The sequence below is a fragment of the Saccostrea cucullata genome, unplaced genomic scaffold (genome assembly GCF_032062105.1).
Source record: "Saccostrea cucullata isolate Sc308-1 unplaced genomic scaffold, CSIRO_AGI_Scuc_v1 ctg23, whole genome shotgun sequence".
In the NCBI taxonomy this organism is placed as follows: Eukaryota; Metazoa; Mollusca; class Bivalvia; order Ostreida; family Ostreidae; genus Saccostrea; species Saccostrea cuccullata.
Window position 1 is genome coordinate 307,535 of NW_026932470.1, and position 67,475 is coordinate 375,009.

The window sequence follows — 67,475 nt, forward strand, 5'->3', positions numbered from 1 at the left end:
CCAGTTCCCCAAATGACCTTGGGTGACACACCCTTGGGTCATGGACAATATTTGTGTTACACAAGAAAGATACTGAAAAATACATAGGTTACAGTATTTACACAAGAAAGATATTACTGAAAAATAATTTACAAAGTGATATATACACATGGTATAAAAATAATATTGCATTTACACAAATATTGAAAAATAATAATACAGTATTTACACAAGCACTGAAAAATAATATTACCAGTATTTACACAAGTACTGAAAAATAATTTACAGTATTTACACAAGTACTGAAAAATAATATTACAGTATTTACACAAGTACTGAAAAATAATTTTACAGTATTTACACAAGTACTGAAAAATAATTTACAGTATTTACACAAGTACTGAAAAATAATATTTTCCATTTTACCATTAAAACTCTACCAAGTTTAAAGGACAATGTGTATGATATGCTAACTTTTAAGCAACTAAACCATATTGCATTTTCCTTTTGCTGTAAATAATCAAAGATGAAATAAATCCTATAGTAATTAAATAGATGCTTACCCTAACATAGAAATGTTCCAGCCTTTGCTGCAGGACTTTCACATTATTTCCTGTCCTGTCTAATATGTAGGCAAATGTACCATTGAACAGCTGTAACAATAAAGGTTTAAATATCAGCACATACACACAATCTACAATATATACATCTAAGAATTTGTCATTCTTTTTCTGTTAAACAATAACACAGTTTTACAACATAGGGTAGATAGATCTGTTAGGGATATCTCTCTTTACAAGTACTTATAAACCTTACATTATATGGTTGGTTTGCTGTGAGATGACTTCCTCTGATTACCATTTACAACAAGGTTCAGCAGCCTGTTAGAGAAGAGCTATAATTACCTAGAACATCCTATAGCTTTGTTGTAGGATAGTCTTAATTCCATGGAACATCCTATAGGCTTGTTGTAGGATAGCTATAATTACCTGGACCATCCTATAAGTGTGTTGTAGGATAGCTATTACAACTTATAACATCCTATAAGCTTGTTGTAGTGTAGGAAGGATAGGTATAAGTACCTGGAACATCCTTTAGACTTGTTGTAGGATAGTTATAATAACCTATAACATCCTACAGGCTTCTTGTAGGAAGGATCACTATAATTACCTGAAACATCCTGTAAACTTGTTGTAGGGTAACTATAGTTACCTCGAGCATCCTAAAGGCTTGTTGTAAGATAGCTTTAATTACCTGAAACATCCTATAGGCTTGTTGAAGGATAGCTTCATAAACAGTGTCCTGAACCTCCTCTTCATGATATTCATACAATGGCTGACCGTCCTTTGATTTCTCAGTGTAGGGTACACTTACAGTCTGTTGAATAGCATGATTTTTTCAATAATTTATCCATTGAAAAATAAGCCTCAACATCCCTCTCTAAGTATTTTCAACTTTGGTTATTTTTAATCTGTATCTCAGATACTATGGATATGTCTTTATTTATGTTTATTTCAGGTCCTAGCACAAATTTCTGAAGGGAATTTTTTTGGGCGCATAAGCCTTGTAAAAACTTCTTGCATCCTTTTACAGAATCTATTCCAACCTAGACAGATATGAAGAACAAACCATGATCATCCAGAAGTCTTTTTCTGGTTCCAGGAAAAGCTGCCTTCTTTTGGTGGTATGGAGACTTTGACATGGTTTATCAGAAAATGTCCTGTTAACAAAATCAGAGAACAAAAAATCAGAGTTGACCAAAAAAAAAACCTGCTGCAGTAGTAGAATTGCAAGTGTGGACATAAGAACAGCTTTAAAATAAAATTTTAAAAATCAAACTTTTATAAGAAAATGCAAATCTGACTATAGCCTCACACAGGCCTATGTGTTTTATCTGACTGTCTATATCTGTGTCTTTTGGATGAAAGAACACTATCTTTTTGTGCTCCTAAATCATCAAAAAATAGCATTAGAGTTTCAACATTTCAATTCATGCCCTACTATGTAGTTATGATAAGGCAGTATGAAGCTTTAAACATACCATTTCATTTCAAGCTAGGTTTTCTTTCAATTTGTAAACTAGGTATAAAAGAACACCAATTTGCAAAATTTTTTTTTATTCAAGTACTGAAATCTTGCTGACATCCTCAATGATAGACTTCAACTGTATATTATGACCGATAGCTTGGGTGTGTCCACATTGTGGCTCGAACCTACAACCCTCAGATTTAAAATCCAAAGCTCTACCTACTGAGCTAAATGGTTAACCCACTAGCTAGTGCTAGGAGGAGCGTAGCCTCACTATTTACAACACATATTAGGCACTTTTTAAACTCTGTTACAATATTGTAACGATCCCTCCCCCATTTTTCTTGAATCTCATTTTTTTTATCTTGGTATTTTTCTAAAGCACTTTCATGCATACTTTCAATTCATCCATCAATTCTTGTATGGAATGTAGAAATGTCCAGCGAGAGTTATTTCTTAATTGTTGGTTGACAACTGCTTAAGTGTAGTGAAGATCTATGTTATTTTTCTTGTGTTTCGATGTGTTGAATGTCAGACATCGTCTTGCTATTTAATTACACACTTTTTTCAAGTACATACGTAATTTAAAGTTGCTCTTCAATTTGTAAAGTTACCTTATTTCTTGTGTGATCGATGTTTTAAAGACACACCAATTTGCGCTATACTTTGTTTAAAGTGATGCTTCACGGTGATATTTTTATATATCTAATGTAAATTCTTTTAAATTAAATGTTAAACAGTGTTAAATGAGCTTTTAAAAGTGTAACTTTATGTTTTATGAATTTATTTAATTTATTTACACATTGTAATAATTTCACATACAATGTACGAGAGTGAGATTTCATTACGGGACGATGATTACATTTGATTGGCTGATTATTATTTACGGGATGGAATTATTAGTTATAATTGGTTATGGCGGGTTTTGCTATAAATACCCAGATGGATATCGTTTGCTCTCTCGTTTTCTTTGTGTCCTAGAGATATATTTTGTCCAGAGTAATTTAGGGTGTGTCTATTTCACACTAAGTGACTGAAGTACATAATACGTAATGTTAGGTTTAAAATCTACTAGTAATTGTACTAGTTTTATTTATAATTACTAGTTGTGAACTAAATGGTTCTCACTAGCCAGTTTAGGAGTTAGGAAATATTTCTGCTGCGTGCTAGTATTTGAACTAGTAGCGGGAATATTTATTAGTAAACATTTATTGAGAGCCACGTTTTATTTTTCGGGGGAATTTATACTTAAATTACAAATTACTGGAAATAGTGCCAGTTGCCCAGTTATATCAGTAGTTGTACTGATTTTGTCTTTTTCAGAGAACTTGTGAATTTCAAACACTGTTATTTATTTTCGTTGTTCATGTATTATTGAATAAAATTATAAAACTTTACATCTTGTTTTTGTTCTCAACACAAGGCAGGCGTTCCGAAGCGTTACAATATTATGGCACCATGTCTAGAAAGTTCAGAGAAGTGCACCGAAATATTTTACAGGTAGCCTTAAACTTGTCACATTACCAAGAGAAAAAAAGGCCAGATAATAATCTTGCTAGAAGAGTTTTCTAAAATAATAATCACTTAATTTTTAAGGATAGCTATAAAATCAGACCTCTCCTTCCCTGGGTCCATAAGTGGGGTTGAAGACACAAAAGTTGACCAAAGATATGCCACCTTTGGTTCCCATTCTATGTAACTTGTGGCTGCATCACTTTAAGGTATACATATTAATTCCACTATGTTTTGGTTCTTCTTTCATGCATGTTCATAATCATGATTCTATGGAAATAATTATCTTTATCAGCATGTCATATATTCTCCAAAAACAGCCAAGAAAGAACCTGAAAAAATAACATTCAAAAGAGTTTGAATCAATCTCGTCATAAGTAAATGTATAAAAAGTTTATTCATCATATTACAGAACCTTTTCTTTGTATTTAGAAAACAAATGTCATAAATGCATAAAAATATTTGATGAGAAATAAATCTTCATTTTACTGAACCACAGGCACTTAAAATGAATGACATCAACATGGTTTTTATTAAAAAATCACATTTTGTTAAATAAAATTACTACAATCATGTTAGCTGCAGATCTGCATTGTTATGGTTTTATATACTGTATTTGTCTTTGACCATAATGCTACAGATCCCGTAATGCAAAAAAGGTGCAATTTACCGCGCAATATTTTTTGCACACTTTTTGGGAGAATTTCACCATTTCCTAGCATTGGTTAATCAACTACCTTTCACTCCACAATTCTCTGTATATTTTATCCATCTCCCAACCCTTTATAGTAGTCTCTTCAAGTGACTAACTTGCTTGATTAACATTATTTTTTAGATTGCTGAAAATTTACTTCAAGCGAGTTTATTGCCTGTAGAGACAACTATAAATGGTTGGGAGGTGGATAAAATATACAGATTACTTAAATAATGTGCCTAGAATTCCGTTGTGAAAGGGGGTTGATTGACCAATGCTAGAAAGTGGCAAAATTCTCCCCAAAAGTGCGCAAAAAATATTGCGCCGTAAATTGCACCTTTTTTGCTTTACGGGATCTGTAGCATTATGGTCAAAACAAATATATAAAACCATAACGCTACAGATCTGCAGCTACAACCATGTATAACATTAAAGGTTTAGCCAGACAAATTGTAATCATTTGAAGCTTTGATTCAGGTGAGCTAAAAAAAAAAGAAAGGACATCTGCATACCTGTTTACCTTCAATTTTGATGCTGGCCTGTATCCTACTCCTAGCAGTTACTATAAACAAACCAACTAAGATGGCACTTTCCTACAAATACCAACTGCTGTACTCCTGCAAAAAATTATCTTTATTCCTATACTCTAACCTTAACATACTTTAGGAGCTTTAGGGTTAAGAAATTTCAGTACTATATAAACAATAATGATGTATTCCGGCATGTGTTGATAACATGACTGTTGATTACTTGATATCCTGTTCGACAAACTTAACAGACTTTTATTACTGTGTACAGAATATACGACATACAAAAAGCAGAGAGGTTTCAGGATAGGACAATTAATGCATAACGAATGAGTTAACATACTGGTTTTTTCATATAACACGTTTTTTTCTCCGAGTCCAACACTGAACTTGAACTCTGGTCCACATATAAACCGGAAGTGGGAATTTTACTTTCGGTTTTAGAAAAGATAACTTGTACCCCGACGTATTCGCTTATCGGGTGCCCCATTCTGTTACGAGATGTTGTGCTACCATTTTAAAAACTACTTTAAAAATTCAAAATATGAATTTATTGTCATAGATGCCTCTTTTCGATTGTTTGTTAACAGAAACATTTATTCACAAGTAAAAGAGAGAGTTTCAAGTGCAGTTGTGCCTGTATTCAGCTACTGATTTGTAATAACTGCAATAGAACAAAAGTTGTCATAGAATGTTAGTAAATCCTATTTATATTTGATTGTCAGTGACACTCAAATACATGTACATAAATATGTCATTGACCTTGATGTCATTTGAAAGTCCTTTATTAGAGAAGTATGCATACTAAATATGACAGTCCCTATTGTTTTGCAAAAGTTTGGCAGAAAGTGGAAAAAGCTATTTTTAGCATATAGGTCACAGTCAAGGTCAAAGGTCATTTACCTTGAAGAAAGACCTCATACCAAATATGAAGTCTTATTCTTATGGTTCAAAAGTTATGACAAACAGTTGAAAAGCTATGTTTAGCATATAGGTCACAGTCAAGGTCACAAGGTCATCTGACGTCTTGTAAACTTTTCACATTTTCGAAAGAACTGCTGGGCCAATTTCAATCAAACTTGGCACAAAGTATCCTTGGGTAAAGGGGATTCAAGTTTGTTCAAATGAAGGGCCACACCCTTTTCCAAGGGGAGATAATTATGAATTAGAAAAAAATTAATGGCATTTTTAAAAAATCTTCTTCTCAAGAACCACTGGGCCAGGAAAGCTGAAACTCATGTGGAATCATCTTCAGGTAGTGTAGATTCAAGTTTGTTCAAATCATGACCCCCGGGGCAAGGGTGGGGCCAAAATGGACAAGTTTTACATAGGAATATATGAAAAATCTTTAAAAATCTTTTTCCAGAACCACTTGGCCAGGAAAGATGAAATCATGTGGAATCACAGGTAGTGTAAATTCAAGTTTGTTCAAATCATCACAAGGTTTTACATAGGAATATATAGGTAAAATCTTTAAAAATCTTCTTCTAATGAACCACTGGGCCAGGAAAGCTGAAACTCATGTGGAAAAGAATGTATCAATTATGAGGAGCAATGGGGCCAAAATGGCAAGTTTTACATAGGAATATATAGGAAAAATCTTTAAAAATCTTCTAATGAACTACTTGGCCAGGAAAGCTGAAACTCATGTGGAATCATCCTCAGGTAATGTAGATTCAAGTTTGTTCAAATCATGACCCCCGGGGCAAGGGTGGGGTCAAAATGGCCGGTCCAAGTTTAACATAGGAATATATAGGAAAAATCTTTAAAAATCTTCTTCTCCAGATCCATAGGTACAGGAAAGATGAAACTCATGTTTAATCATCCTCAGGTAGTGTACATTCAAGTTTGTTCAAATCATGACAAACAGTTTTACAAAAGAATATATATAGGAAAAATCTTTAAAAATCTTCTTCTAATGAACCACTGGGCCAGGAAAGCTGAAACTCATGTAGAATCATCTTCAGGTAGTGTAAATTCAAAAATCATGACCCCCGGGGCAAGGGTGGGGCCATAAAAATTTTACATAGAATATATAGGAAAAATCTTTAAAAATCTTTTTCTAATGAACCACTGGGCCAGGAAAGATGAAACTCGTGTGGAATCATCCTCAGGTAATGTAGATTCAATTTTGTTCAAATCATGACCCCCGGGGCTAGGGTGGGGCCAAAATGGCCGACCCAAGTTTTACAAAGGGATATATAGGGAAACCTTTTGAAAAATCTTCTTTTCAAGTACTTGTTTTGCATTTCCCTTTTAGATTCTATTTTCAAATGATGAATGCCCGGGGGGGGGGGTATATAAATTCAAGCCCGATGCCTGAGCGCTGTGGCCCCTGGGCCTCTTGTTCTTATTTTCACAGATGTGCCTTTTGATTTCCAACAACACATCATAGTAGGTTTAAAACAATTATGCAAGTTTATTGTTTCTCGGCAAGATGATATCACATAAATATAAGTGAAGTGCCAGATTTAGCCTATGCTTTGAAATCTAGGTTATGAAATGAGGGATTTCTATTGTTGCGTATGTCTGTCATATGACACATGGTTTTGTTTTTTTTAATGTCTGATTCATTAGACCTTTAATTCCTTCTTGCATCAATTCCAAGAGATTTGTAATGGATCAGTCACCATCTATACATACTCTTCCAGTTGATGCATTGTTATGTAACGCAAAAGGTAATATATACCGGGATTAATGCATTTAGCGTACGTTAATTATTACATTTTGCTTCGAGATCAACGAAGAATGTAATAATGCGAAATGTAACAGAAGACTTTTTAGGATTTATTACATATATATATTGGTCGAGACCAGCGCATATAATGTATTGATTTAACGCAAAATATAACACAATTTTGGGATTATTACATTATGATTTTGCCGTGTTACATATTTAATTTGTTTAATTTGTTGCGTCGAGATTTATGAAGCATAATACAAGACAGGCATTTATTTATACCCGATAACACACTTTTTGGAGCTACCTTAAAATCATTTTAAAAATATTTAAATCAAAAATGTTGCAAATTAGAAACATGCGTGCGAAGGTCGGGGGTTGTGTGTGTGTTGGGGGGGGGGTGTAGTTGCGTTGATTAATTAGTGCGCTTTTGCTTTTTGATAGGCACAAGCAGTGAATAAAAAAATGCATTAATTTGTACTGGCAGGTGTATTTAAAAGTGTATGGGGGGGGGGTTATTGACAATCATGAATTAATTCTCCTTCCTTCTTTGTCTCTCCAGTAATAAAATGGATGGTTTCTGAATGCGCATAGGCATACAAAGTAAACACCCCACACGATCACTGCCTCTCATTGTCAGACACGCACACATGCACGTCTAATATTCTAATCAATGTACACGTATACACGTTGTTCATGTACTAGTATGCATATCAAGAGCTTTAAAAAAATTTTAGAAACAGAGGTAAAAAAAAAAATAAGGATACATTTAGATTTAGCTATGACCGTAAAAGACATAGCGTTTTCCTCATCGTCATAGTTTTGTCTATTTATTTCGTAAAGCCAGTTTCCCCATGATTATATATACGTTTAAATCAAATTTGTGTGAACACAATCCTATAAATTAATTATATTTTATTACATTTTGTGTTGTCATAACGCAAAATGTAACACAACAAAAATATGACATATTAAAACAGGATAAATGTAAGTATCTAAAAATAATGTTATTACAATTTCTGGTATTATTACATGATTATATATGTTTAAATCAAATTTGTGTGAACACAATCCTATAAATTAATTATATTTTATTACATTTTGTGATGTCATAACGCAAAATGTAACACAACAAAAATATGACATATTAAAACAGGATAAATGTGTATATAAAAATAAATCAATTTCTGGTATTACCAGGCAAAATGTAATTTTTTTTTCTTTTCGCAAAATGTAATAAAACATTTACGAAATGTAATAAAGCAAAATGTAATATATCCAGTTTATAACATTTGTTATTACATTTCGTGTTATAACATGTTTTTACATTTATATGCACACTCAGCCATGTGCAGTGACTTAGTAAGCACATCAACCATATGTACTGAAGATAATAATTTTTGTTAAGTTTACACTGGCCATATCTGACCAATTTACAATACATGTACGATGGCATATAAATAGATCATATTCTTACACTGAGGTTACACAGCAGATATTCAAAAGTTACAATCTGCAAATCCAAGATCAAAAGGTTCAAACTGAAAATTCTTGTCAGGAAAATTAATATGTCAAGTTGGGATTAAAACTCGATATTCTGATCCTTAACACAGGTTGAAATGATTTCTACTAAAGCAATGTCACATATAAGCAAATTTTCGTCGTATGAATAGGGTATAAGACATGGAATGGTCACAGAATTTTTGAAGGAAAATTGTTTTTTGGGATACAAGATGAATTCTGTGGCGGTCAGGATGATTCCTTGCCACTGGCCAGATGGCTCAGTTGGTAGAGCACCTGAATAGAGATTCTGAGGACCTGGGTTAGAGTCCCTGCCTGGTCCACTGCATTTACTCTTCTCCCATTACTAACTGAAATATCTGCGTACAACCTATGATTGTACAATCACCCTTCAAGGAATGATATCAATGGAAACTGAAGATATTGTAGAGGATGAAGTTCTTCCTTCCATATATTAAAAAACATTTTTTGAATGTCTCCAAATAAATTTGGAGGAAAGATGTAGGACAGCCGAATTTTATTTTTATTTCTTTTCAATACAAGAACTCAACAAATCACTGTGTTTACAAATGAAAAAGAAAAGACCAAGGTAACATCAAGCTGAGTTTATTTGGGTCTTAAAGACAGCATGTACAGTGTATGATATCAAAGTCAAAGGTATGTACAAAAAAAATATACTAGCCACCACATATAACTCAACTGGGGACAAAGCATAGAGTGCTATAGATGTCAGGTGCATGCTGCAGTTACCACGGTTACTATATACACAACAGAAAGGTCAAATCCACAGCATCCATGGTGACATGAATGTGAGATCTATTTATATCTACAACATATTTGGCACAAACATATGACTTTAAAGAGAATAACCACCGAGGGCGTTCACAACATCACAGTGTGACTAACAATTAGGACACGAGCAGTCTTAATTAACAAGCTGTATAACAAATAACGCTTAACCATTTATACTAGGATCACTTGTTTTTAACATTAATTTTTGGCCAAATATCTATCAATACTTATAAAACAATAACTAATAATGACCATTAATTTCAAAATAATCTTTCAAAAAATTAACTGTAACTTTCAATTGTGTACATTGATCATCCTTTAATTGATAAAAGGTATCATAAGCAATGTGGGGCATGTGATCTAATTCAATTACTTTCCATAATAGTATAAAATCTACCTAATTCTAGAAAAAAATATTACTAAACAGCACTACTAGAAAAAGATGTTAGTGTAGGCATTTAATCTTTACACTAAAAGCATAATACCTGGGTACTAATCATGCAAAATACACAGAGCTGCAGTACCACTTGTAAATGATATGTACTAAACAACAACCTGGGGGTTAAGTACGGGGGCTCATTCTCTCACTTTGCAAGCTTTGACTATGAAGCAAAAACATAGCAAACCAAGAAAGAAAGAGAGATAAAATATATGTCAGTCGGAATGTCAATAATACTACAGAATAAAATCAGACTTTATCTAACATACAGTAAAGGGCTAAACTGAAGCAGTCTTATGCACAGATGATCCTAAAGGCTTGCTTACTTAATTAACAGGATAAAGATTTCAGAATGAAATAAGTTACAAAAACTTAAGACCTTGCAGAATTAACAAAGGTAAATGTTACACCACAGCCTCTGGTCAAAGGCAGAAATCCTATCAAAAGCTAATCCCTATCAATGGACAGCTTGGATACTCAGAATGACCTTGACTTCTGAGAAATGACCTTGAGTGGAACTTTGTAATTTGTTGATTTGTGGATGTCAGACCTTTACTTAATTCGACTACTATAAAAATTTCCTTTTTTTTTTATCAGTGAAACATAAATAATATTCCTAATTTTTGCAATAAAAAATCGTTTAATAGAAAAACTAATTGGGGAATTCAATTTTGTTTATCCAAGGAAGTTATAGTTTCAGCAAAATATGAGAATCACTAATAAATGGAAATTCTTATTTTTTTTAATACTTATAATCAGATGCAGTTTTGGGGAAAAAGAAAGCAAGAAAAGAAATCTAGATAAATCTGACTGATGTAAGAGAATGTCTAGTTTTTATGATTATGTACTGTTATTTTGTCTCAGCAGATCCAAACATCAATATTAAGAGCTTGTATGTTTTAAAAGTCAGTTGAAAATTACAGATACAAAATAAATAACAACAATCATCATCACAAAAACTCAAACAATAAATGTGATCTAACAATGCAAATATATTACTCTATGTGCACATACACACGGCAATTAACACACATAATTAAACAAAAATTCTTTTGTATGCATGAGCTAATGTCTGTTAATGTAAAACCTCTGTAGCTTCATACTATGTACAAGAAGTCATGTGTAATCACAGAAAAGTCTAACATGTTATGAAGTCGTTGACTTAATTAATTTTATCTTGCTTAAAGTATGTGTACTAATGAAAATTTCATTCCTATACAGTATCATATACATACATTATATAACTACACAGAGTAAAACAGTTATTTTACTTTTAATTACATGCACGATCTGATAAATTACAATCCTAGTTAAAATGTAATCCATTATTCACAGAATTAACTTTTTATAAAATACAATTTTAATTTTAAGAATTTTAAGAAAATGCAAAATTTGATGATGAATTTTGTGTTTTATGTTTAAATAAAGAAATTAAATCAGTTGGATTCTGTGATATTAGTTTGTTTAACACAAATGTGTTGAAGAAATAAAAGTCATGTTGATTAGAATTATAAAATTTATCCCTTTCTGGGACAGTCGCAAGCATAAGTCTAGACTTTATCACAAAGGTACATGTATAATGAAATCTACATAGTAGAACTAAAACTTCACTTTTCAAAAATTCAACTGTTTAACAATCATATACCTGTAATTTGTTTTAACAAGCATTAAGGAAGGCACTTAGATGTTTAATCAGTCGTTGGTTGTGGGTTTAACTGGCAAATGACAAATTCTGAAAATTTTTGGAAGACCTTTTCATCCTCCACTAAATAATTTGTCCTAAAACATGTTCATGTTGTCTACTCTACATCAATTATCAACAATAAGTTCACAAACTAGGAATTTTTACAGTATCTTTCTTCTGCTTGTTTACATTTACACAGCACAAATTGATCTGGTTTGTTACAATGTGAAGTCATGAACTGATTGACAACGATTTAATATCTAACATCATATACATGTACCAGTACGATCTGTTTCCTGTACTAAAATAAAATATCTGATTTACAAGTTAAATGTGAAACATCAAAAAAAGAAATAATAGAAAAAAAGAACTGCACACATGATGATCGAGTTCTATTGCATGTGTCTTTATCAGCTGGTTTTAATCCAAGTTCATGTGTACCGACATTCAAATTTCTAGCATAGAAAACCACTGTTAGTAAGCATAGGGGTGATATTTCAATGATTGTGTAAGAAAAGGGTGAGATGAATGTAGCACAAGTGTCAAATAAATATAACAGCACTTTAAAATTAGTTAGGAATAGGTGTCCTCTTAAAACATACAAAAAATTGCCCTTTTGTGTTTGAAAACAAGTTCCACCCATTTTTACTATCTATTCCTGCTTATCCTATCATCATCTGTTACTGAAATTCACAAAAAATAAATAAATAATAAATAGGATGTAGAAAAGAGGGTATGTTTTTTTCTCTGACAAGGAAATATGCAAAGTGGGGCTACCAGAGTGGGGAATGTATCAAATAAGTTCTCTGAACCAGAAATAATTTACAATATTTTATTTCTCTCCCATAACACCGACTTAAACTTTTACAAAGATTACAGCCCCCCTTTCCCCCATTTAAGACTTATAATGTCTGGGATTCTTTAAAAAATATATATAATCTGAGAAAAAGACCCCCTAGTTAAGCAATGTTAAATTGCTCATTTTTTATGTGTTATGTAAATGATATAAAATTCATTATATCAAATGAATAAATCAGAATGTCTGCAAGCTACTTCAATATCTGGTAGATTTGCAGACTTTGAGGAAGATTTTGGTTCTTAATATGGTCCCCATAAAAGTGAACAGAACTGGTAAATCCACAATGCTGGGTGGGTATGTAGAATTCTGTCAAGGTTTGCTGGATGGAATGCATTTGAACACAGCTATGACTTTTGTGTAAAATGATACATGATAAAAAGAGTCAAGTAGCATGGTGACTGCACACCCCCTGCTATAAATAGATTCAATGCAATATGTAAACAATCCGATATATATGTGGACCCAAAACACATAGCAGCTGATTTGCAGTCACTGTGCTACTTGAACAAGAAGGAAGGGGACACACTCCTACTATAGCTAGATATAAATAGGTCCAAACCAGTGATTGAATTCAAAAAATCCAAGAAAAAATACAAGTAATTCAATATCAGAAAAAAGACATCAATATATGGCTTTAATCTCAAAAAGAGCACTGCAAAAAGCTTGAAAAGGCAAAACTGCCAAAGATAATAAGCTAAAAAAAAAGTCAAAATTCAAATTCAAGTACATGCACACCTTTTTCTAACAATTCTGTTGGTCTTTAACATTGTCGAACCTTGTATTTTATACTGTAAAACTACTTTATAAGATTTCCAGAAGATTCTGATGTGTGTCTCCCTTAAAATTGGTCCAAGCTTGAAAGAGCATTTTATATATTAATCACACCATATAACTGTTAAATTAAATCAATAACAATTACATACAAAATAATATGCAGAATCCTTAACATATACACGTAGAACTTAACAACCAAGTTCAAACCCATTTTTTTTTTTTGCAATTAATCAAAACATCCATTGTTTATTCTATAAACCTCTAATTCGAAGAGCTGGTTAACTTTTCCCAGTTGATCCCTGTCTGTAAGTCTGTTGGTGTTCCAAACTCACACTCCTCAAAACTGAAGAGGTCTAGCACCTCCTGTTGTGTTTTAGGAGTGAGTATCGGGTCTGAGGGGAACTGCACAGGGGCATTAGCACTAAGAGGGGTCAAACCAGTGGAGGGCATGATGACATCCAACCAATCAGAAACGTCCATATTCACACTCTCTGTGTCATTTATACCCAAGGCGGCTAGATCTGGCTCGGAGCCATGCAAATTGTTTTTAGAATTTTCGTCTGTTGGCACACTCAGGATGTCTTTTGAGGTTCCCATTTTGTCTTGGTCTGTTTGCATGGTAGAGGTATCAGTGAGGTCCAGTGAGAAGGGGGCGTCGTCAGCCCAGTCCATTGAGGTTAGGTCCTGGTTCAGCATTTCCTGAATGTCCAGACCCAAGTCTTTGCTGTCTGTTTGTTCATTTAAAACAAATGAGGGGGGAGTATCACACTCCCTCTTCACAGCCACTGAGGGAGTGGCAGTGATTGGTCCATTCAGCAGTGAATACACATCCCTTGTGTCAGACGCCAAATTAGCACTGACGGTCGTCGTCGTGACAGCTGTAGAAGCATTGAAAATGGAGAACTTGAACTTTGAACTAGGCACCTCTTTTTCTGATGTTGCCGTGGGGATGGAGGAAGCCTGTGTCTTTGGGGTTGGAGGAGGTTCCTGGGCAGCACTAGGGGGCAGTTCTGAAAAATATGTTTATGTAAAAATCACTGAAAATATCCAAAACATTAACTCAACTATAAACTTCTTATGATTCTTCAATGAGGAACACTGACTTGTAGTGATTGAATGTATCTCCTGCATCAGCAAAAATTATATGTGTGGGAGGGAATATAAAATATGCAAAAAGAATTACCTCCATTCCTTATGAGGATCTCTAGAACATCATCCATGGCCTGACTTTTGACAGAAGTCTTCGGGGCAACATTGTTATCAACCAGAGATAAATTCTGACCCTTCAAACAAACAAGAACATTCTATATTTTTGTACAAAATTCACTCATACATGAAATTTCTTTTTGGAACTGATGTTCTATAAATCATGAAATCTTTCCTTATCCATACCTTATTAGCCAGATTTTTGACTGCATCATCATAATTAGGGGGCTCTTTCCTCATTGGAACAAAGAAGGGGTTGGAGGTCGTCCGCAGGATTTGACTTTTTCCTTCCACAGGTGAAGATGGCAGCGATGTTGTTTTGCTACAAAAAATAATTAAAATTTGATTTAAAAACATTTTGTTACACCAAAATTTCTAAATACACACATATAATACTAAGAGAGAAATCTATTTTGAAAATCTTTCACAGTTTTTACTTTACCACAGGCTACTTGATGTTGCATGAAATATTTTGGTATGAACATATCAAGTTTTCATAAACTTTTACTTACAGAATGCAAAGACTTACTTTGGAGCATATGTGTACGGTGTACCATATAATTTGAAGCTTTTTTATAATGCATTTAGCCCTGATAAGCTTGAATTTATGAAACCTTGATTTGAAGACTAAATAAACAGCTGGAACAATCCCAAAATATTGGCAGATTTATAAACAATGCTTCATCAATGAACAGGCATATAGCTCTGTCTTAAGTTTTGTTGATAAACTTTAGTGACATTGTTCTACATAAGCTAATGCAGTCTGAAATGTCATTGTTTTCCACAGTGGATTCTGTATTATCAGTTGTACAGGTATGTCTTGAATACTGGTAGATCAAATTAACACACACTAATGGGCCTCATGTTCTCCAAATGATGCTCTCAAAACAAAAACCTAATCATAAGCAAATGTAATCATTTCAGTTTATAAGATCTTATGTGTCTCAGATACAAAATGTTGACTCTTTGACCTTAAACTTTCCCAAATAACTTGGGTCAGAATAAGGATAACTCTCTAGTCATTAACAACCTTTGTTGTAAGTCTGAACTTCTGAACAAAATAATGGCCTATGAAGAAGATTGCTTTCATCAACTATTCATGGGGTGTCATTATCGAAGTCAAACATTTCAAACATCAGCAAAATATTCCCTATGACTATAACTCAGGTAACACTTGGGTAATTAAAACACACATATCAGATAATACAGAATGTAAAATACCAAGTCCTGTGACTAACCTTGAGCTGATGCCGTTGATGGGGGACAGAGTGATGGTCCGCCCAGTGAATGCCGGATGTACCGCTGAGCCGCTGGTGCTTGGCTTTGTGGCAATGTTCAAACTCCTGTTCAGTCCATGACTCACCACAAAATTCTCCAGGTTGTGTTTGGTTGATTTGTCCACCAAGTTAGGCATTAGGATAGACTGCATCCCCTGGGATACGACAGGTATGGTTAAGGGGAGACCTGAGCTGTCCACCAAAGAAATTGTCTGAGGAGCACCTATCTGTACCATCTTTGCATTTGGTTGCTGAGGTGCTTTGCAGTCCGTCTCTATCTTGATGGCATTCAGGGTGTGTTGCTGTCCAGTGGGTGCATGTATGATCTGAACCTGTTGAGGGAGCTGTGGTGGTGAGAGCGGCTGATGCATTATGGGAGACGTCTGCTGTAACTGTGGTGGCGATGTTGGCTGTTTGACAAGATGTATTTGTGGTGATGTGGGTTTCTGTATCACTTGTATACTAGGAGCTTGGGATGCAGGTTGCTGTACAACCTGGTGTATCTGTCGTGGGGAAGTGGGTTGCTGTGTTGCCTGTGGTGGTGTTGTTGTCTGGCGGGGATTATGCTGCATCTGCTGTTGCAGTTGCTGTTGCTGCATCTGCTGTTGTAAGATCTTCTGAGATTCTTCCAGCTGCTGTTGAAGTTGAGCAATTTTTATTCTCTGTTGTTGCAGGATTTCCTCCTGCACATGTTGTGGTGATGCTTGGGTTGTGTTGTCCAATGTAACTGTTGGACTTGTCACATTGATTGGTTGGGATGAATGAATGGATGCAACTGTTGTTGTAAGGGTAACTGTAGGAGGGACTGATGGAGCTGATGAACTTGCTTGACTTAATTCAATAAAATTTGAAAAATCTAGAGAATTGTCTACATCCATGGCGATGTCTGGGTTGACAGATGGAGGCCGGGAGTTGTCCACTGCCATAGGTATAGAGCCGGTACTAGCGGAGTGAAGACTGCTCTTCATCTGAGCTGTGAGGACACTAGTGGGAGGAGCTATGTCCATCACCTCCGGTGACAAAGGATTAAAGATCTTATCTTTGATCGTTGGTGATATAGGAGGTGATGTGGATGACATGGCTATCTCATCTGAGGTTGAAAGAATTGCGGGTGACGATGTGGACATGGATAAAGGTTGGACGTTGACAACACCACGGACTGGTAACCTCTTCATGTCTGTCACATTATTTACAGAGGTACCTGGTGATATTGTGACATCTAAATATGGTTTCAACCTCTCAATCAGCTGAGGTTTAGCACCAGAAACAGTCAAATTTCGCTTTTTAAGTTCAGCCTTCAATTCAGCCACTTTCATGTCCTCCAGATTCACAAGAGGTTTACTTATATTTCCAGGGGAATTTTTGGTGTTCTGTAGCACAGGCCTTGCTCTCTGGGCAGTTTTCTGCTGCTGCTGCTTTCCAGGAATAATGGACTGCAGCTGCACTGGTGGCTGGCCCTGCAGGACTTTCTTTGTCTGAACAAGAGGTTTGCTTTGAGCTGGTGAAGACTGAACAGGGAGGGAGCTTTGTAATTGAGTCACAATAGGAGTTGGCTTAGCCACCACAGGGGACTTAATCTGAACAGTTGAAGGTCCAGTGGATTGCACTTGAATTCCTGGCTGAGCTTGAAGAGGAATCTGGGGCTGAGTCTGCACCATGGGTTGTCCCTGGAGCTGAGTATGAACCTGAACTTGTGGCTGTGTGTGAAGCACTGTGGTTTGTGCAGGCTTCACTGCCTGTTGAACTATTGTCTGTATTGGAGGGGAGGCCAGTTGGGGCTGTCCCTGCATGGTAGTCTGTGTGTTCACTGCACTGGTTGCAGACGTCACAACAGGTGAGGTCAGCACAGGTACCAACCCTACACTACTACCTGGTGTTTGTACCTGTATGGTAGTGGGCTGCTCCGTGCCCGTCTGCTGGGTCGACACCGCGACAGGTCGTCCAGTTGTTGATGTAGCATTCTTGGACTGAAATTCTAACTGCCACTGTAGAAACAACTGCTGTTGTTGTAGCATGATATGGTAGGGGGTCTCAGAGGGAGAGCTACTAGACTGAGCAGGAACAGGCTGGGTTTTCACAACATTCGGAGGTCCTTTGTACTCATGAAACTTAATCACTTTTGTTTTTGGTTGAGCTTTTGGTTTTGGTTTCTTAGGTCTGTTCTTATTAGCATTAGAAGAACTGTGTCCATTGCCCAACTTAGTTGATCCATTCAGAATGGCCACTCCATTAGAATTCACAGGGGCAGTACTTGTTACACTGAATGATTGAGTTGTAATGGGCGACAATTTGGCAAATGAAGTCAAAGCATTAGCTCCCGTAACTCCTGTCACATTAGTCAGTGTCACCCCAGAAGTGAATGTGCTGGGGAGGGTTCCCAACTGTTGGAATTTCAGGGAAGCGGGTAGCTCTGGGGCTGGGGGGATGATGGGGGGACTACAGATGTCTGACATACTGGAATCACAGGGGGAGGGGACACCATCACTGGTTGTTGTGCTTTCATCCTCAAATCCCAGATTGGACTCCGAGTCCTCATCAAATGTCCTGTTGAATTTTATTGATCCAGCTAAAATGAAGATAAAAAATCTTATGATAATCCACTAAAGTACAAGCAACAAAGCTTTATAATGCCATCAAAAGTAAGGACTTAGACACAAAAGGTTACAAGCAGAACTCTGGCCTACACACCCTGAAGCGCTGTCCTGAAGGTTTCATTGTCTGTCTGTAGAATGTTACCCTCTACCAGCTCCAGTGGGCCTGGTCTGTGAGAGAGTTTGTCATTCAGATCATCAGCAATACGAGCCCTCTTCAGCTTACGTTGACGCTCATGTAGGGAGGGATCAATTTTGGTGTCTGAAATCAGCACAGGTTTTGTTAACCAAAAAGAATTCTTATTTTGATAATTCTTTTTATTTCTGATCAAAATGGAAAATATTTTTATCCTTCTTAGTTCTAATGAGGCAAGATGAATTTAGCAGCACCTCACCTTTCACTGAAGTTTGGTTTTTATCTTGAAATCATTACTCAAGATAATATAATTATAACAACTTTCAAAATGTATAATTGTGTTTTTTTGAAATCACTGAGAATGGGCTAAAACATCCTTTTATTTTCATTTGTATCTAAAGTGTTATGTGGTGCTTTGTGGAAAGTCTAAAGTAAATGTTCTGATTTTTGTTCTCCTTTTGAAAACTTAAAGATAAAAAGCCCCGTTACCTTGAAAATACATGTACTGACCGATCATCACACATTTTCAACAAGAATAAACTAATTGGTGAAACATGAATCTGCTGATAGGAAAATTAAGACAGACACTGCTGCAGATAATATAATACTTTATATTAGCTCTTAAAGCTATCACTGATTGGATGTTAGAGAACAAATCTTCATTCTCTGAAGTTAATTATCACCATCAAAGACCATTCAAGTTGTTTGTTATTTGTTGACTCGAGTGTCTACAAACCTTCTAGAATGTGCTGCTGCACGAGAACTTGTCTGTCTGGGCGATGCTGGATTTTGTGGCGGAGTAAGTCCCCAGTCTAAAACGATAAAAGAAAAAAATTACTGCGATGTTCACAATAATCATGGGTGTTGTTACAAGTAATGTCTGATTTATCATGGAAAATTTATGTTCTTTTATCTTCACTGCTGCACTGAATGGTCAATAAACACTATCATCCAAAACTTAAACATTTTTATTGTCTATAATGAGATATTCTTGGAAAGACATTCTAAATGTAGTTCAAATATATATTGGCAAGACGTGAATCTTGATTGAAACAAAACATACGTAGGTGCACAAATGAGAAAACTGCTTGCAGATGCCATTTCCAATTAAAACGAAGAAACTATTTCAAATAAACCAAAAAAAAAGGAATTAGGTCAGCCTATTTCTTCAATTGACATACTCCACAAATGTAAGTCAATGAAGATAAAAAACAGTGGTGCTAATTCTACAGACGTAAAGTAAGTATCCTATATTAACTCAGATCCCTCTCATCCTCCCAGTGTCTCTTACTGAGGGCACGCGATCAATGATTTGAGTTGAAGCTTATGGCACTTACGATGACTGAATGAAAGTCTTCTCAAGTGTTAACAAGTGTTTGTCAGTTAACAAAATTAAACTTCTTAAAATCTGCCAGAATAGTTCAACAAATGGGAAAATGCTACATTGCCAGATCATTCTGTCAAAAGCCGTTATCATCAAGCAACCTGCCATGTTACGATCCCGAGCGTCCAATCAAATTCTCACAAAAAATTGTGGGTAATTTTGTAAAACAAGGGTATATGATGCATTTTTTAGAGCATCTGCTGCAACTGCATGTAAAAACCCATGTTTCCATTGTAGATATTTGCGATGTGTAATTACTGTCATGTGGTTAAGTGTTTTATAGCACATCATTTTTTAATGGTTTAAATAGAGTCTGATCCTGATTCTGAGGGGCTTTGACAGCAGCCTTCGGTTGTAGAGATGCTGTGATTACGGAGCAGAGGAATAGTGTGGGAGGCTTAGACAGAATACACATCTTTTTTCTGTTGTCTTGCTAGATAATGTATCTGGGCACGTGCCAACATTCCGCACAACATTGCTGTTATGACTCAAGGACTCTGCAAATAATCCCATTACCTAGCAAGAGACCTGGGCATAACATTTTCTGGAAAATTACTTGCTAGGACCTGTTAGATTATGAGATATTTAAAAGAATTTAGAGAGCTGGAAGAATTTGTATGATGTAATGCAGCATGTGGCTGATGGGTATACGGCAGACATTGATGTTTATTCCTCTGCAGAAGAAAGGTTTATCACAATGCTTCATCACTGGGGTGAAAACAAGGTGGAGAGGAAATGTCCTGTTCTCCCTCACTTACAGGTCAACAACCTCCAGCAGAAAATATCAGCTGAGTTGGCAAATTATTAAATCTCTGAGTGAAAATGTATACCATTACTATCCCCAGAAGCATTTGAAATGCACTCACTTTCAGCTTCTTACAATGTCTGATGTATATATTTTGTTCCAATATCAATAATGCTGTGTTTTGTATGCAAACACTTTATATGCATCCCAATTTCTTTACGATTCCTTTCTAACTGTATCACTGATGGAAATCAAAAATATTAAGAAGTCATCTGATGCCAATCTACATTCTACGTATCAGAATCTGTAGAGAGGGAAAGAATAAGTACACAAAGTTGGAATATGAGGCTAATGGGCAACCATGCTCACATGAGAAAGACACAAAGCTTATGGGCAACAATGTTCACATGAGTAAGGACATAAGGCTAATGGGCAACAATGCTCACATGTCAGTATGGACACAAATCAACAATGCCCGAATGAGATGGGGAACTAGGCTAACAGGCAACAATGCTCATTTGAGTAATTTCTCTTTAGCTCCAAGAGCTATGAAATTAAGCAATCTAGGAATGCTTGTATATTGACCTATTTTATTTAATGACTTATTTTTTCTGACAGGCATGTTTAACTTTTCTGTTTCTGTCTGAATTTTCATTGGGAGATATAAAGTGTTTACTTGGTATTCATCAATATACACATCTAATATTCCATTCTTTATATGAAGTGTAAATATTTACGAGGATAAGGCATTAGTTAATGATACTTTCAGGAAAAGGAGTCTTCAGACTTGTTCTACTACATCAGTTTTTAAGTTAACCTACATCTATGAACTCATCCATATATCACAGTTTTCTGGGAATGTGCATGCAATGAGTAACTTCAAAATATTTGCAAAAAGATGGACAAATTATTATCAAAACAGCAACCAAATGATTGATTCTGACATTCCTATCAGAAACCATTCAAGACCTGCCTGGACAAAAATTCTTTCAAAAATGCCATGAAAATTAGCAACATATATATATTTTGAGAAGTGTTATTCCTGCGATGTTTTTGACGTTTATTTGTAAGGAATGATTCAATCTGGTGAAAAATAAGAAGAGCACCACAGGGGAGAAAGATAAAAATGTCATGTGTGTACTTCTCCCTTGGGACAAACAAGCTAGTGTGGAGCATGGCTAGCTTGTACAACAAAGTTTCCAATAGAAATAGCAAAAACTTATAATTCTTAATGTTAACCACCAAGACTTAATTAAAAACATCCAAAATAGTTTGCAGTGAATAACGTAATTGGGATGTCAGCCAATCCAGAAAGCATCTAAACTGCTTCATTCTGAGCTCCATTTAAAATTACACAAGGTACAGACAGTGCAGATTATATGAGGAACAAAAAATTACAAACAGCTCCTTATGAATTACAAACAAGATAAAGCTGACCTTTGCTCTCTCTAAATGTCTTCTCTGTTCTGCAAATGCAGCTGGTGTACTCAATGCTGAAAAAAAAATCCAAAAACTTCTTATTTGATAATCAAAACATGTAAGTTAAAAGAAATATTCTTAAGTAATTATGAAGCATATAATGTACTTTATTTTAACATTTGTGAAATTTAAGGGCAGTGACATTTTGTAAGTTTCTACTTACGAGGATAAATTCCTTGGTCTACCAGTTCATTCACAGATCGCCTCATCATTAGCTTCCTCTTCAGTGCTAAAAGGAATCAGACAATATTTTTTATTTATTTGAGACAATTCTTTTTATTCTAATAGAAAAAAATCTTCATTTACAGCTTAGAATTCAGTAAAATATGACCTAACTTTATGAAGTCTTGACTAATTACTTTTTATTGTGACTTTTCTCATTCATCTTGTGAATATTCCTGGGGATTACACTTTTTTCAGACTCAGTTATGAAAAACTTGCAATTTTTAATTTACCAGAATAAAATCAAAGGTGACCTACAGAGTCCCTGAATGCTTACACTCTTTGTTTTTGTCCATGCTCTGTTGTAGGGACATCTCCTCCAGGGTGGACTGGGGGCTGGTGGGGGACATCTGTTCTGGATCCCCCTTGACCGGCCCCTCACCCCCTAGGGCTGCCTTTTCTTTTTCTGCCTTCTCTGCTTCCATTCTGCAGTCCTTGCAGTAGAACTTGTGTATGTACTGGATGGCCTCTTGGTCTAAAGAAGTCCCTCCCCCATAAAGGGGGGACCAACTGCCACTGCTACTTGTGTCTGTCAACAATAAAAAGAAACTTAACCGAGTGTCAAATAAATTTTATGCTTTCAGTTCTGAAACAGCACAATATAATAAAACATTGCTGTAAGCTCGTAAGGAAAATAATCACCTAAGGAAATTACGTTATTTTGGGTTTTAATTTTTTTGGGGGTGAATCAAACATGGACATTAATATCAACATTTTCAACCAAAACTTCCTCATTTTGTCTTAAAATAGTGACATTCACAGTTCAATTTTACTTTTTACAACCCCATACATAACTTGTCATATTTGAAAGTAAAAGTCACAGAAAGAAAAAAAAATGTCCAAAGTTATCCTAGCAATTTGCAAGAATTCAATGGTCAATAAGAGCTGGGAGACAACACTGAGACGACTACTTTACCCCAGTCCATGAACTCCATTGTAAGAAAACTGACTTGTTAATACGATCACATTTATTGAGAGAGAGAGGTGATAATTACTGATTCATCACTTGAAGACAAAACTTGGCCGCAGCATGCAATCTATATGCCACCAGAATATTATATTAGATTTCAATTGCTAATCACCATCAACTTTTTTCTCATGTTAAATAGTTTGCCAATGAAATGTGTAGGCAGTTTTACAATGAATTTTCTCCATTATGATATAGTTAGAAATGAAAAAAAATTATATAATCATTATGTTCATTGGCAAGGGAATCATGAGGGCTATTATGATATTTACAGTAGCAAAACTGTACAATACTTTGAGCAAGTCAACCTTTGGTCTAACAATGTACCTAAAACAACCAAATGATAGCAAAATTTCTTCTTCTCAATTTTAGGTTAATCCAACTAAACAGAACATAAATCCTGTATGAGAATTGGATGCTGTCATTTCAGAGCAGACAAAAATCCACAGGATCTATCTTGTAAATTCTTGTTTAGTGCAATACAATAAAACTGTTACAAAATTCAGCAGCAAATATCTCTATGTTCATAACTGTGAATGCACAAAACCTCTAAACTATATACCAGTAATTGAAAGAAGAGATATGCAGCAAACTTAAAAGGAACACCCAATGGAAAAGATCAAACTTCACATGCATTTCTTAAATGCTAAAAACTTAAGAAGGAGATGAAATTTAATAGATTACACTTTGAACATGTTGAACATGTTGAAAGATAATGCCAAAATTTAATAATGATGAATAGCAAAAAGAGAAAGTAGGAAGAGTTATGGACTTGATTTTTTGGGATTTGAGGTGAAACACATTATCAACATTCTTCTTAACAACTTCTACCAGTTAACCCAATTTTTAAACATTTCACATGTGGTGCATAAACATGATAAACATGCAATCATTTCTGTACTTCATTCACATATCTGTGAACTCAGCAGACATTGGCATCTGCTCCTAGCCACATCAACTACTGGGCCACTTTTGCAGCATTACCAGGGCACCTCATGGCCACCCTCCATGTACTGGGGGAAACTCTGGGACCAGCTGACCATCAAAACTCCTCCTGGCCAAGTATACCTGACATTAATTTCTGTTGTGTAACATTGGGGGCCCCCTGAACATGCAGCATTCCTAGAGAGCTGGTTATCAATCCATCAGCAGTAATAGATTCTGCCAACATAAAGAATCTCGGTGCCAACTCTCAACAATTAATGCATGTGGACAAAAGCATCAGTGGCCAGGGTTACTGTACCAAACTCTGCTGATCCTGACAGTCTGCGAGTCCACTGAGCTACCTAGGATCTGAGTAATCAATGTTTACACATTCTACATCTATAGGAAATCTTGGTTAATCATGCTATCCTACATAACTCAGCAGTAAAAACAATGCTGGGATGGAATCTTGAAGAAATAAACAATTTTTCTTCCTAATGTCATATGGAGATCAACCTTACTTTACAATGGAATGATTATTTTTCAAAGTCAATAAACAAAAAAAGAGAAATCAAAAGAGGTTTTAAAATCAATAATTTCATGAATAAGCATTTGGAAATAAATATATTAATAGCCATGAATAAGCATTTTGGAAACTTCACCCATGCTTAATGACACCAGAAACAAATATCAAACAAAAAATGTGTCTCGGTTGCTATATGAAAAATCGAGATTTTCAGCCACTTTAAATCTTGACTGTGGCTTAATAAAAACTAGAAAAAGCAAACAAACCATTCTCACAAAAACATGACACCATGAAATTGTAAAGAAACTGTTTAGAATATATCTAAGTAAGTGGTAACCAAGGGTACATTTGGAATACATTTAAAATGCTGAAATATGCTGAAAAACACTCCGTATTCATTAATGGTAGGTGTTACATGCTCAAACTCAATCAACGACTTAAGAAAAACATTGAAAATGTTTGACCTTGTATATAATTAAGCAATATTATTCTATAAATAACTTTTATGGTTGCCATGGTAACACAGTGTAACCATGCAAAACCAGTAACTAAGACTGGGTTAATGCTACTGTCTTGAGGAAAAACATGAAAATTCAAGACTTGCAAATATTTTAGGACCTTGCAACACCAAAACCATAAGAAAAATTGGGTACAATGGCTACTTTAGTGTTACCATGGAAACAAAGTACCAGTGCTTAAAATGAATTATTTTTCATTAAGAATTAAATTGCCATTTAACAGAAACAAATTAAAGGACTCAGCTTGAATAGTACTTATCTGTTAGAACTAAAGTTGAATATCATATATTGATAAAATTTGATGAATAAAACAACACTGTTGCTATGGTTACCAGAAGGGAAAATGTTCGATTTTGTGAACTTTATATCAATATGAAACCCTGTGTGCCAACTTCTTGCATCCACTTAGAGATTGGATGATCGTCAAAATTTCAAGTTAGCTGTTGATAAATATCAATCACAAAAGTTTTGGGAATCTACATTTAAAGTAGGAAACAAAATATTTTTGTTTAAGCATATATTTTCTGCTTATTTCCATAGCAACGCCCTATTTAAAGAATCTAATCTGAATTTTTTCAAATGGGAAAACTTGGAGCATCACACTTGAGGAAATGTGCCATTAAACACACAGAGAGTTACTTTGAAGGCTCTCATTTTTGCCAACCAAAATGAAATATCATATTTTGTTCTTGGTATACGTTTCAAGGCTCTTTTTTCTATTATTTAGTCACATTTTATCCTATAATTGCTTTTTATTTTTACGTGTATGACTTTATAAAATTCAATGAATATTTTTTTTAACTTCTGAATACTTTGTTACCATAAATGTAATAGTTGATTTACCAAATTTATCATGCATTTGAGACAGACCTTCAACTTTTGGAAACAGTCATTGCCAAGCAAATGTTAACATAAAAAAAAATTTTTGTTACATTTTTAACTATAAAACATAGAAATGTATCAAAGACTTTTATCATAGAGAGTTTGGAGAAAGGAAGCTCCTATATAAAAAAAAACAGAGAATCTTAAATTTTTGAAAAACCACTTTTCCTTGAAATTGTAAAGTGATCAATGCACATAAAGAAATATGAATTACATTTTTTTTAAGGCACACACATATTTCATGAAATCCTCTATACATAAGACAATTTATCAAAATGTAATTACTTCCATTGTTTTAGTCATAAATGTATAAATTTTTATATATACAAAATTAAAAAGGACATGAAGCTTTAACATAAAAAAAAAAAATTGTTACATTTTTCCTTAAGAAATGCATTTTTTGTGATCATAAATGTATAAAATATATATACATGCAGAAAAATTATCCATATATCAGAGTACTGATATCCCTTTCAAAATATATCCCCCAATCTGTGCTATAATATAAATTGACCTTAGCCTTTCATTGATTACAGAGGTCAAGGTCATGTCATTCTGACTCTAAAGTGTCCCTCCAACACCTGTTTCTGGTATAAATGCCATGGTCACAGGGTCACTTAATTATCTATGTAGATACTGAATGGACATGTCAACTTAAAAGTTTGTAACAATTTTTTTTTTTTAAAATAATGTAGATTTGTGGGTAATCTCTGATTAAATTGGGTGCTTGTAAGGTCAGCTATTTAATAAAATCTTTTTATAGTACCTGAATCTTTGTTGCTCAAGGCTTTAGCGAGTAGATTGGTTGTGATGAATTTGTCTCTCATCATCTTCGCTAGCGAAATCTGCTCTGTTGTAGAGTAGATTTCGGGTTTAGTAGATTTCGGATCGGAAACCCTTGGCTAGCGAAAATGGTCTCTCATATGACCTTGATAATTGTGTAAAAGGGATATAAAATAAATGAACTATTTTTAAAGTTGTAGGTTCAAATTTAACAATGGAAATAAATTAAGTGTACAAATGTGATTCTAAATTTAACTGGAAGTGTATTTTAGGAAATGATAAGATGATTAAGTGTAATAAATTCTTTAATTGGGAGTTATTTATAAACCCCCCCAGATCTCAGCTTCTCTGCAAGCCTTTGAAAAAGTTTTATCTAGTTCAGATCTTGTTCACTGCCAGCAGGGTCTTGATAAAGCACCTGTAATGCTTTTACTTCTTCCCATTAACAAGTATTGCAGGAATCTGATGCAGTTGACATTAAATCCACAGAAATCCACATATATGCAATGGTTATGTGGTTTTTGTTTAGAAGTGATCTTGATACAAGTACCAGGTAGGAAGGAAAAAAAGAATCTGACATGCTCACAGTCTGACATCATTGGTACATTAACATTTGACAAAGGGTTTTTTTTGTGTTTGTTAAGATGTCTGCAGATCATGAAATCTCTATTGAGCCCACACGAAACAAAATGACTTAGATGTTATAGTGTCTCGGAATGTGGACAACCTGATACTTGTCTGCAAACAGAAGTACAACAGCATTGCAGTGAACAAACAACTCAAAGACTGACCTTGAGAAATCTCAAAACTCGGTACATATCTCACTTGACATTGTACTTTAGTCTGCTTTATATGAATTATATATTTATATGTATCTAGAAGCATCTATATGATGACTGAAACTGTCATTTAATGAGCATATTCTGGCATGGGAAAAAGAATACTTTTTTTTGAGTATCAAACCCCATGTATTTTTTGTATGTTGTAGGCAACCTTGGAAATAATGCAAAAGTTTCCTCCATTTTATTTGTACCTTTAAGTGTTTTTCCTTCAAGTTCTGTTAAACTGACTCAAAACAGACTAATAATTAACCCCATCTTAATGAGCCCTATGATGGAGGAGTTATCTATTTTAAATCATAATCACTGTTTTCAATTTGTATACATGAAGACACTTCTTAGAAAAATAAAATTTACAAGGAAACCCATAGAGAGGAACCTGTTGATACCTGTTGTTAATCAAGTCAAAAAGACCTTCATGTAAACAACAGCCTTTCATGATATCATGACTCATGGCTTAACTTTGTAAAGAGTTAAATCTAATTAATAACGAGCAGCCTAATGTTAAGTAATGCTGTGCATTCTTGGATGATAAATACCAACATAAGCCACCGATGAGCAGTATAAACAAGTGGAAAATAAACATCTTTGCTATTTCTTCTGTGTACCTTACTCCCCCACCAGATGTTCTGAGTACAGATAACTAGGTCTTACATATTGCTTGGTTTATAAGTACATTTATCTAAGATGGCAAACAAAAGAGGCATTTTCTCCAAGAACCCTTGATGTAAACCTGCTGTAGGTATATCAGTCAAAAAACAGAGGAGTGAGGGGGTGTTGGCATCTCAATTTTTTAACAACTGTTTTTCATAATTGCTTTTTTATACATTTTTTAAACACAAACTTCATTTTTCCTCTTATCAATAACCATAAAAAAGGCCCAGGCGCGGATCCAGGATTTGGAGTTAGGGGGGGCGCCAAAATAGGCAAGGGGTCTGGGGGCCGCCTTGAGGCCCCCAGTGGGTCCAGGGCAAAGCCCTGGTGGGGGCCCAGGGGGCGAAGCCCCCGGAAGCTCCTTGATTCTAGAGATTTTGAAGGGTTAAAATGAGGTCTACCAAAGCCCTGGTGGGGGCCCAGGGGGCGAAGCCCCCGGAAGCTCCTAGATTTTAGAGTTTTTGAAGGGTTAAAATGAGGTCTACCAAAGCCCTGGTGGGGGCCCAGGGGGCGAAGCCCCGGAAGCTTCTGGATTCTAGAGATTTTGAAGGGTGAAAATGAGGTCTACCAAGTAGACATAATTGATTTACGCTAACTTTGACAATTTTAGGGGGGGCGCGCGCCGGGTGCGCCCCCCCTTAAATCCGCCACTGAGGCCCATACTTTCCAATGAGAGTACAGCAAACCGGTTGCACTTTTTACCTCAAATTATATAGATCTGCTATCAAGAACTTTATTGTTCCAAGAAAACACATAAAACTGCATCAGACTGAGCCTTGCCATCTTGGCATTCTCAAACTTCATGTTTGTAAGAAACCAAATATTTAACCTGTGCCTTGGTGAACTGTAAAAACAATATTCTAATAACTGCTGATAAAGCTCTCATTCATGAGTCTGCAACCTGTAGGTCAGAGCTCCACATCACCTCCAAATGTCCACTCCAACTCGAATGTATTCTGCAGACACAACTCTACAGAACCCATTCATCAACTCATAAAAACATGCCAGGCATTTGGGTGTTCAATTCTGTGTTAAAAGTTGGCAATAATTTCTGAGCATGTTTCTACACAAATTGTGAAACCAACATCTTTAGCCTATCTCAGAAAAAAAACCTCAAAAGCTTTCTTGTTCCTTAGATTAACAACTAAATTTGTCCTTGAATCCCTCTCAGCCAGCAATCTTTAAAGTCCAAAATGAAATACAAATTCTTTTAATTTCAACCTTGAAACAATTTAGCAGCATTTGATTTACCACATATTACAAATTCAAATAGTTGTCTGAAATCAACATTGATGACTTTCTTTGATCCACTGAAAAATAAGTCAAAACTGATTTACAACTGATAATCAGTTATCATGGTTATTACAATGGACCTTTTTTCATTTATCATTTATTTAGAACCTTCAGTTCTAAGTAGAAAAGCAACAAGTAAACCAAGTAACCCCATCCTTTAGTAATTTCACCCTCTCCTTTAGTAATTTCATCCTTTCCTCTAGTAATTTCACCCTCTCCTCTAGTAATTTCACCCTCTCCTCTAGTAATTTCACCAGGTTTTTTTGACCATGCACTGCCAGTAGTAAGTGATAAGTCTGGACAGATCAACCCCAGTACATATTACCTTCAGGCCAGATAACTCCGGTACTTACCCCAATTCTTTTTTATTCTCTTTGGCCCATGTGATAATTCTAAAATGAAAAGAAAGAATTCAATGTGGAATTGTGATGTAGTAGTCATATTCAATTTAGAGATAATATATAAAAAAGTTTCAAATCATACTTTCTACAAACTGTAACATTCTACAAAGAAAATCAAACAGACAAGCCCATCCTGGGAATGGGATGGATGTTTACGTCCACATGAGAAATTCATGTTCCCCACATATTTAATATATGTTACAGATTAATATCTTGTAAACAAAAACTGTCCCTATCTTTCTGTAGCAGTAGATTTTGATATTAAACATAAGATTTGGAGGTGCCACTGGCTCGGTGGGAGCTTGCTTTCAGACAGAGAACCTATCATTGAACCAATTCAAACATACACAGTGTAAACAGATTCTCCTCTCCTAGTAAACTAGTCCTTACACCTCTTTGTTTTTAATTATTCAGTTAACATCGCTCTATCTTATCCAGTGTAAATGAGCCTTTGTGTGAGAATGTAAATTAGTTGTGCCAACTCCCTGTGGCATGCCCTCTGTACGCTTAGAATCTACTTCAAACATTTAAAAAAAATTTACATGTGATAAGAGTTCAAAGGAGGACTCTGGAAGGACCCCCACAGACTCTAAGAAGTGGGGAAGTCACAGAAGCACAGCTGACAGATACCACAACTTAGCTAACCAAGTGTCCGCTTCAGATCCAAGGGATAGCCTAGGTGAGATGACAGAGGCTAACCATTACAGACAGACAGCCCAGACAATAGCAATAATATATCTTCAAATGTAAAATATATCTTCAGTTTTTCTTCAAATGAAATAATTAACTGAAAATTTACAAAAGTACCCACATCAAAGAATATGCAGAAAAACTTCAAATTAAAGAAGGGCTATGCTTGATCTTTCTTTAACTGCTGTTTATTTCAAACAATAGCTTCTTCAGTGAAATTGTTATCTGAAATACTTCGACAATAAAGTAACCTGCAGGACTGCTATAACTTGTGTTTCAGTCCTCAAGTGAATTCTTTACAAAGTACCTCTATATCATTTCCGATCACTCGCCCAGATTAGCTGACCAGTAGTGCCTACTTCCTGTAGTTTGGGGACAAACTTCGGATACATGTTGACAGATTTAACATAACAATGGTTAATCCCAGCTCACAGTTAACTTGATACATAACAGACGGGATTCAAATCTTTACACTACACGTCTATTGTGTATCCTACAGGGTTATGTAATCAAGCTTAATCGTACTTAAAATTATTGGCTGCATGTACACAATAACACTTGCGGTACACATTTTATCCACTCACGGAAAAAAGAAAACTTGCATTCAAGACATAATTGTTATAAGATTTTTCACATATTACTTCCTCAATTCTTAATATTTAGGTCATTGAAAAATCAGAAATACTTTTTTAAAGTCATTAAACTGGGTACAAATTTATGAGCTTAGTGAAGCATAAAGAGATATAAAGTGAGGTGCCTCTTTAATTCTGCAATGTTATGCACACTGCAGATACAGAAAATATCTCTTAGTTCAAAAGACACTTGGTGTGAGTAGAAAGTGTGCAAACCACTTTTTAAAAAAATATCATTAAAATGAAAATCAAACATTTTCATTTACTCTAAGAACATGTGCTCAGTCCTGGGGTGATCTATGGCCAGACGGGGTGTTAATTGGTTATGACACTACGCACCCATCCTCAAAGTAAGACCAGATCACCCCCTGCTGAGAGAGTGACTGATCCACAGACCAGTATTTAAACATCTCTTCATCACACAAATAATGAAAACAACTAAACATCTTACAAACAGTTGTTTTACAGTTATTAGAATTAGTCTACTTCCTACATTTCACTGCCAATTAGAAAGGGGGCCCCAGGCTTTCTTTGTTGTGGGGGTTTTATTGACTCCTTGCTTGTAAGGATCATTATGGCTACTTTCTTTTATCCCATAATCTCATTACCCCTCAAGAGACTGGTAAATATGTTTCTAGATAAGTATTACTTACTGTGGAGAAGTCCCTACCTAGATGCAATCAATGTGAATTCAGGTCAGGGTTGTTTATACACAAAATTTTCTAAATTCTTTTTTGTCATCTCCATATGATGAATTATTTCTTTTTTTTAAAAAGACATTATCATAGAATTCAGAACATTATATAAAACAGATGAATCAAACTCTGAATATCATTCAGGTTATTTCTGGGGGACCCTGCATCATCTTACTGGAATCTAATTTTATCATTCTAAAGATGAAAAAAAGCCCTCCTCAGAAGTGATTGCCCACTCCTATAGACAGCTGTAAGATTAAAGACTTACCCACAGAGGAAGAGTTCTGTACCAAACATGCCATGTCCCCTGTAGTCACTTTATAATGTTCACTGATGCTGTCAGCTGTTTACGGATCAGCTGATTACTATCAACACAGACAGAACTTCATTGCAAGTAGATGCAAACTGCTAGGGTCTGGTTCCAACTTCACAATCACACAAAGTACATTCCTCTATCTCAAGAGTGCAGGGAAAACCACACACAAAAATAATAATATATTAAACTTTCTTATCTAACAATGTTTCACCACTGCCATTACTCTATACTGTCAGTTCGGCTTCTCTCTATCAATCCACACAGTTTCCACTTCTCAATGTTTAGCCAGAGATCTGTCCTTGACTGTGAATCACCAGACACGCCCCTCCCATGCCACACCTGGGTTTGTCACTTCTAAGGAGGGGGACCTTCTACCGTGTGTACCCTCTCTCTCTGGCTGAACAGTACCGGCAGTACAAAACTTCCTACTCTACATCAGAGAGCAGCCTTCATTATCTGGCCTGACTCACTACCGCTAGAGAGGGGGGAAAGACAAGATAGAGATCAGGGAATCCTCATCTCCTGCTTTTATCCTCGACTGAAACACCCCTACTGCTATAATGGTACGGCATATGGCATTCATTACACAGATGTCAGTGTTCAAACTCCTGCATCTTATGCACCATTACCAACAGGAGAATCCCACAAACAAAATTTAATTTACTTTGATTTTTTTGTAAGTAATTTTGCAAGATCATAAGCCATATTTATGATGCATTTAATTGATTATAATTATTTATCAACATCATCTAAAAGGATGTTTTCTTAATGTAGTATATAATGTTTGTGGTATAAGGTCAAGATGTGATAAAAACAGGATATATGGTCGTCTATTTACACACAATGTTACTTGTACAAATTTCAGTTTCCCTACTTTCTGTTTCACCTGTTTCAATATATCTAAGACTATCTCCACCCTCAAAATGGCTGGAGCCCTGAGAAAAGATAGATTTGATCTGTGCAATCAGCGAAGTGTCAGACATTTTAATGTAGTCCTATCTAAGATTTTAAATGAGCCACCCCCTTTTCAAGGTCTGCAACAACTTGGTCAAAAAAATTTACAAAACCCACTAAAATATTTAGATATAATCAATAAGATAAGAATATTTTTTTTGAAGACAAAATGAGTAGTTGCAATATCAGGGGATTCAAAGTCAGTTACATAATATGCTAATTCTTAAAGCATTCAAGGAAAAAAAATCTATGAAATGGTAATTCAAAAAAAAAAAAATCATAACATTTTCAATGAAAGTATATCAATTCATATAATAAATGAATAGGAAGTTCAATTTTATTTTTTGAAATATTCACAAAATAGCTAGAAATGAAAATTTGATGATATTGCAAGTTTTTCTCTATATGAAATAGGAGGAAAAACATTCAAAAAATTCTTAAGTCTGAGAAATTGTTACAATTATTGTAGATATGAAAGAAATTAAAAACAATAAAACATTTAACATTAATCATACTGAGCCCACAGTCATGTTTTTTTCTCATCATTAAACTGAAGGTTGCCTATAAATACTGAAAATGCAATAAAACTGTATTGTTATCTGCAATTATGGGACAGAATGATGCTAGATTCATGAAGTTAGTAAAAATTTCTTTTTTTAATTAAGTACTTATGGGTATACATACACAGGGTAACAATCCCCCCCCCCCCCCCCCCCCCTTGGTTTTTCTAATTCATGTAATTTTCTCAGTTTTCATCACTTTACAATTTCACCTATATAATATGTGAATATAGGTACACAGGTACTTTTACATGACATTTAAATAAACTTTATTCCCACTAAGAATGCTGTGGTATGGAATGGTATAAATTGAGTTTGATGTGAGAATCTGCGGAAACTGGTAGTTAGCGGTCTGTCCTGGTAGATAGCCAGAACTGACACCGCGGAGACAAGTGTGTATAGTGGCGCTACATGTCAGAGTCCCACTGCATGTCACAGCTACTTAGACTTAAAGCCAAGGGACATCACTCTAATCTCTTACATGCACCAACTGCAAGTATACACTGAAATTGTTTGTTTGTGCAGAACTTCTTGAAAAAATAAATTGATGAATTTGTGACTCTGTATTAAATTACCCTCATGGTTAAATGCAATAACCTAGAATTTATGAACTCATAAAAATTATAAAATCAAAGAAGAATCAAACAAACAAACAAAAAACCTCTTCAACAGAGTGAAAGCATCAATTTAAACTGAAACTAAAGAAAAAGCCCGTCTTTTTCTCTCCTGTTCCAGCAACATTCAAAACATTCTAATCAAAGCTGTCTAAATTATTCTATTCTTGGGAGGATGAGTCTCAAGTCTTCTCTTTAAGATACTGAACAGTTCTAGCCCACGTCTTCAGAAGCATCAATTCTTTCATTATATTTTCTCCTTTAACCAAAAATAAATTTTAAAATATTTTTGGAAATGTCTAGAATTAAAATTCTTTCAATTCGTTTCAAACTTGCATCAAAATATTTGTAAATGTTCTTCAAGCAAACACCTGGCATTGAAGCTTGCCACCTCAAATCTGTAAAGTAATAATTCTCAGCTAAGTGCAAATGGTTTAGCTTAGCTTTGAATCTGAATGTTTTAGGTAAGCTTCCCAATCCAAGTCATATGGGCCATTTTATGCAATTTGTTTAGCCATAACACTACAACATAGACCTACAGCTGTTTGCGGTCATTACATGCTGCAGTATACCAGAATAGTTGTATAACGTCTAATCAATACATGTGAACCCTAAACTAAGAGCCACAAGATGCATGTGTTTTTATAATTATTTTTCTTGGATTGCAAACAGAATAATTGACACAAACGCATCATTCATACTAGACTGAACTGAGGTGCATCTTTGAAGCATGCGCCAATCAAGTTCATTTGGTTTTCATACAATAGACATTCGGCATTCCTGGACGACAAGCAAAAGTGTGTCTGCAACTGCATGAAACTCTCAGGAACCTAAATTAATTATAGTCTACACTGCCAAGTAGATCATAGAGTTCCTCATAATGTTCTTTCAGGATGGCTAGTAGAGCTGTCTAATTTCTAGATTTAATTACACAGTGGTCAAAGCAGTTAACAAATGTCAAATGTCCCTAGGAAACACAGAAAATCAAAGACCATTTGTCTTCTTAGCTCAGCAGGCATTGGTGATAGACTGTGCTGCTTTAATTGTTGATAGATTGCCTTGGTGATCTTACTTTGCATTCATATTCATATATTCCCTAATTATTCATGACCTATTTTATATGAAAAGAAATAACCTTGCTGATAAACTAGAACTGTCCAAATGGGACAAAATACCCCCCGGTGGGTTTTTCAGAAGTAAGTTTTTCCTTATAAAGATATGTATCAAACATGAATTATAAAATTTTTCTTCCAGTGACCTTGAACTTCCCCAAATGACCTTGGGTCAAGGTCATGACACACCCTTGGGTCATGGGCAATCTTTGTGTGAAATGAGAACCTACCAAGTTTATCTATAAGAAAGATATGGACAGGACACGAATTGTGAAATTTTTCTTCCAGTGACCTTGAACTTCCCCAAATGACCTTGGGTCAAGGTCATGACCAACCCTTGGGTCATGGGCAATCTCTGTGTGAAATGAGAGCCTACCAAGTTTAATCCATAAGAAAGATATGGACTAGACACGAATTATGAAATTTTTCTTCCAGTGACCTTGAACTTCCCCAAATGACCTTGGGTCAAGGTCATGACCCACCCTTGGGCCATGGGCAATCTTTGTGTGAAAGGAGAACCTACCAACTTTATCCATAAGAAAGATATGGACCGGACACGAATTATGAAATTTTTCTTCCAGTGACCTTGAACTTCCCCAAATGACCTTGGGCCAAGGTCATGACACACCCTTGGGTCATGGGCAATCTTTGTGTGAAATGAAAACTTACCAAGTTTATCCATAAGAAAGATATGGACCGGACACGAATTATGAAATTTTTCTTCCAGTGACCTTGAAGTTCCCCAAATACCTTGGGTCAAGGTCATGACACACCCTTGGGTCATGGGCAATCTTTGTGTGGAGTAGTAGATTCTAATGTCCCTCTGTAAGAAAGATATGGACCGGACACGATTGCACAGACAGACGGACAGACGGACCGACGAACAGAAGAACAGACAGACGGACAGACGGACAAGGTGATTCCTATATACCCCCCAAACTTCGTTTGTGGGGGGTATAATTACATGACCCACTCCTTCAATATATTTTTTGAATGTCAAAATTTAATTTATTGAAATGAGAAATATGATATTGAATTCAATTTCTTGACTGCTGGTCAAAATAAATATGGGTCACACACAGCATTTGAAGCATGACTAAGTATGCCTACAAGGCTGAACTTCCTGACTACTAATCAGTATAGGTCAAGTACAGATGGCCAGTCAAGACCAACAGTGTGGCAAACATCCTAATGGTAATAATTCATGATGCAAGTTTGATCTAGATCTGTGCCAAAAACTTGCAGCATCCAACGCCTTATTGCATATTTGCAACATTAAAATGACTATTTCAGTAGGAGAATAAAATCCAACATTGAAATGACTATTCCAGTAGAAGAATAAAATCCAAGGAAAGTTTGGCCCTGGAGTCAAGAAATATCAAAATTTCATAACCTTACTGTGTAACCAACCAAACAATCATGAAAAATTCAATAAAAAGCTTGATTTCTCAAAACTGCAGTTTTTCAGGTTCCAGGGGCCAACATCCAATTTTGGAATTCTTATATCATTGCTAATGAAATGCCAATTGATTTTTTTTGCTACTATGACAAAACCTAAGAGGACAGACAATTAAAAGCAGGCTGATGGAAAACATATGGATATGGATAAAAATACACCCAAACTCACTTTAGAAAGAGTAGTTTAGAGAACCCAGACAATGCAAATCTATGCATTCCTACTTTTTCTAGTGTGTATATTTTTCAATGTTCTCACAAAACCTGTAACAATATTGAAAATGCTTTATTTGGAACCACTTTGTGGCTTATTTCACCTTTCATACCCATTTGTATCAGAGTAAGTTTTTATTTAATAACTAAAAGAATTGATTCTAAACTTTTTTCATAAACTTGTTGACAAATAAATGGATTGACAAATACTGAATACAACAACATCCCTCCAAACTTTGCTGATAAAAGAGAATTAAAACTGCAAAGAATCACCTTCTTGACCGAGAGCCAGTAACTGTCATGGTTTTTCCTGAATGTAGTTCTAAGGTACTCCAAGTTTTTCTAACCTGGCAGCAAAAGTATACACAACTCATCCTATGTGGAATTTAACCAGCACAGTGTCAGTGCCATGCAATGTTTGTATGCATGAGGTTTAATGCATGAACATTTGAATATATTTGAGAATTTTTCAACAAAAAAAATATGCTGGCATCACTGACATTCCCTGACAACATTTACTTAACAGCATGAAGCAGTAAGCCACCAATGGAATAGTTCCACTCTCAACTTTTAAAATAAATTTTAAAAAAAATTCTTTTCTTTTGAAATATTTTGACTATTGCCAATGAGGTCAATTAAGTACATGTAGTTTGAATCACAGGAATTCTAGATTTGATATGCTTTGATTTCATTGACTTCAGAGTTCAAACTTCTGCAGATTTGATACTTCAAAGAAGTATTCAAATGCCTGCATATTCAATTTTTAAAAACTCCATTAAAATTTGATCTGCAAGACAGTTTTCCTGAAAATAAGTAGGGATTCCTTAAAACCGTAAGCAGATATAAAATCTTATTTCAGAAGCTCAGAGAAAGAGTTTAAGAACTATTTTATGCAATATATAAATGTTTGACCTTGACCATTTGACCTCAGGCTTCAAGAGCAATGTCCTTTCAGTCATAGAGAATTATGATGTAAAATTTCAAACCGAAATCATGTTCTGATCTGGACACAAATTTCATGCAATACTGAATTTTTTACCTTGACCTTTGACCTCAAGATCAAAGGGGTCTTCATTCAGTCACATCATTCCAAATGCTAATGGTTTTTTCAAGTTATTGCCTGGAAACTAATATAAGTTACACACAGACAGAATGACAGGTCTATGGAACAGACAGTTCACACTTAGGCCATCCTTTCACCAAAATCCACCCATGGGTTCAAAAAAATTTTTTTTTTTTTTTTTTTTTACATCCATTTTCTAATTTTATCCTATTGACATTTTTTTACGTCCCCATTGCACCTGTAGACACCGTTTTTAAAAAAGAACTGATGTGTTCTGATATTTGAACAATAAAAGATTGGATTCATTAAGAATGCCTTAATTTTCTTGTTTGATTAGTAACTTAAAGTGAAATCTAAGACATACTTAATACCTCTATATAATCGAAATTTAAACTTTTTTTCCAAAAAAAAAAAAAATGAGCCTACCTACCTACCCACACCTAAAATGATGAGGCGCGTTACCGCAAAAAAATTTTTTTTTAAGGATGGCCTTACCCTCAACTTTTAGAGAAAGCTGGGGACAAATATGGATCACCCTGGGAATAATATATTTCATCAATTCTCAAAAATATATTCATGTATCTATATTTGCAGATGTAGAGGTACATATCTATATATAAAATGATATATATGTATACTGATATTCTTTCTTTCCTGTCGTGATTAAAATTTGTCAAATGTGATGACTTACCTTCACTGAGAGAATCAAATGGCCTTTTTGCAAGCTCTGAAAAATATCAGGAAAATCATGATCAAAATCAAGTTAAAATTATAGTGAGGAAGTAAATTCTTATAATACATGCATAAACACTTGAACTATTGTTCAAACATCAAGATATGCTACAAAGATCGTAATTCAAAGAATACAAACAGGAACATTTTTTCAATATAGAAAGTTGTAACTTTGTGTAGTCTTTTTCAATATTGCATGTAAAACAGGGATTTAAAACACAATTCTTTATCATTTCTCTTTATCGTAGTATAAGGGATCCAAGCGTGATCTATGATGTTGCTTTCTCTGAGAATAGTTTACACGTAACAGTACTTAATCTTGTCCTAAATATCATATTTTGAATTGTACGATGGTTCTACAGATATTTTCTAAAACAGTACTACAGTAAAACTCGTTTAGTATGAATGTGGATATTGTGAATTCACAGATAAAGAGAAGTTATCTTTGATCCCAATCTATATAAATGTAACAAATTCTTTATACGGATATAATGAATTATGGATAAAGCGAAATAATGTCAAAGGTCCCAGTGACTTTGTTATAACCAAGTTTTACTGTAACTGTACATAGGACCTCTACATATCCTCTAAATATTAAGAAAATTAATCCAAGCCTTAAAGGTTTGGTACTTCTAATTTCATGATATTTTTAAATTTTTCTTCAAATTTTAAATACACCTGCCTGGAAACAAAATATTTCAATACACTTATCTACCTATAAAGACACCACCTACTATAAACCAATTTTTGCCTTCCACTGGACTATCTCAACATCAATGGTACCCTGATTAAAGATTATTAGAAATAATAAACACTAATCTGCATCTATCACTGCTGTAACAACCAAAGTAAGTGTTCAAATGAAGTATGAAGTAAAATAACATGTGCTTATTAAAGTATAGGGAAATAGTATTCAAACTATCAGAAATTAACCATGGCTTTGACCTGGTTGAAGGCAATGTGTTCACCTATGTCCATAAAAACAAAAAAGCAAGTTTTTAAAATTCCTATAGATACAAAGTAGATACTAGTGGAAAATAATATTGTCACAGTATGCATTGAGCAGACAGGACAGAAAAGAAAGCAAACAATAAGTGAAACAAAGTGCAAACCATTTAAAAGATTGTGATAACACAATTAAAATACTCATCATAATAAGGACTTCACAATAATAGAAGTCCTGGTCTCCTGCCTACATTATTGAAGGCAAAAAATAAAATCAACATCAGGATTCTTCACATTGGAAAATACACCTATACACCAATACACCAATACAGAGTACAGTGTATCTATGCAGTGACAGAAGCTGTACAAAAACGAATCATTGACGGCTGATTTCATTAATAATGTAAATGAGGATATAAATATCGCACAATCATCATTTCAGTGTCCTCTTCTTCTTTTTTTTAATACAAGCACGCATGAACTTTATTCTCCTCAATTTTCCTCCTCATGCTCTAAAAATAGCACCTTGCAACTTATCACATAAATGGGAGGTAATTCAATGTTTGGTAAACAAAAAGGGAATAAAACAAAAACAAATGAGACAAAACATTGTGAAAAATAAATCCTCTCTAGCCACAGGAACTTGATTCAAAGGCTTGTCAATTACGAGACATCATTAATGTAGGGAGACTAATTTTTGAAAATTCTTATGACACAGCAATCTCCCAAAATAATATTCATACTGTTTGTTTAACATCCCTTCAAGAAATTTTCACTCATGAGATGTCACCACTTGCCGGTGGAGGAATCTTAGTTAAGACCTGTACTTGACACTTAAAGCCTATGAAGATTGAGGGATCTTTTTCTTGTCAGCACCTACTGTGATAAAGGAATTGATCAATCATCAGCTGGATTGACTGTTACACTTCAACAGCAATTTGTTGATCAACGGCCATGTTTATTTAAAAACACCCCCCCCCCCCCCCAAGATGACAAACGTGCAAACTTTGTACAAATTCAAGTATTTAAATCAATAGAAACTGATTTTGACTATGGCACAACTTGTTTAACCTTGGCATTTATTTTTTGTCAGATGTTGAAAAAATCTAATGTCACAAAGTTATTCACTTGCAAGGTCAAGTGCAATGAACATAACTTTTTATGATTTCTAAAATGTTGGGCTTTAGCCAATTAGAAAATTAAGAATCTTTCCTTTAAATCACATAATAATAACTGTACTATGCATTGCATTCCACAATCATTATGCTCAAACTTCCCTTTCTTTTCTAGATTTGACTACAAATTAGATAAAATATTGTAAGTGAATTTCCAAGAAAAGTATCTGTATGCATATATAAATAACATTTCATTATCAAAATTTTATTTGTTACAATCACAAGACTGATGTTGAGTTTCAACAATGAATGTCCCACAGATAGATTTGAAACAAACTTTACCCCTACCTCCAAAAAAAAAAAATTAAATTTAAATAGTAAACTTTCAACTTAGTGCCAATAGCAACAAAACTTACCAGGCATTGTTAATGGTCCCCAACATTAATAAAAATAAATATGAGGGAGAATTTGTCACATTTCTGTGGAGGAGGCTGGAGCCAGCTAGCTCATCAGCTGATGTACCTCCTCACATGTGTCTCAGACAATTCTCCCCCCAATAACATGTCATTACAGAGCCCCTCAGAACAGCTTAGCAAGCACATCGCTACAAAAACATCACCACTGCTTTATACTGTATAGTAGTCTCAATACACATCAGTATCTCTACAACATCTTGCATCTTGCCACAGTGCTAAACTCTCTCTCTCTCTCTCTCTGATGGAATGTAATCATTGACAAGATTTTACTACAAACTTGTATACTAGGGTTGATCCAAAAGTAACCTCAAAACTGTGAAAAAATCTTTAATAAACCACTTTTTAACAAATCTTAAAACATATATAATTACTTATATATATTTTGACTTTTGTCCTAAAATGAAATACATGTGATATTATAATATAATGCTGGGTCTCATCTATTGATGCATGGCAATTAGGTACTAATGCTATGCCATTTTTCTGCCAAATGCATTTTGAATCTTATGAAACATTAGTCTTCCTCAAAAGGACTAAAGTTAGAAATGACACCTGGACAAAATAAAAAAAAAATTAATACAACAACTCAAAACAAGACAGTTAATATTAAAATGGGGGTAAATATTCTTAAAAAGAAAAGATAATTATGCAGATGAATTGAAAAGTAATGTCATATTTAGGTCGCCACATCAGTAGCTTTTTTGAAGTTCTACAACATCAAAACCTAACATTGTATTTATCTTAATATTTTAAAATGTATTTTATATAATCACATGAAATTTTAATGCAAAAATTAAAATAGATAGGGGTAACAGTATGTAAAATTTTATTGATAACATTTGATTATCATTTATTAGAGCCAGTTGTGGATTAACCCTTTTATCATAGGATACATAAAAAAAAATTGATATAAAAAAAAGTAAATATAAACATAACAAGATTTTTAGCCTAGTATTTTTACATTGAAATAAAAATATAAAAAATCAACCACTAACTGAGAGAATGACAATGACCCTAAATGAAAATGTCAAGGACAAAGTCTATTTTAATGCTTTACATTATATTCCATAACTAAGAACAGAAAAACTTGGTTAATCAAAAGTGACTTGGGACAGAAAACCAACAAAACACACATGGTAGACAGGTATAAATATAGACCTTAATATACTTTTTATCACAGAGATCAGCCAAACAGCCTTGACCAGAATGAACTGATGCCACTTATGATTTTTCCTTTTTTCTTTCCTAGTTAGAGAGTGGTTGAAATTGTCAAAATTAAACACAAAAGAAAACATGAAAATTTGAAAAATATAGACAAAACAAATATCAAGAACATACACATGGGACAATATAATAATTGAGGCATGTTGCGCTATTTGTTTGGCGAGCTTAAAAACTGTCCAACCTTGTTACTGTCAAGACTGAATTCTTTTTAACCATACGTCCTTAATTTCCAGAAGATCCCTGGAACTGATACTTATATCATGAGAGATAACTAAGAAACCTAGTGTACTTCAAACCTCAGTAAATGTATAATGAAAGTAAAAGTAACCGACAAAATCCAAGTGTCAACAAAGAAACGTGTAAAAATTATATGAGTGTAAAGTATTCATTGTTGAGACTAAGAACTCAATGTAAGAGTGGCAGAAGGGTAACTGACATTTCATGTAAACCCTGATGCTATACTAATTTGAAGTATTTCATAGCAGAGAGAATAGGGTCCATGACAAACAAGAGGCCCAGGGGCCACATCGCTCACCTGAGCACTGCACCTTGGAAAAAAGCAGAAATCAGTTAATTATTTAAAAGTTTAAACCCAAAAGTACAGGTCCCAACCAATCCTTAAAGAGGAGAGGGTATGATATGAACAAACTTGAATCTACACAAACTAAGGATGCTTGCATATTTCTTTGACTACCTGTGGCATTTATTGCCTTTGCATTTGAACTTACACTGTGGCCCTGCCCTACCGCCAGGGGTCATGAATCTACACTTCCTGAGAATGCTTCCATATGAATATGACTAATTATGGCTTTGCCATTCTTGAAAAGAAGATTTTTAAAGAATTTCTCTACATATTTATAAGTAACATTTGGATTCCATGTTGTGGCCCCGCCCTACACCCAGGGGTCATGATTTGAACAAAGCTGAATCTACACTACCTGAGGATGCTTCCCTATAAGTTTCATCTTTCCTGGCACAGTGGTTCTTGAGAAGAAGATTTATAAAGAATTTTCCTATATATTACTATGTAAAACTTTGATAGGCCATTGTGGCCCCGCCCTACCCCCGGGGGGTCATGATTTGAACAAACTTGAATTTACACTACCTGAGGATGCTTCCATATAGATATGATCATTTATGCCTTTGCTATTCTTGAGAAGATTTTTAAAGAATTTCCCTATATATTTCTATGTAAAACTTTGATTGGCTATTGTGGCCCTGCCCTACCCCAAGGGTTATATTTTGAACAACTTATATCTACACTACCTGAGGATGCTTCCCTATAAGTTTCATCTTTTCTGGCACAGTGGTTCTTGAGGAGAGGATTTTTAAAACATACCACCAAATTTTCATTATTTCTGAATTATCTCCCCTTGAATAAGGGCGTGGCCCTTTATTTGAACAAACTTGAATCCCTTTCACCCAAGGATACTTTGTTCCAATTTTGATTGAAATTGGCCCAGTGGTTCTTGAGAAGAAAATGAAAATGTGAAAAGTTAACCACGACAACAACAACGACGACTACAACGACAACGACAGACAAAGGACAAATTTTTATCAGAAAAGCTCACTTGAGCCTTCGGCTCAGGTGAGGTAAAAAAGATACATATTTATACTATCTACATGTAATACTTCTATAAACTAAATCTAACACCTATGTAATCCATTTCACAAATTTTTCATTTATTTCACCCTCTCCCCTTGTCTCCATATGAGTGAAAAATTCTCGAGAGGGACGTTAAACAATATACAATCAATCCTCTCCCCTTGAAAAGAGGGCACATGGGCCTCCATTTGAACAATTCCTTTCACCAAAGGATGATTTAAATAATTATAACAGTGACTTGATCCAAAGGGTCGTATCATGTAGAGTTGACAGGCACGGATCATCAGATCAAACGAGACGCAAAGTGAAACACATTTGGGTATATAATGTATAGTAATAAAGTGGTTTATAGTGACAAACAAGACTTAACAGACAGATGGACAGCTAGACAAATGAATCCTTAAACAAATGAGAGACTGAGTTATCTGCAACATTTGTTAATTTCTTTTTAGCTTTTTAACTAGATGTTTTACTGCTCTAAAGAAATGAACACTCAACCTATGGTCAAATATCAAAAACAGCAAATGGATAGAATCATTTAAATCTCTTGCTAATAAAATGCACTGCATATCTGTAATAGCTACATAGTGTACTAACTAGACTTTCTTATTGCTTAATGTAAATGTACTTAAGAATTTCTTATTGGTGTTTAAGTAAACAATCTGTAGGTATTACACACAATTGTGCATTCAGATTTCACTTTCCCCCAGCTTCCTCTATGGTTAAAATTTTCAAATGTGGAGAGTCTTTACTAAGAACAATAACTCAAGTTATGGAGAAGAGAAAACATCTTTGTCTTTAAAAACTGGAATATTATCATTCAACAGTTTAGGTATAACAATATAAAATGAAATCACCATTATGTTTTCAGTCTTCAACTTTATCTATACTGAAAGTGGCTGAACAAATGTGAAAAGAGATTAGTTTAGACTGAAATGTTTGATGGTCAAGTTATACGGTTGGATTAAAGTTTGAGAAAAATGACTGGAATGGTTGATTGACATGGCTTATTTATAGAATTAAGTCATTAATAGTTACTGTTAATACATACCTGTGAGATGTATGGCATATGTTTTACATTTAAATTCTGATTCCTTTACAGCTTAACTGTACAAGACTACAATCATAAAAGTAAGAATTTTTAGTAAACAATCAAAAATTAAACAAGCAATCAATATATAACTTCAAGCTTATCAAAATAAATTTTCTGTGTATTTGGCTTGTCTTTATGGATTTTTCAGATATATCTATATCACCAGAGATAATCAAGGCAGCTAGCTGGTTAAACAAGAAGATGTTTCTGAAACACTTATGCCCCCCTCCCTTCTCCCAAATAATATTGGAACATTTTGAAATCCAAGGGCATAGCTCTTTTAAAAAATTGCTCAATCCTACCCAAAACAGAACTTGATATAGATATTCTTACGAAAAATCTATATACTAAATTTCATTTCAGCACATATAACCTCTGCAAAGAAAATGAACGGAAACTGCAAATAATTGGAATTTTTCTAAATCCAAGGGGCATAACTCTGTCAAAAATGGCTCGATCATACCCAGAACAGATCTTGACCTAGATATTCTTAAGAACAAGAGATGTTTGTAAAACACATATGCCCCCTCCCCCCAAACTGAAATTTTTCTAAGTCCAAGAGGCATAACTCTGTCAAAAATGGTGCGATCATACCCAAAAGAGATAATGACCTAGATATTCTTATATATATTGATAAATCTGTATATAAATTTCATTTCAGTAAGTGCAAACTCTGATCAAATTATCCTTTTTTGGGGGGGCTTTAATCCTAAGGCAAGCAAGGGGCCAAGAATTTTAAAATTCAATTTCTGTTGAATAGAGCTCATTGGTTATATAATGTAATGGTTTGGGCACTGGATATTGGTCTGGATAGCTCAGTCGGTAGAGCACCTGACTATTGATGCAGTGGTCCCTGCAGGTTTGATTTTGGGTTCAGCCATACATTTTCTCCTTTCTTGTTTAAGATTCTGTGCATTGACCACTCCTGGACTTGCAGAATTCCTGTCAGGGGCTATCAAAATCTTGGGGGCAGAGACTATTTAAGGAGGGAGGAATGTAATGGTTTGGACAGTGGATATCAGCCTGGGCGGCTCAGTCAGCAGAGCACCTGACTGGAAGTGATGCAGGGGTCTAGGGTTTGAATCCTGTTCAAGACATACACTTTCTCCTTTCCTGTTACAATAATCACATCAACAATTCACCTGCTAGATGTACAAAAATGAAGAAGACAAACTAAGATCAAAAAGGAGGTTGTATTATTGAAGGAGTGAGTCTCTACTTTTTTTGTAGGAACATGACAGCATGGACAATGAAAACTTATCATACCTCCATTTTACATTTGCTTACTTTTCTTTCCCAGATGCTTTTAAGTGTTATATAAACAGCTACATCATATCAACAATGGAGTTTAATACTGCATAATTCGACTCAGAATTACTGAACTGTGTACATAGTAACATACCATCATTTGCTATAATTTGAACTGTAGTGTATCATCTAGAATGTCTCAACAGTGGACTATCATGGGATAACTTCAAAACCATCTTTGATACATTTACTAAGAATGTCGATTCAGAATGAACGCATTTTCTACATGTTATGTTCTATCTGATTATCATATCATGATTCAATGTTTTTATCTTGCCAAGAAAATGGGTTGTCCTGATCGAGGCTCTCATTTCTCTTACGATTCTGAAACACAGTCTCATATGCAAGACATTGTTTTGTTATCAAATATTCTTATTCTATTGCTTACATCATGACAACTGTCAAGTTGATTGTGTATAAGCCAGTTACAACTTTAATCCAGTCCCGGAAATGCAAGTGTTTTTTTCTGCCGCCATTCGGATATCCCGGATGTGACAAGTGACGTAATATAAGATAAAGGAAACTAAAGCACAATATCATAACTTAGTACTTCAGTTTTGAGTTGAAGTAACTATCATTTTACCTATTTCTCTAATTTTGCATATCGAAGTTCGTGGAATACCCAAAACAACTTCAGACTGCAGTTTTACATTTTACCTCAGTACGCGTGCTCGGAAAATTCTACTTCCGGTTGGAGAGATCGGCGATTTTCCAATTTTCAGAGGGAGCAAAAAGAGATGATAACGTAACATTCTCAAGAAAATACACGTAAGATATTTCACACAATAGTAATTTTTTGAAAGATGTTAGCTGAATTAATTATTTTTCCAGTCTGATAATTTAAGTTTTATTTCTTTTGGTTGGGAAGTTTTTTTTTTTTCAAACCGGGAGGTTTGGTATCATCTTAATGATATTGTCATATGAACCCTGTTAGAATAAGCTAACGACTGCTAATGGACTAGCCTTCGCCACAGTTGTTTAATCGGGTTCTTATAACAATGTGATTGTCATAATGTCACTGTAGGGGTGTTCCTTTCATTATATTTATTATCATACGTGTTATACAAACACAGTAGGTTCTGGCCCAGGCCAACTCCTCTGCTCTGCTGCTGATTCAGACACGTTCTGTCTGTTCAACATCCACATGTACGAGAGGTCTGTGCAACTATCCTGCCTTCTGACGTATTACAGACATTAAGTTGTACCACGGGATAGTCGCACAGATACTACAGTCATATTGAACAGGTTGGGACCAATCATTAATTCAATCATTGGTCCCAACCTGTTAAATGATAGAATGTTCTATCTAGCTAAGTACACATCAATAGGTTAAATTAAGATTTCAGTGTGAATTGTATTGTAATGAGAGAAGAGAAAAACCCAGGCCTCCTGAATCTCCAGGCAGGTACTCTTACCAAGTGAACTATCTAGCTTAATATGATCAAACTCATCAGACGTCCACATTCCTCCCTCCTTAATGGTCTTAGCCCCTGAAGACACCAACCCATACTCTTTCCTGGCAGGTCTTTCACCTGTCACATCCTTACTTGTCATGACACCTAATTTGTGACAGGAAAGGACAAAATGTATTTGGACCTGGAATCAAATTCGTGACCCCTGCTTGTCAAGTAGCATCTGAGCCATCCAGACCTGTATCCACAACTAAGTCCATTATATTCAGAATTATACTATCTCTGATATGTATAAAATTTATTTTTCAAGTGATGGTATCATCATCCTCTTGAATTAATTATTATTTCTATTCAACCTATTCTTTTCAACCCTTTTGGTGGGGAGGGGAATGAAACATTTTTGAAATAAGAAAACTAACATTTTGTGACTAAAGGAAGACTAGGTAATACCTACTAGAAAGAACAAACATAATGAAATAGAATTTTTTTTTTACTCAGAAAGATGCATGTATTTTCGCTTCCGGAGCATCTTTGGGAGGGACAGAAAAAATCCAAGTTGTGTAAAATTAAAGCCAATCACTAGTGATGTTACAATAGTCACTGCCTATCAAAAAGTAATCACTGAAGGCAGATTATCATTGACGATTGAGAAACAATTGATAGTAAATAACTTTTTTTTGAAAACACCTATTAATTCAATTTGGTTTTTCTGGAACATTATCTAGAACAGATTACACTATTTCTCTTGAAAATGGCAGACAAACAAACCATATTAAGCATGTTTCATTTAATATGGGGATAACTTAATATTTACGTGGATAATTTTATTGAATGTAACATTAATTGAAGTTCAAACTATCCATCTTATAATCTCTTGTATGCCACTGATTTTGTTTGATAATTGACAGTAAATTTTGCCCAATTTTGAAAGACTACTACTCACATAATGAATGGCTACTTTTAAGGCAATTGCATCAACATGGAGTGTATAAAACCTTATATTAAAAAAAATGTTGCAATCCTTACTAGATTATAAAAGAAGCTGTAGGTATAAACCAAATGATATAAACTACCGTAAATCCGGAAATTTTTGCTGTAGATAAATTTTTAGCAAATTTGCGAGTTTATTGCTTTCGCAAAAATATTTTTCTTAAATATAAATCAACAATAAGAAAATGTAAACAAAGTAGTGGTCATTCACAAAATTTTGAAATGTAAAAATTAATCAAAAGCATTTTGACCCAGATTCGCAAAATAAAATCGTCGTAAAAATTTCCAGATTTACGGTATTAGATAAGGGATACTGCTTAAACTACTGTAAAAATAGTCAGCAATTTCAATAACAGATTACTGCATTGTAATGATTAGGTATTCATGAAAAACAAATTACAGTGCATGTGTGTATGGCACATAGTGATTATAGCATAGTAGTGAAATCAGAATGAGGTAGCAGTATAGACCCATTTATTTACAGATTCAAAGCAGGAAGTTGATATAGACATAATAACAATATGTTTATAACAATTGAGTTGTCCTTGAATGTACTCACTATCTGGTTGCATTGTTTGTAACACTGTAAATAAAGACTGGTAGCCCCCCAAAAATTATATATAACTACATGTAATAAGGAAGTGTTAGGCAATAGCCATTTGTTATGGGATGGGTCATAGCTTTTTTTTTCAAATTGATAATTTTTATGGATTATTCAAAAATATTTCTACTACCTAAATTATCAAGTACACCTTGGTTGAAGAGAACCAGCCAATCCATATATTCCTGCAGCTTTTCAGGTATGAAAATAGCTAGTTTCTCTAAGAGAATGAAATATAGACCCCAAAAATATAATGCTGTTTATGAATGTACTGTATAGAGGTATTCCAGATAGAGACAGACAGACAGCTAAACAGAGGGCCCCACACATGCTAGAACACAGCAATGCTCAGGCAAAATGTTTTTCCCCAAGATTTTCCATTTTTCTTTGGTGACCTTTTGTGGTTGGTAGAGAGTTATTTACCAGGATGATATATATTGGAATTACCAGTGGAATTTCCCTTCATACCCCTAGCATTTCCTGACCTTATTACCAATAAGATAAAGATCAGATTATTTTTTTTTTTGTTGTAAAGTATAAATTTTGTTAAAAAAAAAAATAAATAACCATAAAAACACTGCTGTTCTAAATAATTACACAATATTAATGTTCCTTCATCCAATGACTCTTTATTTGTCACTGTAATCTGATATTGATGTGATGATGTTGACTTTCCTATTTTCAGTATTATGGACGGGTTGTTGATGTTGACTTTCCTATTTTCAGTATTATGGACGGGCTGAGGATGTCAGTGGAGGGCAGTGAGAGCAAGAAGAACGTCAAGAAAACCCCCAATGACTTTATATTTGGGAAGGTCATTGGAGAGGGGTCTTACTCAACAGTAAGTACAGGGTCATTACTGGGGAGTAGTTATTAAAGAGGGGTCTTACTCAACAGTAAGTACAGGAGTACAAAGTTTACTGGGGGAGTAGTTATTAAAGAGGGGTCTTACTCATCAGTAAGTACATTTGTACAAAGATTACTGGGGAGTAGTTATTAAAGAGGGGTCTTACTCAACAGTAAGTACAGGGTCAAAGTTTACTGGGGAGTAGTTCTTAAAGAGGGTCTTACTCAACATTAAGTACAGGGTCAAAGTTTACTGGGGAGTAGTTCTTAAAGAAGGGTCTTACTTAACAGTAAGTAAGGGGTACAAAGTTTACTTGGGAGTAGTTCTTAAAGAGGGGTCTTTCTCAGCAGTAAGTAAAGGGGTACACAGTTTACTGGGGAGTACATATGTAGTTATTAAAGCAGAGTTCATTTTCTCTGCTGTCTTCCAGTCCTAAATGAAACTCTGTCTATAAGGAAAAATGGCAACTTACTTCATGAAATGTGTTAAATACTGAACAAAGCTTGCATTTTCTTTTATACATGTATTTGAAATCTGTTGTTTATTGTAGTAAAATATTGTATAGTACTTGTATTAATTTTACAGTGGAATACCTCTATAATAATTATAATAATTGTATATAAACTGAATATTTGGAAAATTAATTTAAATCTATGGCCTTTTCTTGCTTGTTGACAAGACCATGACACATAATGATTATGCTGATTGTGATTCTACCTAAACAAATAACTAATTTATTAATTATGTTTAAACGTAAGAATTGGAGAGAGAAAAAAAATTGGCTTTAATTTTTTTACTTTTACAAACCTATGATCTTAGAAGCCAGTATCATTATCTTATAAGATTGTAAAAAAAAAAAAAAAATATACTGTCTATGTCTTGATATATTTAGAATTGTCAGTTTGTTTACCAAAAAATGTTTTCTTTAAATTTTCAGGTGTATTTGGCAAAAGAAGTTGACAGTAATACAGAATATGCTAGTAAGTGTCCATCAGACATGAGATACTCCAGTTTACTTCCTTAAAGTCATATACGCTATATGAACGCCGAATTTTGTGTGAAACAAAATGATTAATGAATTAAAATACATGAAGTGTAATAAAAAATAATACTTTCCACAAAATTGTACTATAGATGTCGTTGTAATAACAAAACAATTAAACATATCTAGGAATTAAGAATTCAGTCTTTTCATGAATATTGATGAAGGAAGTGCGTAAACAGTAGGCCTATATATAGAAACACGTATGTAATAAAATCACATAAACGACGTATGTTGAAAATTTTGACAACAATTATTAATATAAGGTCAATATGAGTCATAAAAGAGAAGATGGTTGATACTGAATACATTAAAAGATAAGTACCATAAAGAGTAAGATGCTTGCCATCCACATCAAAAGTGAGTAGTATCTCAAACGGCCTACCTTGTTTTCTTTACGCCACGTGTGTTTATCAATCTAAAAGTAGCGACGCCGTCACGGGATGGATTTATTTAAAAATAACTATTTTTCTTTCCTTGCAGGATAATAAATAATTATAATTTGATAACTTTGTAACGCATTTAATTTTAATGGTGTAATTTACAGTATTTTCGTAACTTTTATTGATAAACAAATTATATCAATTTCCAATCGTAATTTAACTGGCGCAAGTTATAGCGTGTATACTTTTAATCAAAAGTACAAAGTAAAATGGAGGAGAAAAAGTAAACTGAAAGAGGAACTTGTTAGTACTCAACCTCTCATTGTATATGTACTATGAATTACAAAATTTTCATGACATCTTTCTCTGAGCTTTGTTTGACAAGATTATCATGGATTTTCATGATTGTTTTATATAATCTTTAAGCACATATACATGTATATAAGGCCTAAATGAATGCCAAATATAAAATTATAATAAGTAGACACCTTGTGTTTTATGTGTAAATAAAGTTCTTGTAAATAGAAAGTGATTTATAGTACTTTCAAGAAAATAAGATACTAAGTTCTACTGATATCAATAGCAAATATTTAAGATTCTACAATTCTGTTATCAGTCTTATCACCAAGAATGTTTTTGATTGACTGCCTTATATTCTGTACATTAGTATCTGTTTTTCTCAAATAAATGTTCCTTGATTTTTTTAATTTTCAAAAGACACTTAGCAAGCCGTAATACACCTGTTAGAATTTTTAAAAAATGAGTAACTTGAGTTGGAGAAAAACTTGGACTGGTCAATATGGAATCTATATTTCTCCAAACTGATGCCATATTTTATGTGCAGACTATAACATCTGTTACAAAACTTTAGGGATCAGGTCTTTCATATTACATATGTATATTACCTGTGAAAAGACCTTTCTAAATACACTATTATTTTTGACCCTTGACTTTGAAGTATGCCCTTCTTTAAACAAATTTAAACATTTCTTTGAGTTGGCCATAACTTATGAATGAGAAGAGATGGGGCTTTCATATTAACCATGTGTATCACCAGTAAGAAAACCTTTCTAAATGCACTGGGATTTGACCTCCTGACCTTGACCTTGAAGTTTGACCTACTTTTCAAAAACTTGAGCCTTGGTCATATCTTGAATGAGAAGAGGCAAGGCTATCAGATTTGACCTGTGCACTACCTGTGACAAGACCTTTCTGAGAATGTTATGATTTCTGACCCCTAGACCTTGACCTTCATGATTGACCTAATTTTCAAAAAAATCAACTTCGGTGATAAATTCTAGTTAAAATATGATGGGGCATTCATATTTTACACAATATGTCATAAAAATTACATCTCATCTCACCCATATAGACATTGAAAAAGGGGACCATAATTCTTTGAAATTGTGTGTTGTTTTTAGCTCACCTGAGCCGAAGGCTCAAGTGAGCTTTTCTGATCACATTTTGTCCGTGGTTTCCGTCTTCTATCCTTTCCGTCCGTCTGTCTGTCCGTCTGTAAACTTTTCACATTTTCGACTTCTTCTCAAGAACCACTGGGCCAATTTTGACCAAACTTGGTACAAAGCATCCTTGGGTGAAAGGGAATTTAAATTGTTAAAATGGAGGGACATATCCCCTCGCAAGGGGAGATAATCAAGAAAAGACAAAAATAGGGTTGGGTCATTAAAAAATCTTCTTCTCAAGAACCACTGGGCCAGTAAAGCTGAAACGTATGTGGAAGCATCCTGGGGTAGTGTAGATTCTAAATTGTTCAAATCATGACCCCCGGGGGAAGGGCGGGGCCACAATGGGGAATCAAAGTTTTATATAGAAATATATAGGAAAAATCTTTGAAAATCTTCTTCTCAAGAACCACTGGGGCAGAAAAGCTGAAACTTATGTGGAAGCATCCTGGTATAATGTTTCTAAATTGTTCAAATAATGAAGGGCGGGGCCAAATGGGGAATCAAAGTTTTATATAGAAATATATAGGAAAAATCTTTGAAAATCTTATTCTCAAGAACCCCTGGGCCAGAAAAAGTGAAGCTTATGTGGAAGCATTCTGGGGTAGTGTAAATTCTAAATTGTAGGAATCATGACCCCCGGGGGAAGGGCGGGGCCATTATAGGGAATCAAAGTTTTACATAGAAATATATAGGAGAAATCTTTGAAAATCTTCTTCTCAGGAACCACTGGGCCAGAAAAGCTGAAACTTATATGGAAGCATCCTGGTATAGTGTAGATTCTAAATTGTTCAAATCATGACCCCCGGGGGAAGGGCGGGGCCACAATAGGGTATCAAAGTTTTACATAGAAATATATAGGAAAAATCTTTGTCTTGTTCTCAAGAACCACTGGGCCAGAAAAAGTGAAGCTTATGTGGAAGCATTCTGGGATAGTGTAAATTGTAGGAATATGACCCCCGGGGGAAGGGGGGGCCATTATAGGGAATCAGATTTACATAGAAATATATAGGAAAAATCTTTGAAAATATTCTTCTCAGGAACCACTGGGCCAAAAAAGCTGAAACATATGTGCCCATGGAAGGATCATGGGGTAGTGTAGATTTCAAAATGTCTAAATTATGATCAGTGGGGAAGGGTGGGGATGCATTATGTATAACAAGGGGGAAATCTGGTAAAGAACAGAATGGTCAAAGCTTCTCAGGTGAGCGATGTGGCCCATGGGCCTCTTGTTTAATTATATTTTCACAGTTTGGCAGTGTTTGATTGACATTTTGTTATTTAGTTAAGGTGCTGGAGAAGAGACACATTATGCGGGAGAGGAAGACGCAGTATGTGATGCGGGAGAAGGAAGTCCTGATGAAGCTCAATCATCCGTTCTTTATCCGGCTCTTCTACACCTTCCAGGACACGGATAGGCTCTGTATCCTTCTGTCTGGTAGTCCTATGAAAGCAAAGCATCAACAATAATTTGCTTACCTTTGTTTGTAATTGAAAGAAATAATTTATTTAGATTTTTTCTCAACTTCTATGATAAATTACAGTATTGGTGTTCATTGTAATACAGCTGTAGATTTGTCACCATTGAGTGTGCAGATCGATTGTAGACTGTGGTGGAATATATAGAATTCTGAGTTGATTAGAGGTTTGTGTTTTGTGGTTGCTATCCTATACCCATAGATTTTGTATTGAGCTATGCCAGGAGGGGAGAATTATTGGATTACATACACAAGTTATCTTCCTTTGATGAACCATGCACCAAGTGGTATACAGCTGAAATTGTCACGGCATTAGAATATCTTCACAGCAAGGGAATTATACACAGGTTAGTGTTAAACTGGGTTCTAGGCATTCCCCCACACCAACAAGAGAACTTATCTAAGCCAGTCTTAAGACTTGTGGAATTCTTCATTGAATATTTTGATCATGCATCCAATGAAAAGAAAATGTTCTTGTGAACAATTACTATGAGTATTATAAGCTATGTTTTAATTGTATTGAATATCAGTACCCAGGGAGAGAAGGGACACATTTTTAAAGGTGTTTTTATATTTCAGAGATTTAAAACCAGAAAATATTCTCCTAAATGATGAAATGCACATACAAATAACAGATTTTGGCAGTGCTAAAATACTGAAGGATGGAAGAGTGGAGGAAGGTGAGAAATTACATACATTGTCAGTTTTTGTGCACAGTCGATTTGAATATTGGAAAAATAATTCTGCCACCAGAAATATCCCTCAGAGGTCTGGACTGTCAGATTTCTAGGTTTATTTAGTCCATGATAATTTTATAAGGAAGCATTCTCCTGACATTACAGCTCCAGCCAGTGGCAGAACCAATTCCTTTGTTGGTACAGCCCAGTATGTGTCTCCTGAGGTTCTAACCAGCAAAAAGGCCTACTACAGGTAAGAAAAACCAGCAAAAAGCCCTACTACGGGTAAGAAAAACCAGCAAAAAGGCCTACTACAGGTAAGAAAAACCAGCAAAAAGGCTTACTACAGGTATAAAAAAAAACACTGTCCCTACTATCAAATTTACTTGTTCTCAACATGTAATGGCTTTGACACGGAATTTCAAAGAAAACTTCCACCTAAGCAAGGTCATTTACAGTATACTGTATCAACAAACTCACTGCATTGCGTTGTATAGTAGTCAGAGAACTCCTATTGAGGTAGTATCTGTTAGTTTTCAATCATCACTCTGCTCAAGAACATAACACATGACTTTATTTTTACAGTTCTGACCTATGGGCATTAGGTTGTATTGTATATCAGCTAATGGCGGGACTGCCCCCATTTAGAGGAGGGTAAGTATAAAATGTCTTCATGTTTTTGATATGAAGTAGATTTATTTTAAATTTATTATCATTTTATTGTAGTTGTGATTATTTAACTGAATGTGGAATGCCTTTAATTTAGACATGAGTACCAGATATTCCAGAAAATCACCAAACTTGAGTACGAGTTTCCAGATGGCTTTAATGTTGTAGCCCAGGACTTGGTGGAGAAACTGTTAGTACTAGATCCTGAACAACGACTAGGTTGTGAGGAAATGGGGGGCTTTGAGAAGTTAAAATCACACCCATTTTATGAAGGCATTGACTTTGAACACATACATGAGCAGACACCACCCCCTCTATTACCATATCTCCCCGCCACCTCCACCAATTCAGAGAACCTCTGGAGCAGCTATAGGGTACGATGCATATAGCACTTTAACCTTAATCAAAAGATGTCTTTAGAATTTAGATATATCATGGATAATCCATTCTTTTTTGTAACATTAACTTTATTGTGACCTCATAATAATTTACATTATGTTTCTATAGATAATCACAAGTTTCTAAATAAAGCACTTTACCATCAAGTCATATTTTTATAGCTTTGCAATACATTCCACAACAATTTACCTGTTCTGTACCCTACTTTTTAAAAATAATTTACAAGGAAATACCAAATATAATTTTAAAAGTTTGATAGCAGAAAGCAAAATTTTTATCTTCAGAAAGAGGAGCAGATAAAAAAAAATTGTTCATTGGATCAAATTTTAAAACTTTTAATAAGGACAATAAGCTAACATTGTTTGGTATTCTCTTAACCTGGAATGTCCTTATTTCACAGAATATCAAAAGTAAAATTTGTATCATCAGTATCTAAGAGATACTTTATTTTTTTTTAAACAGGCTGGGTTTGATGATGCAAGAGTTGTAGAAATAATCACTCAGACAGTGTAAGTAAAAGTCTTCTTATTCAGTTTCTCATTCCAGTTAGGATGAAACATCATGTCAAACTAAATGAGACAAGAAAAAAAAAACTTCAAGATAGCTTATGGTTTCAGATATTGGGGTTAAAATACAATAAGAAAATAGTGGTTAGGACTTTCAAGTTCCCTTGACATATCCATGGTTGACTTGATTGTGTTTTACAGAATTACCGATGATGAGAGAAAGAAGAGACTGGAGGAGCAGAAACAGAATAAATATCACAAGTTTGTGGAGGGGAACCTAATCCTGAAGCAGGGCCTGATAGATAAACGAAAGGTAACAACAAAAGGCTAGACTACATTTGTCTGTTATTCAATAAGTTGATACTTTATGTCATGATGTTCAATTTTTTACATCTCAGTCATATCTGCAGATTGTATGTACTGGTGATTTACTTGAAATTGATGTTGAGCAGATTATTTCACACTGTATGTTTATGTATATAGGGATTATTTGCCCGTAAGAGAATGTTTCTGTTAACCGAGGGACCACACTTATACTATGTGGACACAGCCAATATGGTTCTTAAGGGACAGATTCCATGGTATGTAATTGATCCATGCACATATTCTAAAGTTTATTTTGTATGCTTCATACATGTACATGTTTCTGTCAAAAATGTCCTTTATGATACATCTGATCAGAAACAGTTCCTGAAAAGTTCTGAAAATATTTTTCAAAATAAGTCATTCATTTATTACCATAGTTCAAAATGCTCTCAAGTCAATCAAATGGGAAACAAATTAAATTTTAGTTTACCTAGTACAATAAAACTCGTTTAGTATGAACACGGATATTGCAAATTCACAGATATAGCGAAGTTATATTAGATCCCCAGTTATGTAGGTTTAACGAATTTCTTATATGGATATAATGAATATGGATATAGTGAAGTAATTTCATAGGTCCCAGTGACTTCGTTATAACCGAGTTTTACTGTAGATCTAATAATATGGAATTTTTAATGAAGTTTTCTATAGAAGTTAACATGTATTTATTACAAGTTGGACTGTGGTTCCACTACTATGAAATAGATTTCCTGTCAGCATTTCTTGTATCATATCTGTATGAAGCTATGAATTCATACTTATACATGAAATAGGACACTGGTACATTGAAAACAAGAGCAGACTGTGAATCCTGCTAGGATACAAGTCAGTACACAATGTGTAATGATTGCTTTATTCCTTATTTTACAGGTCAGAAGAATTAAGGCCAGAGGCAAAGAATTTTAAAACTTTTTTTGTTCATACGGTAAGATATGTTACATCTTGTAGACTATTGACAATTAAATTGTGCCCACTCAATTTCTTTCCATTGAGGCATAGTAACAGTCTCTGTTTGATTCTCAATAACTGAAGGCAATAGGTAACTAAAATAGGTAGGGAAACCCTCTTATTCTTGTAAAATTTTCTATTTTCAGCCAAATCGTACATATTACCTGGAGGATCGAGAGTCTCGAGCCCAGGACTGGGTCGCCAAAATCAATGAGGTGTGGCAGCAGTATTACGGCAACAAAGCCAAAAAGTGACAGACAGCTAGAACAACCAGTCACTAACAAGGGGTGTGGCCTATTAAATCTGATATGTTAGGGCCACAGACAAAAGGGTGTGGCTTATTTAGTCTGTTATGTCAGGGCCACTTACAGGAGAGTGTGACCTATTTATTCTGTTGTATTAGGATGTGCATGTCCCAGTAAGTGACCATAGCCATCCACCGTCCAGCAGCCTGACCGGCTGGAGCCATGGAGGACACCCTACACCAAAAGTATCTCTGTATTGGTACCCTACAGACCCAGCCCTCCACACGAGTACACAGAGGTCAAATATTTTAACTCATTCCATGTTTTTGAAAGTTCTCTGTTGCCTAGTATGTACTTTATAGGATTTTTTGTATTAGTTGGATTGTGGACTTGATTGTACAAGAGAGATTTTTGTGTGCATTATTACTGTTGTGGCAAATTGTTTGCAAAGATAACGTCTATAACTTCAAACTTGACTGATTACAAAATAATGTTAGGAGGAGGAAAAAAGTAAAATGCAAAGATGGAGGCAGTTAGAAAGAGTGTTTGCCCAAATGTTTAAGTACATGTACTACAGTCAGTGAAATTAATCAGTTGTCAAATATATGTTAGATAAAATGCATCATGCATTTTATTCATGAAAATCATTATTTTTTTGGATTGGCAAAACTGGTGCCCTTTAAAAGTTGTAGTTTTATGAAGGAAAATTACATTATAAGGAGATTTCTCATTATGTACTGCATTGCACTTGATTTGACATTGATATAAAGAAACTGTCAATTTGTTAAAATAAGGAATATTTTGTTGGATAAATTGTATCATAATTGTTCCTTGAATAAATGGTAACTTGTTACCTCTACAGTAAATGAATATATGTAGTCTTAGTATATGAAACAGAAGAAATCGCGAGTTTCATGATAAAAGTTGTTGCAGCATTAGCATGTATACTTTGAGAGAATGTGTTTAGATGTATTAATACACCAGACTACACCAAAATGATGTAAAACAAAGCTTATATTTTCTCCAATCAATGTATTGTGAATACAAACTAATATCTGCAATCAATGTTCAGTAAATTCAAACTTATAACCAGGTCATGGAACAGCTCTTTTTTCAAATAGAATCACAGATGTATTTCTATTAGTTTTTTTTAAAGTTTTTTTTTTTCGTTTTATAGAGACTGTATTTATGAAATGTGTTCTCTTCATACATTTATGTGTATTTTACCAATTTTAAAAATTCAATCTGGAATTACTTTTAAAAAGCATGGAAGAGTTAAAGGTTAAACTATGTATCTCAATATATGTCACAGAAAAGTGTTTGGCATACAAATGAATTTTTCTTTCTTTAAAAGTATAAGATGCAGATTATGGAAGATGCAAAATTTGAAAAATTGGAAAAGGAGTTAAAGAAAATGTTGTTTGATGTTTTCAGCATGTCTATAAATTTTTCCTAACAACATGCACATGAGTTGCATACTATTTTAATAAAGAAGTCAAAAATGAAGACAATTTCCTACAAAAAAAAAAAATGCAAAAAATTGATGTACACCAAGCCCATTTTTTTTTCAACTTTTGAAAAATGTCAAAAAATTGCTCAGAATGCATTTTAGGACTATAACATTAAAAGTATTAAATAATGATGTTTGAAAGCAAAATAATTGTCTAGAAAGTATAAAGTGAAGTTAATTTTTACAGTGTAATTAAAGAATAATTACATGTAAATCCCCCTAATCTAATTGTGTCTGATTCTAAGTTTGAATCAAGCTTGTTGATTCTTCAAGTTTGTCTACAAAATAGAATTAGTATTAAGTAGAGCAGTAGGATTGTTATTGTTGGAAAACTATACTGACACGCAAAAGAAACGCAACAAGCAGTAACCTACAAAGGTTTAAATTTTTTATCTAATGATTTTCAAAAAAGAATACAGTAAGGCTAAACTCACTTTTCAGAACATCAGGGATTTGATAAAAATGTTAAATGTTTATCTTTTAACTTTACTAAGTAACTAAGACTAAGACTTTTAAAACACCCCCCTCCCAGCCATTCAATTACAACGTGCAAGACTGTCCTAAACAACAATTGCAGCTTGATTTTTACGATACAATAGGTTAATCAATATCGAGATCTGAGCGAAGGAATTATTCTTTGCCATTTTTAAATGCCTGTTTTTGAGATGATTAGGTCGAATTTTCTCTAACTTAGCGCATTGTAGTAACCCTTGGACTTCCGGTCCAAGGACTATCATTTATGCATATGATACATAAGACCCCGTTGAGGCGCAATGCAGTGTATTTTTGCATCATCAACTCTCCATCACCTTTACGTTGAAATTTTCCAGTTGGGGCAATGGAAATGCTTACTTAAGCCATTTTCGAGAAGCCTTAGCATCGTAACGGGAAACGAAAGGAGATTTTATTTTTTGAAATATTGCTGCTTTACTTAAGATGAACAGTATAAACTCTTAAACCTCCCATAATATTGCCAAATGTTTTGTTAAACATGCAATTTTTGATTTCTGTTTAGCAGACTCAAACTTGATTTCCGGTTATGGTACGAAAATCGTTCAACCGTTAAATTACCGATATTTACTAAACTGAAGATATCCATAACTTTAAAATACAAAATTCTTTACTTTACATAATTATTTCCCCCAAAGTAGGGTGTTGCGTTTCTTTTGCGTGTCAGTATATTATGAGGGAAGAAAAAATTATGTAACTCTCATGAGGTATTACAAAGTACATAAATTTTGAGTGAATGGATTAAAAAAAAAGGTCCATTTACTATAGATTGTACGGATGTGCATGATTTGATTAGTTCAGGTGTGGACGGATAATTGTTGTGTTCAGTTGCCTTTTTGTCATGAAAGAGCTTCCTTAACATTGATGATAAGAGATGCATTGTGTCTAGTATTTTTGCATTATTTATTAAATTTGAATTTTATCTTCTTGTAAACTGTGATATATCTCAATACAAATATACTGATTCTTACTCTCACTCACAAATAAATTGTTATCAGATGTTAACCACTGTGTTGTTTCTGTGGTACCGTGAAAATCACAAGTCTCTGAGGAGACTGTAACGCTACAGGGTTTTTAACCTAAATGGCACCTAGACGTATCAATCAGTTTGAAAGAACGTACTCTATTTTATGTGTCTTCTTGTTGTCAAAAGTTTTACCAAGTTTTATTGTTTCATGAGAAGTACAGTAAAACATGTTTATAAGGAATTGACACTAATGGTGAAGTGATTTTCATTCCCGCTTTAAAATATATTGAAACCTTAAATGAGGTAACAAATTATGTTTATAATAAAGAGAAATCATCCGTCCCTGGCACTAAATTTTAAATGTGTTTTACTGTAGTTTTTATTTTACAAAGCATTTTAACTACCATAAAAGCATCACTGATGAAAGGTTTATATGGTTAGATATTCAATACATAAATGTATACCAAGTTTTTATTAAGGTAAGACCAAAACTATACGAGACTGACAGCTGTATAAAGAAATTCACAATATACATTTTGTTGACTAAGGATAAAGACTGTGCTTGACCTGTTGAACCCAGGTGCAAACTGTTGCTAAAGGCATCTGCAAACAGTTCGCATAAAGATTGGACAGGTCAACTGCTGCCCAAGACCAGGGTTGGGGTCAATTACTTTGAAACGTAATTAAATACTTTGAAATACATTGATAATTTTGTCAATTACTTACAATTACATTGATTTTTAGCTCACCTTGCATGGATGGTACATCTAAGGGTGCATTCTACTAGGCTGGCTTCGGATGCTGAATCTGTCCTTCATTTTCTGGATTAGTGAAAAGGCTATTTTTATATACAGGTTTCATTTCCAAGTAACTTTGAGCTCTATGTTGAGCAAACTTGCATAGATGATACATCTAAGGATGCGCTTTAAAGGACTTGCTTCAGATCCTGAATTCAACATACATTTTCCAGATAATGGACCTCGTAAAAGTTGTGGGTGTAGGTCTATTACCAAGAAACTATAAGGCTTATACAAGAGGCCCAGGGGCCCCCTTAAAGAAATTTCTGATAAGTGACTTATAAGTGATTTATTCTTTTACTTATAAGTTGTTTATTCTGGACTTACACTTCATTTAACTTATAAGTGACTAATAAGTTACTCATTAGGATTTTATATGCAAATGAGCTGCTTGACCTATAAGTGACTTATAAGCCAGTATTAGCCACTTATGCTTTATGCAAGTATAGTCACTTATAAGTGACTATAAGTGACTTATGAGTCAAGCATTAACCCTTCATACTTTGTCAAGTATTAGTCATCTATAAGTCACTTACAAGTGAAGTACAACACTACCTGTAAGAACTTAATTTAGAACAGAACTTCTAACCATGCAGGGGTTGCATGATATGTTCAAAGCTATTTTTTACATATACACATGTATCTGCACTTTAGATGAAATAATCAAGTAAAAATTTTATGAAAAAAAAATCCCTTTCATATGACATTTCTTTGATGATACAAACTTAACATATTAATTCAGTTTACAAACAAGAATGTTGAACAAACATAGGTAATCAGAGATTACAGAGCTCACCTCAACGAATGTTGTCTTTAAGTAAGGCAAAGTCACACAATTAACCAACAAAAAGTGTACATCCAAAAATGCAAAATTTATGTAATTTTGATTTGATACTTTGGAAAAGACCTATATAAAAACTTCAAACTAGTTCTTCATCATGAAAACATAATTAAAATCCAGCATCTGAAGCAAGTTTGAGAGTTTTCATCCCTTGATGCATCATTTGTGCAAGTTTGGTTTATATACGCCTTATAGTTTCTTAGTAATAGACCTGCATGTATAACTTTTACGAGGTCCATTATCTGGAAAATGTATGTCGAATTCAGCATCTGAAGCAAGTCCATTAGTGTGCATCCTAAGATGTATCATCCATGCAAGTTTGCTCAACATAGAGCTCAAAGTAACTTGGAAATGAAACCTGTATAAAAAAAAAACTAACCTTTTCACTAATCCAGAAAATGTAGGTCAGATTCAGCATCTGAAGCCAGCCTGGTAGAATGCACCCTTAGATGTACCATCCATGCAAGTTTGGTCATTATAGGGCTCAAAGTTACTTGGAAATGAATCCTGTACCAAAAACTTTAACCTGTTCTCTCATCCAGAAAATGTAGGTCAGATTCAGCATCCTAAGCAAGTCTGGTAGTATGCATCCTAAGATGTACCATCCATGCAAGTTTGGTCATTATAGGGCTCATAGTAACTTGGAAATGAACCCTGCACCAAAAACCTTAAGCTATTTACTCAACCGGAAAATGTAGGTCAGATTCAGCATCCAAACCAAGTCTGGTAGTATGCATCCTAAGATGTACCATCCATGTAAGTTTGGTCATTATAGGGCTCATAGTAACTTGGAAATGAACCCTGCACCAAAAACCTTAAGCTATTTACTCAACCGGAAAATGTAGGTCAGATTCAGCATCCAAACCAAGTCTGGTAGTATGCATCCTAAGATGTACCATCCATGCAAGTTTGGTCAACATAGGGCTTATAGTTACTCGCAAATGAGACCTACACCAAAAACTGCACCAAAAATGTTAACCTGCTCCAAATACATTAACCTGGTTATTCCTTTGCTGAAATTGCAGCATCTGAAACTTTGACTGGTACAGTGAAACACACTAGAAACATCTTCCATGCATGTCTAATCAATATAGGACACAGAAGTACTTAAAAAGAAAACTGCTCCAAAAAACTTAACCTTAACCCGGGACGCCGACGCCGAGGGTATTACATAAGCTCCCTCAACTTCGTTGAGGTGAGCTAAAAAGGCAACAAGATTTAATGACCTTGAGGCTTCTTCAAATTTATGAAATCTGAAAGCAACTGAGTCAATTGATTCAAAATTTCAGGCAAAGGAAGTTAAAATAGATAGGTGATGTAGTAGTTACCCCATATCATACTGTTGGTTATGTGTAGATACCCGATGGGCGTGGTCATAATGACACGAGGGAGCGTAGCTCCCGAGTTGTTTATGACCAATATATATGCATAATCAACAGTGTGATATGGGGTAAATGAATTGTACCATAGTTTTCAAAAATCATTCATATGTAAGTCAGCTTAGGAATCGGTCGGACCGGTTCGCGTGATTGAAATATTATGTGTTTGGTTTCAAAGATGCATTTGGATTTTATATGATTTTATGCTCCTTCGTGTCCTTCTGACCACGTCCATCGAATGTAGGGTAAGTGATTTGTATACGATACTTTTCGAATTTTGCTACAAATTTTGCCCTAAAATCAGCACTCAGGGTCATTGAGCAGTGAAGGATCTTCTTTCTGTCAACACCTTCTGCGACACAGGACCTATGTTTGCTATAAATACTGTATAGGTCTTCACGTCTTACAGTGGGATTCAACTCCTTACTTCGTGACTCTAGGGTAGACGCTTTAACCACTGGGCTCTGCAAGCGACATCAAAATCAAACATACCCATGCCCGTTTAAAAAGTTTGATTTATGTACATGTAATTGAAAAAATGACGAGTTCGGTTTCAGTGATATACCGGTATGTTAATTTGATATGTTTTTTTCTCATAAATTTCAATCGTCAAAATTACATACTTGTAATTTATTATGAACTTGGTTTAACGTAAATTTTTGTAAACCTGATACAAACTTTGCCGTGCACAGTGGTACGTTGATTGAAATGTTTGTTAGGGGTTATGTATATTTCAATTTAATGAAAATTAGATCTTTGATCGGCTAGATCCGCAATCGAAAAGGTTTTTAAGTACAGTAGTGTACACTTGTTTTTACGTCAAGTATTTACTGTGTTACCTTTGTTGGTTATCAAAAGAACGATATATTGGAATCTACTAAGCTAAAGTCACCCTGGTCATTACACTATCTAAAAAAATGTTTTAAAAATCAAGCGATTTCTGAAGTTTTTTTTTTCTTCACTTTTAACTAAAGTTAGTATTAATGGCCGTTTTTAACTGTTATTTATTACAAAATGCTGTAGACAATTGAAAATTTTTACTCCTTTTTACTATCCTTAATTTGGTATTAAACCACCAAGATAACAAGCCCGTATCATGCGTATGATTGTTTCATTTAAAAACCGTGCATGATCGTTTTATAAATAGTTCTTTTGTCCCAACTCGATGGGCGGAGTTATAGAAAAGTGTGGGTTATGTACAGAAAACCCACACCTTTAACAAAAGAAATCACACCTAACTATGGTACAAGTAAATAGAACCTACTTGTTGTACCTGATGTGAAGGCATACTCAAAATAAATCTAAAATCTCCAACATCCTTTCACAAACTTGGTTTCAAATTTTTGTTGCTGATCTCTGCAGAGACAAACTTCCTGATTGGCTACCTTGAATATCCATAATGCACCTTGAGAGAAGTCTAGTATAAGGTAAAAATTCTAAGTCCACACTTATACTTGCTCATACCATACTGATCTTCACTTATAATTGAGGTAGTAGTGAAATATTCACTGATATGTAGCTCATCTTTACTTATAAGTGAAGTATTAACAAAATCTGTTCCTCACTTATACTTACACTGTACTTTGACTCATAGTACACTTATAAGTAAATTTCAAAATTTATAAGTGACTTATAAATTGCTAATAAGTGGATTATAAAACACTTATAAGTGTCTATTAGGTTTTTCTGTAAGGGCCACATCGCTCACCTGAGCACATCGTCTGGGAAAAAGCACAGATCTGGTCAGAACTGAAAAGTTTACTGAGGGAGGGAGGGGGGAGGAGGGTGTCCTGTGTCTAATTAAAATTTTGATCGACCTTTGTGGCCCCACCCTTTCCGTGGGGAGGGGTAGGGGGGGGGGGTCAGTTGGTTATATGATTTGAACAAACTTAAATCTACACTAAGGAGTATGATTCCATAAAAATAGGTATCACTAATCATGGCTTTGAAGTACTTTAAAAGAAGATTTAAAAAAATTTCCCTATATATTCCTATGTAAAACTTTCATCGGCCATTCATGTGGCCCCACCCTACCCCCGGGGGTCATGTTGTGAACAAACTTGAATCTACACTACCTGAGGATGATTGCACATGAGTTTCATCTTTTCTGGCCCAGTGGTTCTTGAAAAAAAGATTTTTAAAGATTTTTCCTATATATTCCTATGTAAAACTTTGATCGGCCATTTTGGCCCCACCCTACCCCCGGGGGTCATGATTTGAATAAACTTGAATCTACACTACCTGAAGATAATTCCATATGAGTTTCATCTTTCCTGGCCCAGTTCTGGAGAAGAAGATTTTTAAAGATTTTTCCGATATATTCCTA

At 34.6% G+C, this 67,475-nt stretch overlaps 3 protein-coding genes across 10 annotated transcripts in view; 1 reads left to right on the forward strand and 2 right to left on the reverse strand.

The window, feature by feature from the left end:
• The window catches only part of LOC134235199 (vacuolar fusion protein CCZ1 homolog), a 6,447-nt gene extending 2,596 nt beyond the window's left edge, over positions 1 to 3,851 (reverse strand). The window contains exons 1-5 of the mRNA XM_062717321.1: positions 3,623 to 3,851; positions 1,837 to 1,927; positions 1,609 to 1,706; positions 1,234 to 1,356; positions 543 to 632 (exon numbers count right to left, since the gene is read on the reverse strand). Coding sequence (XP_062573305.1) covers positions 543 to 632; positions 1,234 to 1,356; positions 1,609 to 1,706; positions 1,837 to 1,927; positions 3,623 to 3,697 — 477 coding nt within the window. The 5' untranslated portion in view covers positions 3,698 to 3,851. The remainder of the gene's footprint in view (positions 1 to 542; positions 633 to 1,233; positions 1,357 to 1,608; positions 1,707 to 1,836; positions 1,928 to 3,622) is intronic.
• A 5,680-nt stretch (positions 3,852 to 9,531) lies between these two features.
• On the reverse strand, positions 9,532 to 47,792 carry LOC134235200 (myocardin-related transcription factor B-like). Of its 6 annotated transcripts, none has more exons than XM_062717326.1 (13): positions 47,703 to 47,792; positions 45,770 to 45,835; positions 39,312 to 39,347; positions 30,269 to 30,307; positions 22,807 to 23,058; positions 22,471 to 22,536; positions 22,266 to 22,321; positions 19,436 to 19,511; positions 18,661 to 18,825; positions 15,934 to 18,538; positions 14,882 to 15,017; positions 14,673 to 14,772; positions 9,532 to 14,499 (listed from the first exon to the last, which is right to left on the reverse strand). In XM_062717326.1, the coding sequence occupies exons 5-13, from the start codon at positions 22,952 to 22,954 to the stop codon at positions 13,751 to 13,753; spliced, it is 4,101 nt and encodes a 1,366-aa protein (XP_062573310.1). In that variant the 5' UTR covers positions 22,955 to 23,058; positions 30,269 to 30,307; positions 39,312 to 39,347; positions 45,770 to 45,835; positions 47,703 to 47,792; the 3' UTR covers positions 9,532 to 13,750. The 6 variants fall into 6 exon arrangements, with proteins under 6 accessions (XP_062573310.1, XP_062573308.1, XP_062573306.1 ...); XM_062717324.1 differs by lacking the exon at positions 47,703 to 47,792 and adding an exon at positions 47,508 to 47,619; XM_062717322.1 differs by lacking the exons at positions 39,312 to 39,347; positions 45,770 to 45,835; positions 47,703 to 47,792 and adding an exon at positions 32,602 to 33,255.
• Positions 47,649 to 60,538, forward strand: LOC134235201 (3-phosphoinositide-dependent protein kinase 1-like). 3 transcript variants are annotated; one of them, XM_062717329.1, is made up of 14 exons: positions 47,649 to 47,887; positions 50,849 to 50,963; positions 51,907 to 51,949; positions 55,143 to 55,280; positions 55,538 to 55,682; positions 55,915 to 56,015; positions 56,178 to 56,265; positions 56,598 to 56,666; positions 56,779 to 57,055; positions 57,543 to 57,589; positions 57,788 to 57,899; positions 58,070 to 58,167; positions 58,823 to 58,877; positions 59,047 to 60,538. In XM_062717329.1, the coding sequence occupies exons 2-14, from the start codon at positions 50,853 to 50,855 to the stop codon at positions 59,152 to 59,154; spliced, it is 1,392 nt and encodes a 463-aa protein (XP_062573313.1). In that variant the 5' UTR covers positions 47,649 to 47,887; positions 50,849 to 50,852; the 3' UTR covers positions 59,155 to 60,538. The 3 variants fall into 3 exon arrangements, with proteins under 3 accessions (XP_062573313.1, XP_062573315.1, XP_062573314.1); XM_062717331.1 differs by lacking the exons at positions 47,649 to 47,887; positions 50,849 to 50,963 and adding an exon at positions 51,129 to 51,141; XM_062717330.1 differs by lacking the exons at positions 47,649 to 47,887; positions 50,849 to 50,963 and adding an exon at positions 51,190 to 51,199.
• Positions 60,539 to 67,475: the final 6,937 nt, after the last annotated feature.

Bases quoted from the DNA above. Each gene is read 5' to 3' on its own strand.
- LOC134235200 (XM_062717322.1), bottom strand. From the start codon at position 32,635: ATGGCATGTTTGGTACAGAACTCTTCCTCTGTGG. The intron at 23,059-30,268 runs GTAAGTACCGGA...TATTGTTGACAG, and splicing joins GAGAATAAAAAAGAATTGGG to ACACAAGTAGCAGTGGCAGT. The intron at 14,500-14,672 runs GTAATTCTTTTT...CATATTTTTCAG, and splicing joins GATCCTCATAAGGAATGGAG to AACTGCCCCCTAGTGCTGCC.
- LOC134235201 (XM_062717329.1), top strand. From the start codon at position 50,853: ATGGACGGGCTGAGGATGTCAGTGGAGGGCAGTGAGAGCAAGAAGAAC. The intron at 50,964-51,906 runs GTAAGTACAGGG...TTAAATTTTCAG, and splicing joins GAGAGGGGTCTTACTCAACA to GTGTATTTGGCAAAAGAAGT. The intron at 51,950-55,142 runs GTAAGTGTCCAT...TTTGTTATTTAG, and splicing joins CAGTAATACAGAATATGCTA to TTAAGGTGCTGGAGAAGAGA.